Source organism: Bufo gargarizans, chromosome 3 (genome assembly GCF_014858855.1).
Source record: "Bufo gargarizans isolate SCDJY-AF-19 chromosome 3, ASM1485885v1, whole genome shotgun sequence".
In the NCBI taxonomy this organism is placed as follows: domain Eukaryota; kingdom Metazoa; phylum Chordata; class Amphibia; order Anura; family Bufonidae; genus Bufo; species Bufo gargarizans.
The window spans coordinates 300484592-300556680 of record NC_058082.1 but is presented as its reverse complement, the minus strand read 5'-3'; the positions used below and the strand labels follow the sequence as shown (position 1 = coordinate 300556680).

Sequence of the window (72089 nt, the reverse complement as noted above, 5' to 3'; positions counted from 1 at the left end):
TATTTGGTTTGCAGTGAGCTATTGCATTGTATGTCTTGTTTAACAGTCTTGTTCTCAGCCACAGCAACGTGCTCCTGCGCTTTGGGATGTGCTGACTGAACCCCTTTTTCCTTTGCAGTTTGTACTGGAGGTGTGGCTGCCTCCCCAGCCGTGCACTCCTGATTAGCTCGTCTGCCCCATAGGCTGTTTTTGACTAGTGTGAGTATATAGCTTGGCCTGCTCCCCCTCACTCACTGAGGCCATCTGGCACCAGGAGAGAGATAGTGTGTGGACTCTCATTGAAGTCCTTGGTGGCCATTTGGCGCCAGGAGTGGTGTGGAGTGGGCCCGGAATGCATGTTGGTGCCTGCTTTTCTAGGATATAATGGAGGCCATTTTGGCACCAAAAAATGACAGAAATTAAAGCAGGCCCAGCATGCATGTGGAACCTACACTTGCTGAATTATATGATAGCCGTTATAGCACATAACAGATAGAATTTAGTGTTAGGACCCGTCTAACTAGAGATCACCTTGACGTGCGGCAGACGGGCTCAAATAATTTTGTACAAAACGATTTGCCAAGCATCTCTAACTTATTAGTATAGCATTTGCAACTGTGACGCAATTTTGTACTTTATTTGGTTTGCAGTGAGCTGTTGCATTGTATGTCTTGTTTAACAGTCTTGTTCTCAGCCATAGCATTTTCCTTTGCAATTCATTTCAATGGATCCGCAAAAAAAACTGAATGTACTCCGTATGCATTCCGTTTCAGTATTTCCATTTTTCTGTTCAGTTAAAAGATAGAACATGTTCTATTATTGCCCGCAAATCACGTTCCGTGGCTCCATTCAAGTCAATGGGTCCGCAAAAAAAGGAACACATACCGTTTTTGCGGAACCATCTAATGAAAATTTTATGCCTAGCCCAATTTTTTCTATGTAATTACTGTATACGCCATATGGAAAAACGGAACAGAAACGGAAAAAAAATGGAACAGATCCCTGAAAAACGGACAGCAAAACACTGAAAAAGCCATACGGCTGTGTAAAAGAGGCCTAACTCAGAGTGGCCTGGGTATACCTGATTTATAGCGATTCGTGACAAGTTAATTCAGAACCACTGGCATCTCTAGCTTTCAAATTTTGGGGGGCACACTGGGGGCCAGGACAAAAGTAGGGGGAGCAGCTATAACAACGATACATTTACACAAGTACGCTTAGAAATGCTGGGATACTTACCCAATTCCTAAAACCGCAACAGGGAAGAAAAGTCCTGCTGTCTGTGGTTAAAAAAAATATCACTCAGATTTCAACATGTCCTAGTTCCTGTGGATGACACTGTTATAGGGAGGGGGATCTGTTGATGACACTGCTATAGAGGGGATCTGCGGATGACACTGTTATGGAGGGGGATCTTGGCAATGAAATGCAGTGGAAAGATTTTTTTGGGGATTAAGTTAATTTTCATGGCAAAGAAGGACTATACAATTCATCTGATCACTCTTCATAACATTCTGGAGTACATGCAAATTGCTATTATAAAAACTTAAGCAGCAACTTTTCCAATTTCCAATATTTATGTAATTCTCAAAACTTTTGGCCACGACTGTATATTTGACATTTCTAAACTGTAATCCATATCCTGCAGTAACTTTAACTTCAAATCAGGATTCAGCGGCCACTCATCTCTTTTATTCTTTTTCTTTTTTTTCTTTTGTGATACAAAAAATAAATATCCATATAACCTTAGTAGTATTATAAATCCTAAAGTCCGTAAATTTCTGATTTATAAGCATAATTAGTACCAATTACATACAAATAACCATACTTATGGAGATAAAGCAAATCAAGTGGAGATCTCACTTGCTAAGAGGGAAGCGGGACTCGCAGACACACAAAGCATCTAACTTAACATGTCAATATCTAAAAAAGGGCAGAGGTCGGGGACCCACGGTCCGGGCGGCCATCAGGGAACGAGCACGCGCTCCACGCGTCCTTTCCCGAATATGGGTACAGAAAACGGCAGGATTAACAATCTTAGATCCATTCACCTGGCCGCTCATCTCTACTAGTACCTTAACCTTACACCACTCAGCTAGCTTCCGTAACAGGGCCAGGCTACAGCCTACAGGCACTTCCTGTTAGTTTTTACCGAGCGAGCGCCGATTTCTTCTCGGACACCACTTCAACACTTTGGCTGGGGGGCTCCGTGGAGCTGATGTGTTTTATCCTAATGAGAAAGATTTCATAATAAGGTGCAGAGGGACAGCAGAGCAGGGAGAAGGTGCAGAGGGACAGCAGAGCAGGGAGAGGCTGGTGCTGCTACTAGGGGGTCATACCATGGGGGAGTAATAAAGCCCACCATAATGCCCCCCATTAGAAATAATTCTCCTTATAATGTGACAGTGCAAAAATACCCCCTTGAAATGCCCCCAGTTGAGCTAATGTCCCCATAGTGCCCCCATAATGTGCCAGTATAAAATGCCACTATATAGTGCCATTTATAGTGGGAGCACTATGCCCCCATAGTGCTCCTCTCCCCCTTCCTCCTAGTGCACACTATAATGTACCAATATAAAATGCCCCATATATAGTGCCACAGTAGATGCCCTCAGTGTCCCCCATAATTTGCAAGTATAAAAAAGTACTCCTCTCCCCCTTCCCCATAGTACCCATCATAATATGCTACTGTATAGAGCCCCCCAAATAAAATACCCCTTCTTTGTGGCCTCAGATGCCCCTATAGTGCCCACCAATCATATGCCAGTAACAAGAGTCCCCCATCATGTGCCAGTAATAAGAGCCCAGCCCCCATCATGTGCCAGTGACAAGAGCCCCCCCATCATGTGCCAGTAATAAGAGCCCAGCCCCCCATCATGTGCCAACAGTGCCAGTAATAAGAGCCCCCCATTGTGTGCCAGTAATAAGAGCCCCCCCAATGTACCAGTAACAAGAGACCCCATCATGTGCCAGTAATAAGTCCCCCATCATGTGCCAGTAATAAGAGCCCCCCCAATCATATGCCAGTAACAAGAGCCCCCCCATCATGTGCCAGTAACAAGAGCCCCCCCAATGTGCCAGTAACAAGAGCCCCCCCAATGTGCCAGTAACAAGAGCCCCCCCAATGTGCCAGTAACAAGAGCCCCCCCAATGTGCCAGTAACAAGAGACCCCCCAATGTGCCAGTAACAAGAGACCCCCCAATAAGAGCCACCATCACAGGCCAGTAATAAGAGCCCCCCATCATGTGCCAGCCCAGTAACAAGAGCTTAGAGACCCCCTAATGTGCCTGCAAAACTATTGTACATATAAAAAAAAAACACTTATACTTACCTCCATGTCAGCGATGCGATGCAGGCGTCTTCCAACCTGTGTCCCGCGCTGTATGGCTCAACAGGCATGATGATGTAATCGCGCCGCCCTCTGATAGGCTGCAGGCACTAGGCCAGCAGCCTATCAGAGGAAGGGGAAGCGACACGCCTCTCCCTCCCCTGCCCCGCCGCACTAGCACAAGCATCTGTATCGCTGTCCTGAGGACCGCAATACAAATGACTATGGAGATGAGCGCAATGGAAGAGCTCATCTCCCTGCGCCCCTGGGGGGACATTTCAGTTGGGGGGGCACAGTATGATGTAGGGGGGGGCCGTGGCCCTTCTTGGCGACGCCACTGTTCGGAACAAATCAAATTTCTTGGCTAACTCCGGCAAAGTTGCCGAATCCAATTTTTCAAGACCTCATTCATCTCTCGGCAGGGTTCAGCAAAAACGCTTCCGTTACTGATAACACAACCATCTGCATTCATTATGAACAGATCCAGTTCTATTATCTAACATAGCCAAGACGGATCCGTCATGAACTCCATTGAAAGGGACGGATCAGTTTTCTATTGCGTCCGATAAAACGGATCTGTCCCCATTGACTTGCATTGTGGGTCATGGATCCATTTTGCTCTGCCTCCCATGACAGACAGAAAACTGAAGCATTTTGCAGTTTTCTCTCCGGTATGAGAACGCAACCAAACGGAACGGAATGCATTTTGGAGCATTCTGTTCTGTTGAGTTACGTTTTGTCCCCATTGACAATGAATAGGGACAAAACAGAAGCGTTTTTTTCCGGTATTGAGACCCTATGACGGATCTCAATATCGGAAAATAGAAACGCTAGTGTGAAAGTAGCGTTCAACGGGTTGTCCAAGAGTAGACAAACCTGGTCGCTATCTTCCAAAAACAGGACCACCCCAGTCCACAAGTATCCGGAAAGGATAGATTAGGCACATAACTGAGCCGAATGGAGCATACAGACCCCGTAGACTAGAATGAGGCCCATTAGGTTTCTGCTAAGAGTAAGATTTTTGAAGTGGAAACGAAAGTCCTGCATGCACAACTTTTGTCTCTGCTTCAAAAACCTTCCTTCGAAGCGTAAGCCTAACGGACCCCATTATAGTCTACAGGGTCCGTAAGGCTCCATTCGGCTCAGTTATGTGCCTAATCTATCCTTTCCATTCTGCTCCTATATTGGAAAGGCTGAACGCTGATGTGAATTCAGCCTAAGAAAAACAAGGCTGCTTTCTTCTGAAAACAGCCCAACACCTGGGTTGCGTCTAGCATTGCAACTCAGCTGACGTGAACTCCATATTAGAAGAGCTTGTAGGAAAGAATTTTTTATTCCAGGAGGGAATGGATCAATGACAAACAGTAGTATTGCTGGCTGGGTCTGTCACAGATAATAGCAGTATAGGGTGGATTTTGGCAGGATATTTCTATAGTGCCAATTAATACTGAGTTCGGTCACTAGATGGCAGCAGTGACCAACCAGTCATTAACAAAGAATAATGTTCCAGCTGGATTATGAAATAAAATCCAGCAAATAGCCTGTGCAGACTAAGACTTCATGCACACGACCCTAGCTGTATTTTAGTCCGCAAACCATCGATCTGCAAGTTACGGATACTCTTAGTGTGCATTCAGCATTTTTCTCCCTCCCATTAATAGAAATGCCTATTCTCATCTGTAATGGGACCAGAAAAGAATATGCTCTATAATTTGCGGAATGGCCAACAGGAATCCGCACATAGTGTGCATGGCCCCATAGGAATGAATGGGTCAATGTGTTATCCATAAAAAATACGGATAGCACACTAAAGAAAATACAGTTGTGTGAATGAGCTCTGAACATATAACTGTCAATTTGGTTTAGAGACTCCTTAGCAAAGCTGTAACAACATGCTTAAAGGGAGCCTGTCTCCAGTCTTCAGCGTTTTAGGGTACGGCGACACTAAAATGCAGAAAAGTCGCCCAACACAAAAATATATGTGACTTGCTTGCAACTTGCTGTTTGTTGTCTGACTATTGTAGTCCTGTGATTTGGCTGTGAAAACAGTCAATTCGCAGGCAAATCTATGGAGTTTCATGTGTCCGGAGCGACTTACATTAAAGTCAATGGAGTAAGAGTTGTGTGCCACATACAATAAAATCCAGAATGTCTGGATTTTGTGAGCCTGTCACATTATGACACCACTGACGAACGTTCCATGAAATGTCACCGTGTAGCCGTACCCTTACTGTGCACTAAGATACCTGTGTGTAACAAGTCAGATAGGAAAGGGTGAAGGATGGGGACAGTGCACATGTACATAGTAAGGGACTATGCTAGAGGCAAGAGGTGGCTGGAAACCTCTGCATGTTGGAGCTCATTCACACGACTGTATGAATAAGTCCGCTTCATTTCTTTCTTTCTTTCAAATGTTTGTTTATTTAAAGATATCACGTGGTACATTGATATGCTTTGACAATGAAACAACAAGGGCAACAAGCCCACAATGCATGAATAATAGATACTAGAATAGAGTTACCTGATAATAAAGCATATGTTGAAGTAGTTATTAAAGCAGACAGGTATAAATTTGGACAGATCTTCTGAATATAAGTGAGTGTGCAGGAAAAAGAGGCATAGGCGGGAGATTGAAGGAGCGCCGAGAGACAAGTCCCTCAGAAACGCTTATTTGTGCGTTACTGTGTGAGGCATGTAATATTAGAGTGGTCCTTGGACCAAACAAACCATGGCAACCAAATGCCCAGGAATTTGTCATGGGAGAGGCTCTCCCAGCTAGACAGTTCCTCCATCCTGCAGATTTCCTGAGTCCTCTGGATCCAGTCCACCAGTGTCGGTGCGCTTACCAAGAGGTGCGAGATCAGGGATCCAGTAAGTGGGTGTTGTGCAAATTGAGGAGAGCCATGGGAGGAGTAATGGAAATGTCCACGGAACAAATTTGATGTATGGCCGTGGAGACTGACTTCCAGAAGGGGCTAATATTTTTACAGGACCACCCAGGAGAGATAGGGTATCTGAAGGTCTTTTAGTCGTTTTTGTATGTTGTAAAGGAGGGGAGGGTAATTTATTTGGAAGGCTTGGTTCAGACTCTTTGGGACATAAACTGATCTGTTTCAGCTAATCTTGAAACAGTGTTTGAAGGTATTTTAATACTCATAGCTGTACATTTAGATAAATTAATTTTAAAATTGGACATCTGCCCAAACGTCTCAAAAAGGTCTAGAATTACGGGGAAAGCCTCCGACGGGTCCAACAGCAGAAGTAACATGTCGTCCGCGAACGTAGCAATTTTGTGTGTCTGTGGTCCTACATCCAAACCACGTATTTGGGTATTTTGTCCAATTGCCTGCAATAAGGCCTCGCGCCAAAGCGTGGGTGAAAGGGGGCACCCTTGCCGGGTTCCGTTTGAGATAGAGAAGGGCTGAGAGAGCACTCCATTAACTCTGATCCTGGCAAGGGGGGAGGTGTACAGGGATAGCACTGCTTTGATAAACTGGGGTGGAAATCCGAATCTATGAAGAATGGTCTCCATATAGCACCAGTCCACTCTATCGAACGCTTTCTCAGTACTGAGTAGTGTTAGTTGAGATTTGCGTGCTAAAACGAATTAGATAGCTTGGCATACTCTAAATGTGCCATCCCTGCACTCCCTACCGCTCACAAACCCAGATTGGTCAGGATATATCAAGCACGGAAGAAAGGGAGCAATTCTAAAAGCTAGCAATTTCGCCCATACTTTAATGTTCGCATTCAGAAGTGAGATGGGCCTATAACTAGATGGGCTCTCAGGGTCTTTGCCTGGTTTAGGCAGTACAACAATGTGTGCCTCTAATGCCTGGTGTGCTGGGGGAGTACTATCAAGCAAAGAGTTGAAATATGTCGCTGTGTGAGGACCTAATACCGCTAGAAATTTCTTATAGTAAGAGGCAGGTAACCCGTCTGGACCTGGGCTCTTCCCATTTGGCACAGTACGGAGAATTATCTGAAGTTCTTCGATGGTCACTGGGGCAGTGAGTGGATCTGTATCTGCACTACCTAGTACCGGAAGATTTAGATAATAAGATAATAAGAAGTGAAGATGTCCGCAATGCCAGAGGTGGAAGAAACTAAATCGCCCTTTGGGGATTTCATCTGTTTAATATGCGATTGCTCTATCCTCTTTTTGACCATGGCTGACAATCTTATTGCCCCTATCGCCGTGGGCATATTGTTTATGTCTGAGTCTAGCATATGCATTGGCCGCTTTAACATTTAGCAAGGTTTTAAGCTCATTCCTCAAGTTCATGAGGTTATCAAGGTTCGACTGGGCTAATGACAAGTACATGCATTAACACCCAAAAACAACAGATCATTAGAACCAAAACATAGAACATAGTAAGAAAGAACAAATAACTGAAGGGCTCCCAAAGGAGCAATTTGGGGAAAGATTGGCATCATAGTAGTGTATTGCCTGATCTGCCCAAACTGCATCTTCATAGCCTGAGGTGAAGAACAAAGTGTGAAAGGACCTAGTCCAAGTTAAAGTAAACAGTCCAGCAGGGGTACCCTATTCATTAGTTAGATATCTAAATTTTAAATCATTTAATAGAAATATGGGAAAGTACAAAAACACATATATACAGAGTTATGTTGCAGTTAAATCCAAGGAGAGGCCAGAGTAGAGTCAGATATAGAGGATAAATAATGGATGGAAGCGGGGGGCTGGGGAGAGAGTCCCTCGCACTGATTCCCTAAACTGATCCTCTGCCCAGGGACGTCTCCTGGTGGTGGAGGCGCCCTGTCCACGTACCTACTCTCAGATTCCTAAATGTCCCTGCTGAGGTGGCAGGTGGAAGAGGAAGGGTAATACGTGGTATCCTAACGGATAACTAGCACATAACAATGAAAGAATTAGTTAAAGAGGTGTCCACTGTATACCGCCCTCGTGGCGTAACCAAGAGGTACAGGGCACACCAAGAGGATAAAATTAATAATACAAACAAACACACGCACAATTAAACACAGATATATTGAAATGGATAGCCTACAGTCCCGACGCGTTTCACCCATACCAGTGGGTTCATCAGGGGGTTATATGTGGTAGGTATAATAGGTCCTGGGACCCTTGCCAAGGATTATGGCCGTCCCAGTCCAATGATACGTGCGTAAATAGATATAGGAATAAATAATCCTTTACGACATGACATCAGACCCAGAGTAGATAAATGATCGCCCGGAGGCAATTTACATACGGTTACTTTACAGCATGATCGATGAACTCAACTGCCTAGATACACACTGCAAAAATAAAGGTAGAGGACTCTGATTAGGGTAAGTAGTACAACGAATGATGAACGCCCATAGTGATGAATGTTTAAGGTATATAGGTACCTGATGTTGGCAATAACAACGGATCACGTACAGATCGTTGGTCGGGAGGTTCATGGATAGGTACATGGGTCTTCCTGACTGAAAAGCACCAAACAAGGATAGAGGTGCCCCGATTTATGTCCCCCAAGATGCAGGGCTAGCCAACAAAGAGACACCTAAAATGTATAAGTGTCTAAACTTAGGTTAAGAGGTAAACCATATATAGGCAATGTACATAATATTGTCAAAAACTTACATGGTGTCGTTAGCAGTGAAGGGAAATAGGTCTGATGTAGTCATCCTGAGTTTCCCCCCTCCCTTTAAATACCCCATGCGCCCAGTCGCGACTAGCGACACCCACAGGTGTAGTCAGGTCCGGCCATGTGTTGCTAGTATCGCGGCGTGCGTGTCAGCATGGACCGCACGCCGGAAGTGACGTCCATGCAGTTAATACCAAACCGGAAGTGCGGTATGCGGTAGGAGGCATGCGTTTCAGCTTGAGACGCAACCCGGAACCGACGCTACAAGGTCAGTGCCGAGCCGGAGGTCTGGTATGAAACAGGGATTTCCGATCGGCCAAACTAATAGCCCTAAATGGACTACAAATATAGGAGGATTGTCCAAGCCGTTATATTGATAGGGGATCCTCAGTATGCATAAATCCAGAAAATGGGGTGAAATCCATACGGAATGGGCAAAGTGATAAGGGACATATAAAAGATGAAAAACGGGGGGGGGGGGGGGGGGAGGAGGGCATCAGGATATAATGTGCCAGGGAAGATGAGATATATATATATATATATATATATATAAAAACATACTCAGTGTATATGGAGGGCTCCCTTGAGGATAACAAGGATGCCAACTAGGGGGTGTGTCAACGTACAGGGACACACACCATATAAGTAACATTTGGGAACTTTACGTGCCCAGGCTATATCCCGTGGAACTTAGTATTTTACTGGGGCCAGAGGTGCATAGTGGATGGCTCCTGAACCGGGGGAACCCGCATCCAGGCCAAGCCAACACGGCAAAAAGGAAATTGCAATCAAGCGTATGATGAGTATTAAGGTCATCGGACATATAGAGAGAGAGGGTAATTATAGAAAGCATGAAAAGGTCAAACGCTCATTGAGTCCTAAGGGTGATTGGGAGCGAAACCTGTGAATCCACTCGCTCTCCTTCTGTAAGATACGCCTGTCGAGGTCACCACCTCTTGGAGAGGGGGATATCACATCAAGGACCGTGAACCGGAGACACGAGGGGTCGCCACCATGACAGTCATTCACATGTGTGGCCACAGGTGTAGGTTCCTTTTTAATGACATCGTTCACATGTTCTAAAATTCTTCTCCTGAACTCCCGTATCGTTTTACCCACGTAATCCATGGGGCATGGGCATTGGCACAAGGTAGACCAGCCCCTTGGATAGGCAGTTGGCGAAATCCCGGATCTGAAACACGCGGCCGGTGGCCAAGCAGGTGACTGATTTGGTGGTTAGGACGTATTGGCAGGCCTTACATCGACCACATTTATAAATACCCATGGGTTTACGGTCAAGCCAGGAGCCAACCTTATGCGGTGGTGAAAAATGGCTATGAACCAAACGGTCCCTAAGGCTCCTGCCCCGTCTATAAGAAACCGCTGGGTATTTACTTATGATGTCAGAGATATCAGTATCCATTTGTAGGATCGGCCAGTATTTCTGTAGGATCTCCCTCGTTTCACGGTTAGCGGAATCATAATTCGCGATGATACGTGCCGGTTGAGGGTTATCGTCAGTTCTCCTTCTTGGGACTAGGAGTTCGGTTCGCGGTCTAGTGGACGCACTTTGGAACGCCTCCCTGAGTATTCCTCTAGGGTAACCCCTTGCCAGGAATCTATCCTGAAGCCTACCAGCCTCATGAAAAAAAGAGGAATCATTGGAGCAATTTCTCCTCACTCTCAGGTATTGACCCTTGGGTATACCTAGTCTAAGTGGGGCAGGGTGATAGCTGCTCCAGTGGAGGAGGGAGTTGGTGGCCGTACTCTTACAATAGATGTTAGTTGATAGGCTGTCACCCATCTTAGTGACCCTTACATCTAGGAAGGTAATGGACTCGTGATCCCATTCACAGGTGAAGTTAAGGCCCACAGCATTGGTGTTCAGGTCCGCCACAAATCGTTTGAAGCTGGGAGGATCGCCCTTCCAGACAATGAACACGTCGTCTATGAATCTGGTCCAAAACTGGATATGATCTGCCCACCAGACGACGTGGTCCGGAAAAACATGAGTGTCCTCCCACCAGCCCAGGAAGAGGTTGGCGTATGAGGTTTCCGGTTTGGTATTAACTGCATGGACGTCACTTCCGGCGTGCGGTCCATGCTGACACGCACGCCGCGATACTAGCAACACATGGCCGGATCTGACTACACCTGTGGGTGTCGCTAGTCGCGATTGGGCGCATGGGGTATTTAAAGGGAGGGGGGAAACTCAGGATGACTACATCAGACCTATTTCCCTTCACTGCTAACGACACCATGTAAGTTTTTGACAATATTATGTACATTGCCTATATATGGTTTACCTCTTAACCTAAGTTTAGACACTTATACATTTTAGGTGTCTCTTTGTTGGCTAGCCCTGCATCTTGGGGGACATAAATCGGGGCACCTCTATCCTTGTTTGGTGCTTTTCAGTCAGGAAGACCCATGTACCTATCCATGAACCTCCCGACCAACGATCTGTACGTGATCCGTTGTTATTGCCAACATCAGGTACCTATATACCTTAAACATTCATCACTATGGGCGTTCATCATTCGTTGTACTACTTACCCTAATCGGAGTCCTCTACCTTTATTTTTGCAGTGTGTATCTAGGCAGTTGAGTTCATCGATCATGCTGTAAAGTAACCGTATGTAAATTGCCTCCGGGCGATCATTTATCTACTCTGGGTCTGATGTCATGTCGTAAAGGATTATTTATTCCTATATCTATTTACGCACGTATCATTGGACTGGGACGGCCATAATCCTTGGCAAAGGTCCCAGGACCTATTATACCTACCACATATAACCCCCTGATGAACCCATTGGTATGGGTGAAACGCGTCGGGGCTGTAGGCTATCCATTTCAATATATCTGTCTTTAATTGTGCGTGTGTTTGTTTGTATTATTAATTTTATCCTCTTGGTGTGCCCTGTACCTCTTGGTTACGCCACGAGGGCGGTATACAGTGGACACCTCTTTAACTAATTCTTTCATTGTTATGTGCTAGTTATCCGTTAGGATACCACGTATTACCCTTCCTTTTCCACCTGCCACCTCAGCAGGGACATTTAGGAATTTGATAGTAGGTACGTGGACAGGGCGCCTCCACCACCAGGAGACGTCCCTGGGCAGAGGATCAGTTTAGGGAATCAGTGCGAGGGACTCTCTCCCCAGCCCCCCGCTTCCATCCATTATTTATCCTCTATATCTGACTCTACTCTGGCCTCTCCTTGGATTTAACTGCAACATAACTCTGTATATATGTGTTTTTGTACTTTCTCATATTTCTATTAAATGATTTAAAATTTAGATATCTAACTAATGAATAGGGTACCCCTGCTGGACTGATTGTTTCATACACTAATACCCCGTTTTTGTATTTCTTGACATTTGTATTGCTGGTCCTCTACATTATTGTTTCTTTGCTATGGCTACATTCCTAACAGGAACTATCTTTACTGATGATCTGATAAATGAAGCAAGGGACGTCTTCTCGGATAGGGGCGTTCCCGCGCTGGACCAATCAGCATCAGGTAAACAGGTATTTAGTGATCTTTACACCTACTATAAAGACAATATCAAATCCTGGTGGGAGATTAAGTCGCTTGAGAGTTATCTCGAGCAAAAAATTGTACCACGGGGACTCCGTATTCGTATACGGCCCGCTGACAGAATCTCCTCACCAGGATTCTTGGTCAGGTGGGAGGACACCCTGACTCATAACTCCCTGTCTCTTATGAAATTATTGTTGGATGAAGAGAGATTATTATTTGAAAGCACTTCCAAGAAATTAAGGGAAAAAATTGACACGGCCCTTAAACTCAAGGAAGATCCAGAGTTCGCCAGAAGGGAGGCATCTCTACAATCGGCTGTAGTCAGGTTTCAGACGCTCATAAAAGAGCGCAAGCACAGACAATTTGTGCGAGACCTGGGTGATTTTAGAGAAAATCGGGCATATATTGCCACACAGAGTCAGGTGTCTGAATCCGAACCTTCATCTTCGGACGTAGACACGTCTGACACCGAGTCTCGACCAAAACCGCGATACGTGCCTTCGAATCGGGGTCGCCCTGACTCCAGACGACAGGGCGGTCGGCGATGGTCAGGACAAAGCGGCTATCGTGGCAGGGGTGGAGGCTATCGGGGTCAAGGGTATCAACATCCCCTCCCCGTCTATCAGCCGCCCCCCTCCACCGGTTCTTCTCAAAACCACCAATCCCAGCAGCCGCCACCTTCCGCTGCCTCTGCCGCCTCTTCATCCTCCTCATCTTTTTTAGAGAAAGGGGTGATCCCTTACTCGCTTCGGAATCGCTAAGAAGGGTACCTGCAGATGATCTCCAAATCATCAATCTCTCTGCCCGGACCCTTCGCCCTGAGGAGGTGGAGGTCCTCAGGCGGGGACTGTCGTTCGTACCCACCACAGACTTTAGTACCTTCGCCTGGACTAAGGACCTCCACCTCTTCTGTAGGAGGCTCAAATGGCACAAGTTCTTCAAGAGCTCCAACAGAGACACATGCCGAAGACTGGGCCTGGAAGAGACGGACTTTGGAGACCTGCAGGACCTTGTTGACCTCAATAGTGAACATAACAGAACCCCTGGCACAGGCCCATTTACCAAGCTTAGGCCCAAAAGTAATAGAATGCCACCCCCATTGAGTTCAGAACACATTGATATATTCCTTCAGCTGGTCACACGAGACCTCGACCAGCTAGGATATGTGAGACCTAGATCCTTTAACCTATCAGTTTCGGAGATGGAGGCACTGAGGTCATTGGAGAGGGATGAGACGATCGTGATCAAGCCATCCGATAAGGGTGGCAATCTTGTCATCCTTGACTCCTTGCTGTATAAAAATATGTGCCTAGACCTCCTTAAAGATAGAGAGGGCTATGAGATTCTTCATAATAACCCGACTGTAATGTACTTGGGTGAGCTCAAAAATATCTTGGACATGGGTTTACAGAACAAGGTGATCAGCACCACAAAATATACATTTCTCCTGCCAGTGAAACCTTTGGTAGCTACATTCTATGGCCTCCCTAAAGTGCATAAGGGTACCTCTCCCCTCAAAGGCCGTCCAATCGTGTCAGGCGTTAACTAATTGACACAGAACTGTGGTGTCTATTTGGACCAGATTCTGAGGGAGTTCGTCGTGTCCCTCCCTGCATATACGAGGGACACGATGGACTTCCTCAACAAGATCAATGCCTTGAATCTGGATCCAACATGTATACTTGGCAGTATTGACGTCGAGGCCTTGTATAGCTCTATACCATATGAGCATGGTATTAGGGCTGTTGACTACTACCTGAAAACCAGAGGTACTCATTGTTTTTCCCATAATGTCTTTATTTCGTGAACTCTTGACGTTCACTCTCAATCACAATTTTTTTCTGTTTAATGCACGGTTTTACCACCAGCTCAGGGGGACGGCGATGGGCAGTCCTTGTGCCCCGTCATACGCCAACCTCTTCCTGGGCTGGTGGGAGGACACTCATGTTTTTCCGGACCACGTCGTCTGGTGGGCAGATCATATCCAGTTTTGGACCAGATTCATAGACGACGTGTTCATTGTCTGGAAGGGCGATCCTCCCAGCTTCAAACGATTTGTGGCGGACCTGAACACCAATGCTGTGGGCCTTAACTTCACCTGTGAATGGGATCACGAGTCCATTACCTTCCTAGATGTAAGGGTCACTAAGATGGGTGACAGCCTATCAACTAACATCTATTGTAAGAGTACGGCCACCAACTCCCTCCACCACTGGAGCAGCTATCACCCTGCCCCACTTAGACGAGGTATACCCAAGGGTCAATACCTGAGAGTGAGGAGAAATTGCTCCAATGATTCCTCTTTTTTTCATGAGGCTGGTAGGCTTCAGGATAGATTCCTGGCAAGGGGTTACCCTAGAGGAATACTCAGGGAGGCGTTCCAAAGTGCGTCCACTAGACCGCGAACCGAACTCCTAGTCCCAAGAAGGAGAACTGACGATAACCCTCAACCGGCACGTATCATCGCGAATTATGATTCCGCTAACCGTGAAACGAGGGAGATCCTACAGAAATACTGGCCGATCCTACAAATGGATACTGATATCTCTGACATCATAAGTAAATACCCAGCGGTTTCTTATAGACGGGGCAGGAGCCTTAGGGACCGTTTGGTTCATAGCCATTTTTCACCACCGCATAAGGTTGGCTCCTGGCTTGACCGTAAACCCATTGGTATTTACAAATGTGGTCGATGTAAGGCCTGCCAATACGTCCTAACCACCAAATCAGTCACCTGCTTGGCCACCGGCCGCGTGTTTCAGATCCGGGATTTCGCCAACTGCCTATCCAAGGGGCTGGTCTACTTGTGCCAATGCCCATGCCCCATGGATTACGTGGGTAAAACGATACGGGAGTTCAGGAGAAGAATTTTAGAACATGTGAACGATGTCATTAAAAAGGAACCTACACCTGTGGCCACACATGTGAATGACTGTCATGGTGGCGACCCCTCGTGTCTCCGGTTCACGGTCCTTGATGTGATATCCCCCTCTCCAAGAGGTGGTGACCTCGACAGGCGTATCTTACAGAAGGAGAGCGAGTGGATTCACAGGTTTCGCTCCCAATCACCCTTAGGACTCAATGAGCGTTTGACCTTTTCATGCTTTCTATAATTACCCTCTCTCTCTATATGTCCGATGACCTTAATACTCATCATACGCTTGATTGCAATTTCCTTTTTGCCGTGTTGGCTTGGCCTGGATGCGGGTTCCCCCGATTCAGGAGCCATCCACTATGCACCTCTGGCCCCAGTAAAATACTAAGTTCCACGGGATATAGCCTGGGCACGTAAAGTTCCCAAATGTTACTTATATGGTGTGTGTCTCTGTACGTTGACACACCCCCTAGTTGGCATCCTTGTTATCCTCAAGGGAGCCCTCCATATACACTGAGTATGTTTTTATATATATATATATATATATATATATATATATCTCATCTTCCCTGGCACATTATATCCTGATGCCCTCCTCCCCCCCTCCCCCCCCCGTTTTTCATCTTTTATATGTCCCTTATCACTTTGCCCATTCCGCATGGATTTCACCCCATTTTCTGGATTTATGCATACTGAGGATCCCCTATCAATATAACGGCTTGGACAATCCTCCTATATTTGCAGTCCATTTAGGGCTATTAGTTTGGCCGATCGGAAATCCCTGTTTCATACCAGACCTCCGGCTCGGCACTGACCTTGTAGCGTCGGTTCCGGGTTGCGTCTCAAGCTGAAACGCATGCCTCCTACCGCATACCGCACTTCCGGTTTGGTATTAACTGCATGGACGTCACTTCCGGCGTGCGGTCCATGCTGACACGCACGCCGCGATACTAGCAACACATGGCCGGACCTGACTACACCTGTGGGTGTCGCTAGTCGCGACTGGGCGCATGGGGTATTTAAAGGAAGGGGGGAAACTCAGGATGACTACATCAGACCTATTTCCCTTCACTGCTAACGACACCATGTAAGTTTTTGACAATATTATGTACATTGCCTATATATGGTTTACCTCTTAACCTAAGTTTAGACACTTATACATTTTAGGTGTCTCTTTGTTGGCTAGCCCTGCATCTTGGGGGACATAAATCGGGGCACCTCTATCCTTGTTTGGTGCTTTTCAGTCAGGAAGACCCATGTACCTATCCATGAACCTCCCGACCAACGATCTGTACGTGATCCGTTGTTATTGCCAACATCAGGTACCTATATACCTTAAACATTCATCACTATGGGCGTTCATCATTCGTTGTACTACTTACCCTAATCGGAGTCCTCTACCTTTATTTTTGCAGTGTGTATCTAGGCAGTTGAGTTCATCGATCATCGCCTCCGGGCGATCATTTATCTACTCTGGGTCTGATGTCATGTCGTAAAGGATTATTTATTCCTATATCTATTTACGCACGTATCATTGGACTGGGACGGCCATAATCCTTGGCAAGGGTCCCAGGACCTATTATACCTACCACATATAACCCCCTGATGAACCCACTGGTATGGGTGAAACGCGTCGGGACTGTAGGCTATCCATTTCAATATATCTGTGTTTAATTGTGCGTGTGTTTGTTTGTATTATTAATTTTATCCTCTTGGTGTGCCCTGTACCTCTTGGTTACGCCACGAGGGCGGTATACAGTGGACACCTCTTTAACTAATTCTTTCATTGTTATGTGCTAGTTATCCGTTAGGATACCACGTATTACCCTTCCTCTTCCACCTGCCACCTCAGCAGGGACATTTAGGAATTTGAGAGTAGGTACGTGGACAGGGCGCCTCCACCACCAGGAGACGTCCCTGGGCAGAGGATCAGTTTAGGGAATCAGTGCGAGGGACTCTCTCCCCAGCCCCCCGCTTCCATCCATTATTTATCCTCTATATCTGACTCTACTCTGGCCTCTCCTTGGATTTAACTGCAACATAACTCTGTATATATGTGTTTTTGTACTTTCCCATATTTCTATTAAATGATTTAAAATTTAGATATCTAACTAATGAATAGGGTACCCCTGCTGGACTGATTGTTTCATACACTAATACCCTGTTTTTGTATTTCTTGACATTTGTATTGCTGGTCCTCTACAAGTTAAAGTAAACCCACGTAATGTGGACGGAAACATAGTTTGACTATACAGTTCCATGTGGAATGGCGGAGAGGTACTCCCCACCAGAAAAAAAAAAAGAAAAGAAAAGGGTGGCATTCTGTCCAGAATAGGGGCAGGGTACCCGTGTCAGTAGATAAAATAAGCACGTAGTACCTCATAGAAAGCTGTAGGGCTTATGCTTCCAAAGGGTGGGATAGCGTACCATAGGTCAGCAAATAGGTACATGATCCCTGATAAAGGCCAGAGTGTGCAGGGTATGTAAAAGGAGAGAAAAACATGGCGGTCCTCCCCAGACCTGGGGAAGAAACAGGGTCAATCGACGGGTTTTCCCAGGTATAGCATCTCAACACCGAAGAGGGTCGCATGTTCATCCGTGAGGGCCGGAGCTGGTAGCTTTGCCTGTTTTGGAAGTTTTTTGCTTCTTAGCCACAGACCAAAGGCTGGTGGTATGGACATCCGGGAGTGGCAAGTCCGATGGAACAGGCAGCCAGGAGGGGATGTCTATCGGCGAGAGGCGCAGGGGCACCCAGGCTTGGTTTAAATCTTCGGGGGTACGGATGGTGATACGGCGTCCGCCGATAGTAATTAAAGGTCTAAATGGGAAGAGCCACTTATATGGAATTTCAGGATTCTCCTCTTCTGAAGTGTGGAAGGAGCAACATCCTGATAAATTTGGACTTTAGCGCCATCTAGGGGTATATTTGCTATTTCTCTAGCTTTCAGTAAAATGGCCTCTGTATCACGAAAACGCAAGAGTCCGCATATAATATCCCTCGGATTTTTGGAGGGAGCAGGTTTGGGGCGTACAGCCTTATGGACCCGTTCTATCACGACATTAGAAGCCCTGGTAGCCCCGAGCAGGTAGCTAAATAAAGTTTGCATAGAGGAGAAAAGGTTTTCTTTTTCAGGAGCTTCAGGGAGACCCCTGATCCAAATGTTTTTCTTTCGGCTCCTATTCTCCTGGTCCTCCAGCAACAATAGTGTGGTGTTAAGCATGGACCTGTGAGACTCCAGGGGTTTTTTTGTCTCTGAGGAGATAGACAGCAGGGTGTCCTGAGTGTGCTCCAGCGCCTCTACTCTGTTTCCTATATGGCAGATGTCTGTTTTTATGGAAGACCGGTCTGCAGCTATAGGGGCCAGGGCTTTCTGTAAAGCAGAATCCAGATAGTCTCGGTGGTAGAAAGAATGAGGAGTCAAATGTTGTACACAACAAAACTTTTACTTGATCAATTGTCTCAGAGTAGTCAGTACAGTTCATGTAGAAAGCATATCTTTCAAGTAATAATCCATATATTAATTCAACTGTAATCCTTCTAACAGGCTTGGCAATTGTAACTTGAGGAGTTACCCTTCTCTCTAGATCTGTCTATACTTTGTCCACACTCTAGCTCTCAGGTACTGGATATAATAAACTTCTTTCTTGTAATTCCCTATCCCCAGGGAGGTCTCCCTAACTGCAGGCAAAAACCTTCTGCTCCATTCTTTGTGCAGGATACTTTAATATACTCTGATCCACAGTGTCCATAGAGACATGTGGTAATAGATAACTTTGCGCCTAGTCGTCCAGCTGTGTCCAGGTGCTTTTAGGCTTCTCCCGGTCACTGGTGCTGTGAAGTCCATAAACTAATACTGTTTGCACTAGACTTGCTCTATATCCAGACATTGACTTTCTGGTGCATGCTAAGTAGCTATGAAGATCTGATCCACACTTCCTCAGCTTGGCCATAGCCAAGGGACTAAAGTGGCAACTACATATTGGACTGTTCTTGTTCACCTCCTCTAACATAATTTCCTTCCTTCTACTCAGCTAACTTCCTCTCTTGTTCTCTCCTACAGTATTAGCACACCCTCAGCTATAAATAAGTTGCACCAGCAACACCTAGAGGTGGATAGATGTTATGACAGCCTGTTATAAGGAATTTACAGTTATATACAGAAATACATTAGATAGGCATATACAAAAGTTTGAAGTGCCCACGACCATCACTGAGTGGACACTGCACTATTGTCCGTAATTGCAGACAAGAATAGGCATTTTCTTTGATAGCGGTGGCCACGTGTAGTCCGTAAATTGCGGAATGCACACGGGCCCGTATCTGTGTTTTGCGGATATGCAAAACACTACTATTGTGTTAATGTAGCCTGACACATAGGCATCTTCTGCAGGCTGAAGAGATAGATTCTCCAGAGCAACGCTGTTAGTGCAAAAAAAGACTCTTTCCGTAGCACAGCATTGCTGAATATGAAAGACTGAAATAAAAAACTGGCTTTACTAACACTGTCTAACCGGAAAGGACATTGTAAACTGACAGGGGAAAAGGAAAACTGACTTCGCAATCAATCAGATTGCACCTCTCAATTTTTCAGCAAATGAAAGAATCCGATTGGTTGCTAGGGGCAAGTAAATCAATTTTGTATTGCACCAGTTTTGATAGCTCTCCCCCTTACCAGTGTAATTAAATACTTTTCAGGTCTCACAGGGACACAGCTTTATATGCATTATAAAAATCAATGTCTGTTGTCTTCTATAGGCATCCAAATGCTTGAACTGTTGGACACCAAATCTCAGCTCTCTAGGACAGGGGTCAGCAACCTCCGGCACTGCAGATGTGGTGAAACCACAACTCCTAACATGCCTCATTCACTTCTATAGGAGTTCTGACAAAAGCCTAGCAAGTGTGAATGCTGGGAGTCATAGTTTTACCACAGCTGGTCTACCAGACGTTGCTGATCCTTCTGCTAGGATGTACCGTTCTTGAGACATTCCCAAAAATTCAAATAAGGCACCATCACATGACACATATTAGCCCATAAAAGCTTGCAGGTCTTTCAATCTTCACCTCACTGACACACACACAGTTTTACAACAGGTTTCCATAACAACTCGGACTGACAAGGAAAGAAAATACTAGAGGAGGGACAAATCAAAAATATATCGAATCTCGAATCCTGTACATAAAAATTGTGTGAACGGTGAAGTGATCCAAACTCAATATTCTTTTAATATGAAAAAATAAGGAGTCCTTACTTCTTTAACAAAGTATTTGCTGCTGTTATGCGGTCCTTGCTTAGGGTTTTACTAGGGAAAGTTCACAGGTAGGGAAATAGCAGGCATCTCGGGAGGTGCGCGGACGTGTCTGATTCGATTTTCGTAAATTACGTCGGGATTCAAGTTCATGAATCAAGCTAAATTCGAGGGATTCGTGGAGAGGTCCCACCTCTAGAAAATACGTTCACGTGCATAAGCCCTTACTCAGACTAACGTATGATAAAATGACTAGCACTATATAATGGGCAGGTAGAAGCTGATGGTAAAATAATGAATTAAATCATGTGTTACATGATTAAACAGTAAAAACAAACCCTTATACCCCTTGCAATACTGCTACACCTTGAATGGGCATACAACAGTGCTACAAACATAGCAAACTTAATCCAGTAAGCCTATGAATCCACTTTGATGTTCTTCTGGATTGTTTTGGGTGTGAACACACCGAGGATCTGAGCTGGAGTCCAGCTATATTACTTAATTCTCTATGGGTTGGACTTTACCACAACTTCACAAACTATTTTGTACCCTGATGTCTGGGTACTTTTATATTTCTTTGTTAGCAGCAATTCCTATTTTGATTTGGAGATTGCACTTTTTAACAATCACAGTTAATTCTTGACCTCTTTTAAACAATGTATGGCAAATCAGTTTCTTGATCAGAAAAAGTAGGAATTAGTCCTACAAGAGTCCAACATGACAGCAGCCCAGGAGTTGTCCTAATCCTCTGTGAGGACAGGAATAAAGGAAGGTTAAAAGACCCCTTCTACCAGTGCTTTCCAATTACCACATCAGGATGGATGCAACTCCTTTACTCATTTTTAGCATTGTTAATTTCACAAGCCAAAGTGTGGGAGGGGTAAGTAGGGTGCTGTCATGTCGTACTCCTGGAAAACCAATTACAGGTAGGTCCAATTCCTACTTTCCAAAAGTTTCTCCATGACAGCACCACAGGAGCATTACTAGATCACACTGAAACTTTGGAGGGGGTGGGGGGCACATTGCCTGAAGGACTTTACATCCAAGGCTAAAGGCTGTATTACAGAGTCTCGATGTAGCAGACGATTGTCGGGAAGGAAGCGTTACTTCCTGGCATTTGGCTGCTCGCTAGCAGAGTAGATCACTGCTATTACATACAGCAATCTCCTCTGCACCAATGGGGAAGAGCAGGCGCTATGCCATTGTACATCCCATGCTGTATAATGGTTTGCCGGCAGAAGATTGTTATTAGACACCATGCTCTGCCGCCTGCAAATGATAATTTTTTAACATGTTAAAAGATTTAGATTGGCTGATGATCCAGGCAATCAGCGGCAGTATTACACTGCAAGATGATTGTTAACGAGTGTTCATACGAACGCACGTTGGTGATAATCTGCTGAAAAATTGAGCAGTGTAATACAGGCTTAAGTGCTGATTGAAAATAATGTCTCTTCTGTAATGTCAGCAAAAGTTGTTGCTTTGCATCTGTTCAACAGAAGCTTCAACACTCTGCCCATGAAGCTGCCATGGCTCTTGCAGAATTAGTTTTAATTGGACAAGACTAGGGATCCTTTGGTTCTCATATGATTGCTGAATTGTGTTAAGCCATCTTGCCATGGTGGACATTCAGAAAATTAAACAGATTTGGATCTTTCCTCCAGCTTTCTATAGCATTTCAGTATCTTCTCACTGACCTTCCAGGGAATAGAACTTTTGTTCCTGGTCATTTTTTTTGGAGTTATATAAAAGGAGGGCAGAATAATTTCCTGACTCCTGCGAAATGCAGAAGCCACCTTGGGAAGGAAGGCCAGATCAACTATTATCCAGAATGTTAAGGTAGGACGTATGATTAAAAAAAGGCCTGCAATTCTCCTATTCTACAAGCCATAGTGATTGCTACTAAAAGGGACATTTTGAGGGACAAGAGTCTTATACTTGGTTCATAGAGGGGGATCATAAAGACCACCAAGTACCACCATTCAGTGGTTGGTCTGATACAAGTAGTGGCTTTTACAAACTAGAGGTAGGTCTAAAAAACAACAGAACTAAATCTAAACCTTTAAAGATACTTTGTTTAAGGCCCGTATTGAAGTCTTCCTGAAAAGTCCTATATATCAGGAACCTAGACGAAAACATACGTTTCCATAGATTGCTTAAACAACTTTTTATGACTGTTATAATGTAGAAATAACACTCTTGGAAAGTTGGGAGGCCATCGGGATTTCCCTCTCAAGATCCAGGCTGTTAGACTTCGTTTCCCCACTTCTGGAAATAGAAGGGGGCCCTGCAAAAGCAGACCCTGCCTTGGTGAAAGTGGCATCAGGTGTTGGGAGCAACTTCAGGACTGGAAACCTGCTAACCAGTATGGGGTAATTAGAATGACAAGCTGACTCCTTCAGGATTTTTGAAGGTTGAAGGTATGAGATGAAAGGGAGGAAACGCACAAGCTATTTCCATGTCCCTTTGTTGGGAGAGAGCATCTACTGCTGTTGAATTGTCTCTGGGATCTAACATACTGTAAATAGTGCACAGACCTGTTGTTTGTCTTGTATCAAACAGGTCTATCCGAGGCAGATCCCATCTGAGAACATGTTCCTGAAAAACTTCCTTGTTTAGTGACCATTCCCCTCTGGATGTATACGATGTCTGCCCATTTAAGTGAATGGGGACAGAGGAGCTGTAATTACACCTATTCGTCATTGCAATGTCGACAGCGAACAGGCAATAAGTGAAGAGAAAGAAGCGCTTGTACGAGCATCGCATGCTCTTCAAACAGCTGATCAGCAGGGGTGCTGGGACTTGGACCCTCGTCAACATCAATATAGGAAACTGACCAACCCCTTTAAATGGTGACCTCTTAGAATTTACCCCTTCTTTCAGGGCTTACCATACAGCTCAAAGTTCCCAGACCTTTGAGGATTTTTCTCCTATCTCTTGAGGCCATAGACCCTGAAGGTACAGATCCTGAACCTGAGCCCCCCCCCCCCCCCCTATTTGCAGTCATTGTTAGATATCAGAATGTATGGACTCAGATTATAAGGAAATCCCACGATCTATGTTTCCTGAACAAGTCAATCATGCTAGTGTTTTACTGCTGCTGGCAGAAGAATCTTTAGGGATTGGTGGTCCCGACTCCAAGAGGACAATAATAGTTTTCGAAGGGGCTGAAAGTGATACTGACTCCAAGGACCATATTGATGTAGAACAGGGATGGCGAACCGGAGGCCCTCCAGCTGTTTTAAAACTGCAACTCCCAGCAACATGTTAGTATGCATCTTTGAGGTCTATCGGGCACTTGACTGCCACTTGAGGGATAAGAGGTGTTGTTGATTTGATCGACTATCTCCAGTTGTCGATATTTTAGCTATCTGTTACGAGAGCTTTAGGTTTATTATTGATCTGTAAGAGACATTTGTTGTTTTACTAGAAACAGTCTTGAATTGTGTCCTTTGACACTAGAATGAGGAACTGGAATGACATCTCCTAATTGTAGAAGCTTTGTCACGTCTTGCAGTAGAACAGATTGGGTCTCCAATGATATTGTCTGGGTCCAATAAATTTTTCTGGAGCAGTCAACTCGAATTCTGTTCTGTAGCCTTCTCTCAATCCACAGTACCTATGGGTTGTGTGTTATGCATGACCAGGACAAAAGAAACAAACTGAGTCTTCCCCCTACTTTTTTTTCGTCAGCTTGTTTTTTTTGAATTGTTGGGGTTAAGCAGGAATTCCCTACCATTGCCTTCTTTAGGCTAACAATCTCCCTGTCTTTCTTTTGCCTTTTTCAGGTCCGACTCTGGGATCGGGCTTATGAAAAATGAAGATTACTCTTACCAGTAATTGGATTTTCCAGAACCCATGACAGGACTACGAGAGAAGATCTTCCCCACAGACAGGAAACTTGCAGCATAAAAAAGGCGGAGGCTCTCCTCAGACTTCAGTGTGAATTCCCAAGCATGAGAGGAACTCCGCCAACGTTTAATCAATATTTGCTCTGTGCATAGATTCAGTAACAGAACCAAGCTCTGTGTATATAGACAGTAACAGAACCAAGCTGCATGTATAGATACAGTAAAAGAACCAAGCTCTGTGCATAGAGACGGTAACAGAACCAAGCACAGAGACAGTAACAGAACCAAGCTGCATGTATAGATACAGTAAAAGAACCAAGCTCTGTGCATAGAGACGGTAACCGAACCAAGCTCTGTGCATAGAGACGGTAACAGAACCAAGCTCTGTGCATAGAGACGGTAACAGAACCAAGCTCTGTGCATAGAGACGGTAACAGAACCAAGCTCTGTGCATAGAGACGGTAACAGAACCAAGCTCTGTGCATAGAGACGGTAACAGAACCAAGCTCTGTGCATAGAGAGACGGTAACAGAACCAAGCTCTGTGCATAGAGACGGTAACAGAACCAAGCTCTGTGCATAGAGACACTAACAGAACCAAGCTCTGTGCATAGAGACACTAACAGAACCAAGCTCTGTGCATAGAGACACTAACAGAACCAAGCTCTGTGCATAGAGACACTAACAGAACCAAGCTCTGTGCATAGAGACACTAACAGAACCAAGCTCTGTGCATAGAGACACTAACAGAACCAAGCTCTGTGCATAGAGACGGTAACAGAACCAAGCTCTGTGCATAGAGACGGTAAGAACCAAGCCTGTGCATAGAGACTGTAACAGAACCAAGCCTGTGCATGCATACGGTAATGGAATCAAGCCCTGTGCTTCGATACAGTAACAGAACAAAACTCATTTAGATAAAGCAACAGAAGTGAGTCTTAAATATGTACACAATCACACCAACCAGCACATAAAAAATAGTGATACTGCAGTGATTACATGTGTTCTGTTACATTGCATGCAGCTGCCACAGAAATTTCTCATTTTGATGGGAAATTTGTCAGCTGTTCCATGAAACTCATATGCAGTTTTGTTTCTTATGAAATCACTAAGTTGCATGCAGCTTCTCTCTATCTTCAAAATAGTCCTAATAAGGATCTTCTCCATCCAGGCATACAGACAATAGCGCACACACAGCCTCATGCACATGACTGTATTCATATTTCATCCCGCAGACTACAGAACTGCAAAATACAGATACCTTCACAGTGTGTGCTCCACATTTTTCTCACTTCCACTAGAAATAACTATTCTCGTCCGCAATACGTAACAGCATAGGACATGTTCTATAATTTGCAGAATGGACATAGGGATGCAGAAAGCACATAGATGACATCTGTGTAAATGAAAGGGTCTGTGTGCTATCTGCTGAAATGTGGCTAGCACACAAATTAAAAATATGGTTGTGTGCATGAGGCCTAAGATCCATGTTTTCACACACACAAGCAACTTTCATGCTATCTTTTTACACACAAGCATATGTTTATATGCAATAATTTGTTTTGTTTTTGCCCAGGCTGCAATACAGGGAGTACAGAATTATTAGGCAAGTTGTATTTTTGAGGATTAATTTTATTATTGAACAACAACCATGTTCTCAATGAACCCAAAAAACTCATTAATATCAAAGCTGAATATTTTTGGAAGTAGTTTTTAGTTTTAGCTATTTTAGGGGGATATCTGTGTGTGCAGGTGACTATTACTGTGCATAATTATTAGGCAACTTAACAAAAAACAAATATATACCCATTTCAATTATTTATTTTTACCAGTGAAACCAATATAACATCTCAACATTCACAAATATACATTTCTGACATTCAAAAACAAAACAAAAACAAATCAGTGACCAATATAGCCACCTTTCTTTGCAAGGACACTCAAAAGCCTGCCATCCATGGATTCGGTCAGTGTTTTGATCTGTTCACCATCAACATTGCATGCAGCAGCAACCACAGCCTTCCAGACACTGTTCAGAGAGGTGTACTGTTTTCCCTCCTTGTAAATCTCACATTTGATGATGGACCACAGGTTCTCAATGGGGTTCAGATCAGGTGAACAAGGAGGCCATGTCATTAGATTTTCTTCTTTTATACCCTTTCTTGCCAGCCACGTTGTGGAGTACTTGGACGCGTGTGATGGAGCATTGTCCTGCATGAAAATCATGTTTTTCTTACCTTGCAGACTTCTTCCTGTACCACTGCTTGAAGAGGGTGTCTTCCAGAAACTGGCAGTAGGACTGGGAGTTGAGCTTGACTCCATCCTCAACCCAAAAATGCCCCACAAGCTCATCTTTGATGATACCAGCCCAAACCAGTACTCCACCTCCACCTTGCTGGCGTCTGAGTCGGACTGGAGCTCTCTGCCCTTTACCAATCCAGCCATCTGGCCCATCAAGACTCACTCTCATTTCATCAGTCCATAAAACCTTAGAAAAATCAGTCTTGAGATATTTCTTGGCCCAGTCTTGACGTTTCAGCTTGTGTGTCTTGTTCAGTGGTGGTCGTCTTTCAGCCTTTCTTACCTTGGCCATGTCTCTGAGTATTGCACACCTTGTGCTTTTGGGCACTCCAGTGATGTTGCAGCTCTGAAATATGGCCAAACTGGTGGCAAGTGGCATCTTGGCAGCTGCACGCTTGACTTTTCTCAGTTCATGGGCAGTTATTTTGCGCCTTGGTTTTTCCACACGCTTCTTGCGACCCCGTTGACTATTTTGAATGAAACGCTTGATTGTTCGATGATCACGCTTCAGAAGCTTTGCAATTTTAAGAGTGCTGCATCCCTCTGCAAGATATCTCACTATTTTTCACTTTTCTGAGACTGTCAAGTCCTTCTTTTGACCCATTTTGCCAAAGGAAAGGAAGTTGCCTAATAATTATGCACACATGATATAGGGTGTTTATGTCATTAGACCACACCCCTTCTCATTACAGAGATGCACATCACCTAATATGCTTAATTGGTAGTAGGCTTTCGAGCCTATACAGCTTGGAGTAAGACAACATGCATAAAGAGGATGATGTGGTCAAAATACTCATTTGCCTAATAATTCTGCACGTAGTGTAGTGACGTATTGTGGTGGTTGCGCAGTCGTCAAATGGCATACACTACTGAGACCAATGATTGGCTGCAGCAGTATATGGGACGTCACCACTAACCACAACAGTATATCAGTGTTGTAGCCTAGGGAAGAATAAGAAGTGGTAGTGCTAGATTAGAAAGGAGTGGGAAGGAGAGTTTATTTTCTCATTTTATTCGTGTTCCTGCCATTGCACCCAAAAAATTATAACTTGGAAAACCAGTGTAGCACACTACTATTTTCTAGTAGTGCATGTATGTTTCTACACAAAGGCACACTTTTATATACAACAGGCAGGCATTTTTACCCACATAGACACACATTAAAGCTTGGATTATACAGCATCATTGGCCTGTGACATGTTGCACAGCAATGCGGTGCTACAGATTAAGTGAATGGGGTAACTGTCGAGTCAGAACACCATTCACTTTCATTAGTTACAATGCAACTTTGTAACATAGTAACATAACCACCCTCTGTTTTCTATCACTCAGCCAGTTACTTACCCACATACAGACGTTTTCTCCCAGTCCAAGCATTCTCATTTTATATACTAACCTTTTATGTGGTACAGTGTCAAATGCTTTGGAGAAGTCCAGATATACGACATCCATTGATGCTCCTCATAGAAACTGATTAAGTTAGTTTGACATGATCGATCCCTCACGAAGCCATGCTGATATGGTGTTATTTGCTTATTTCCGTTGAGATGCTCTAATATAGCATCTCTCAGAAAACCTTCAAACAGTTTACCCACAACAGATGTTAAACTGCTGCAGTGTTTGGCCGCACAGTGTGTGTTGTGAGCCAAAGTTGGTGTGTAGCGCAAACCCTAACACTTCACAGGCAGGCACACTTTTACACAAGGAGGCATGCTTTTATACACACTTTTACATATAAAGGCACTAACACTGCACGGCATAGATTTTCCTTATCTACTTCATATAGTGGCCCTCTCTGACATGCAGCATCCTGTTGTGTCCTACTCTCATAGCAGCAGGGCTCCACAGTGGTGTCAGCAGTGCTTCCATACTGAATAGGAAGGCTGATAATTAAAAGTACTCCCAGGCTCTCCTCTGCTTTAACGGGTGCATCCAGCCAGCACTTCGTGTCAGTGAGCTTATGCACGTTCTGATTTTCACAAAAATCGCAGCAAAACCCGTTGCATTTTGCCACGATTTTTGTGAAAATCAGAACATGTGGCTATAAGCTTGTTGGCTCACTGACAGGGAGTGCTGACTGGAGGAACCCCTGTAAGTTAAAAGTACTCCCAGGCTCTCCTCCGCTTTATCAGCCTTCCTATTCAGAAAGGAAGCACTGCCTGTACTACAGCTTGGGGCAGCATGGTGGGCCCCCCAGTGGTTGACCAGTGGGGATCATGGATAGGTTCAGATGGCGGGGCCCAAGAAGACAGGAGGCGGGCCCCTCCACGCAGCTCATTGACTGCCACCTTCCTGCAACTCAAGGAAAAAGTTTTAGTGACCGTGAGCTTTCAAACATGAAGGCTCACTTACGGTGCAGGGGGCCCAACCGAGGAATTCCTCACCTCCCCGGTGGCCTGGGTCAAAGCAACTAAGAGGCACAACTTAAAAGTTAGACATTTAATGGAGATGGCATCAAAATGCTTAAACAGAGGTTCAGTTAAAGCTTTTAAAACTATATTCAGTTTCCAAGGCAAGAAATTTAGAGGCAACTAGCGATAGAGCTGCTGACTGAACTACCTAAAAAATTAAAATAAAATAAAAAAAATATATAGAAAAACAGTTTAGCTGCAATGTTCTCATCAAAAAGCTGACAGAGCTGAAATACGGACTGTAAGGCCCCTTTCACACAGGCGAGTTTTCCACACAGGTGCACTGCGTGAAGTGAACGCATGGCAGCCACACTGAATCCTGACCCATTCATTTCAATGGGTCTGTGTACATGAGCGTTGTTTTTCACGCATCAGTATCTTGCAATAGACCCCAAATTTTTTAGGCAAGGGTTAATGCACCGGCATTGGTGCCTGCCGGACCCCTGCAGCTGCCCGATCATAGGGCCGTAGCTGTACTACGCTGGGATTTGCGACCCCGATACCAGCGCCGTACATGTACGGCGCTGGTATCCTACGGGTTAAGGGGGCGAGTGGCCTGTGGCCAAATTTATATATGCTTACTGATTGATTGTATGTGGTTGCCGGAGAAGTCCAAAAAAGCAGTCACAAAAAGACATAAGGAATGTGCCCTTTGCAAATGTCCCTTAGCTCCTGATTTATAAGAAAAGACTGTGCCAGGTCTGCATTGATAACAGAGCAGAGTCCCCCACTTTTTTAGATCAGCTCTATCGTTTGAGGATATGGGGATCCTTAACCACTACAGGACCGCCGTACGCAGGATTGCGTCTTTGCGGCGGCCCTGTTATTCCGAGTGGACGCGAGATTTCACATCACGGGCCGGCAAAAGTTAAAAGACAAGTTCGTCATCAGCCTGCCAGCCAATGATCGTCGCTGGCAGGCTGATTTTCAAAAAAACAAATCAGAAGCCATCTAACACATTATATTTATAAATATAATGTGTTAAATGGCTGCTGTGCTCCTCTGCTAGTTCTTTTCGTCGGTTGGTTCCAGCAGAGTAGCACAGTTCACAGCGAGTACACCCAACACTACACTTAGCCCCCAGTTAACCCCTTGATCGCCCCTGTCAATCACCTAGTGAAAGGGAAAAAAGTGATCAGTGTAAACTGTCACTTTTTCCCACTGGTATTGACTGTTAGGTTTTAGGATAGTTTAGGCCCCTTGGTTAGGCAGTTAGCGTCTGTTAGCGCTAATCAGCATTTGTACTTTTATAGTATCTGTAAGTGATCAGAACTGATCACAGTCAGATCTATAATAGTATGTGTCACCTTAGTTCGCCCTCCACCCAAAAAGCTGTGTTTGCCTGATCAGGCCTGATCGGTCGCCCACGCGTGCGTTCACCCACGCCCGCCCCGCCGCAGTGACAAAAAAATATTATTTTTTTTGATCACTGCACAATCACTTTAAAAGCGCTGCGGCGATAAAAAAAATAAATCAGTTTTGATATTTTTTATCAATCGCAGCGGCCTCCGGTACTTCGCTAGCCTCCCATTTGTAAGACAGGCTTGCTTTTTTTCTTGGGTAGTCTCAGGGAATACCCCCTAAATTTTGTTTAGGCCTACAGACCAAATGGCAAACGAGAGGTATTCTTCTGAAGAGGCCTACAGGCTTTTGACCCAGTCGGATGAGGAATGGGAACCCTCATCTGACGAATCCAGCGGGTCAGAATATGAACCTGTAGAAAGCAGTGGCAGTCTGACCCAAAGTTCAGACGAGGAGGTTGAGGTCCCTGATACCACCAGGCGTACCCGGCCCTGTGTTGCTACACCACAGGTTGCGCAGGATCCGCTTCAAGGGCAGCAGAGTGGGACTGGCGCTGTCGGATTACGTGGTGAGGCATACACCAGCAGCGCAGCCCATCCTGGACCTAGTACCAGCACAGCCATACAACATGGTGAAGTGGCAAGCACCAGAAGGGCAGTTGAAGCTGGTACGGTGGCACGTGCATTAGTTCCCCCGTCGCAGCCACCGCACAGACAGGCCCGTAGAGCCCCTAAGGTGCTGGCAAACCCCGATTGGCAGCCCCCAACTTCAGCCGCACAAATAGTTCCCCCTTTTACCGCCCAGTCTGGAGTTCGGGTTGAGACAGCTCAGATCGGTTCGGCACGTTTTTTTTTTTTAAGCCGTTTTTCTTGACTGTGGACTGAGCTCTTGGACTTAGTTGTGGCAGAAACAAACAGATATGTCACTGAATTTATAGCCGCCAACCCGGGAAGCTATTATGCCCAGTCTTTCCGGTGAAAACCCGTCCAAGTTTCCAAATTTTAAATTTTTCTGGGCCTTCTCCTCAACACGGACTTAACCAAAAAGCATGAATTGCGGTCATATTGGTCCACAAACCCAATTCATCACATGCCCATGTTCTCTGCTGCCATGTCCAGGACACGATTTGAGACCATTCTGCGTTTCCTGCACTTTAGCGACAACAGCACCTCTCGTCCCAGAGGCCACCCAGCCTTTGACCGGCTCCACAAAATTCAGTCCCTCATAGACCACCTCAACACCAAATTTGCAGATTTGTATACCCCTGAGCAAAACATCCTCGTAGACTAGTCCCTTATACATTTTACCGGGCGCCTTGGCTTCAAAAAATACATCCCAAGCAAGCGCGCCCGGTATGGGGTCAAATTGTATAAGCACTGTGAAAGGGCCACAGGCTATACCCACAAATTTCAGATCTATGAGGGTAAAGATCAGACCCTGGAGCCGGTCGGTTGCCCTGACTACCTGGGGAGCAGTAGGAAGACAGTCTGGGACTTGGTGTCACCCTTATTTGGCAAGGGGTACCATCTTTATGTGGACAATTTCTACACAAGTGTGCCCCTCTTCAGGCATTTGTTCCTAGAACAGATTGGCTGCTGTGGCACCACACGACCTAGTCGCCGGGGCTTCCCCCAACGGCTCGTTACCACCCGTCTTGCAAGGGGGAAGAGGGCTGCCTTGTGTAACCAAGAACTGCTCGCGGTGAAATGGAGAGACAAGCATGACGTTTACATGCTCTCCTCCATTCACGCAGACACGACAATCCAAATTTAAAGAGGAACCAGTGTCACTGAAAATCCCCTCTGTGTCCACAACTATAATTCACTCATGGGAGGGGTGGACTTCAATGACCAGATGTTGGCTCCTTATCTACTTTCCCGCAGGACCAGACGCTGGTATAGGAAGGTGTCTGTATATTTAATTCAATTGGCTGTATATACTAGTTTTGTTCTCTACAGTAAGGCTGGGAGAACAGGATCCTTCCTCAAATTTCAGGAAGAGATCATCGAGAACCTCCTGTATCCAGGAGGTTCCGTGGCCCCATCCACCAGTGTAGTGAGCCGTCTACACGAGCGACATTTCCCCAGTGTCGTTGCTGGTACCTCAAACCGACCGACACCTCGAAAAAAATGTTGTGTCTGTAGCAGGAGTGGAATACGGCATGACACCCGCTATTTCTGTCCTGACCACCCTGCCCTATGCTTAGGGGAGTGTTTCCAGAAGTACCACACACAGGTACACTTAGCATAGGGATTGCGTTTCACAGGACAGGCACACAGGGCTATTAGGGCCCTTTCACTCACAGCTGCTGCAAACCTCTCCTTTCACCTGGGACAAAGTGCATAATGTACTTCGCCACATCTCTGGGCGATTTGCGCTTTGCACATTGTCCCATGGGGAGGTTTGTCCTATAAAGGTAAAAACATAAAAATAAATCACCGGTAAGCAAAAAAGTTAACGTTCTGTTCAAAAAGTTAAAGTTTATATGTTCCGTTCAAATGTTATTATAAAGTTAAAGTTAATAAATTTATTGCGCTGCGGCCTGGTTTTTTCTACCTTCTAGGTGGACCAACCAGCTGCAGCACTGATGTGCATTCTGACAGAAGCATTGCGCTGCTGTCAGATTACACAAAAGGCGGTGTATGCGGCGCTGCAAGACAAGATTTCTCCTCTGCAGTAGAAAAAGATACGTTTGCTGAGGCTTATGAGCTGAGGGTGCGGTGGTGTTCATATGCTTTGGCAAACACTTTGTATATATATAAAAAAAAAAAAATCCCGGCAATGATTTATTCATCCACATCGATTGATGTGAATAGAGAAATCGGGTTTGCCAGGGCATACAAGCTAAGTGGGTATGGATGTTGGGCGGAGCTCCTATGTCCTGGCAGAAGCCTTTCCCCTCTTTTTTTGGCAGAGATTTTTTCATCCACATTGATCAATGCGAATGAAGAAATCTGTGCCGTTCATTTTTTCTTTCAGCCCAGAGGCTGAACGGAAAAATAATAATCTCATTACCCGTATGCTCAATATAAGGAGAATAGCAAAAACGACATACATGTAATGATTGCAGAGACCCTCAAATGCCAGGGCAGTACAAAACCCCCACAAATGACCCTATTTTGGAAAGAAGACACCCCCCAAGGTATTCGCTGAGGGGCATATTGAGTCAATGAAAGATTGAAATTTTTGTCCCAAGTTAGCAGAAAGGGAGACAGAAAAAAAAAAAAAATTTCCGCTAACTTGTATAAAAAAAAAATCAAAAAAAAAAAATCTATGAACTCGCCATGCCCCTCATGGAATACCTTGGGGTGTCTTCTTTCCAAAATGGGGTCACATGTGGGGTATTTATACTGCCCTGGCATTTTAGGGGCCCTAAAGCGTGCGAAGTAGTCTGGGATCCAAATGTCTAAAAATGCCCAAAAAAATGTGTCACACATGTGGTATCGCCATACTCAGGAGAAGTTAGGCAATGTGTTTTGGGGTGTCATTTTACATATACCCATGCTGGGTGAGATAAATATCTCGGTCAAATGGCAACTTTGTATTAAAAAAAAATGGGAAAAGTCTTTTGCCGAGATATTTCTCTCACCCAGCATGGGTATATGTAAAATGACACCCTAAAACACATTGCCCAACTTCTCCTGAGTACGGCGATACCACATGTGACTTTTTTGCAGCCTAGGTGGGCAAAGGGGCCCACATTCCAAAGAGCACCTTTAGGATTTCACAGGGCATTTATTTTTTTTTATTTTTTTTACACATTTTGATTTCAAACTACTTCTCACGCATTAGGGCCCCTAAGATGCCAGGGCAGTATAACTACCCCACAAGTGACCCCATTTTGGAAAGAAGACACTCCAAGGTATTTCATGATGGGCATAGTGAGTTCATGGAAGTTTTTATTTTTTGTCACAAGTTAGTGGAATATGAGACTTTGAAAGGAAAAAAAAATAAAAAATCATTTTCTGCTAACTTGTCACAAAAAATAAAAAGTTCTATGAACTCACTATGCCCATCAGCGAATACCTTAGGGTGTCTAGTTTCCGAAATTGGGTCATTTGTGTTTTTTTTTCTACTGTCTGGGCATTGTAGAACCTCAGGAAACATGACAGGTTCTCAGAAAGTCAGAGCTGCTTCAAAAAGCGGAAATTCACATTTTTGTACCATAGTTTGTAAACGCTATAACTTTTACCCAAACCATTTTTTTTTACCTAAACTTTTTTTTTTTATCAAGAAAAGACACGAAGAATAAATTTAGAGAAAAATTTAAATAGAAATGTAGTTTTGTGAAAAATTTTACAACTGAAAAGTCATTTTTTTGCCCAAAAAAAAAAGTCAATTTCGATTAACAAAAAAAGTAAAAAATGTCAGCAGCAATGAAATACCACCAAATGAAAGCTCTATTAGTGAGGAAAAAAAGGAGGTAAAATTAATTTGGGTGGCAAGTTTGCATGACCGAGCAATAAACGGTGAAAGTAGTGTAGTGCAGAATTGTAAAAAGTGGTCTGGTCATTAAGGGTGTTTAAGCTAGGGGAGCTAAGGTGGTTAAAGATCCCTTAGATTTAAAGAAAAAAAATTAAAGTTTTTTTTTTTGGTTTGTTTTTTAAAAGGGCCGCAGGTATGCCCACCAGCATGGAGCACTTTTAGGGGTAGAAACCACAATTACTCCACTGCAGGCTTCCCTCTGAATCAGGAATCCACACTTAGGCCTCTTGCACACAACCGTATGGCTTTTTCAGTATTTTGCTGTCCGCAAAAAATACGGATGGCGTCTGTGTGCATTCAGTTTTTGTTTTTCGCAGAACGGAACAGCTAAAAAGCACCCAAGAACCCGAGAAGAGAGCTCCGTGCCGGAGAACCGATCAAAAGACCGAAAACGCTCACCTGCCTCATATCTCCTCCGGAGTGGATGGAAAAATACCTGACCAGGAGTGGTGCAAGTGTGGGAAGCCCGGCACACCGCAGGCACGCGAAGGGTGAAGCTGGGGAAGACAAGATGGCGGGCGCTGCAGATCGTCTCATGCGCTCAGCCAGATCCTCATCCCAACAACCCCCTCCATCACCTCGAAGGCCATCGAACCGCTTGTGGCTACAGAGAATATCGACCAGGAGCCTGAGGTACTACAAGGGCTAGGGGTTGGATGTAAAGCCTTGGCAGTGGAAGTCGCTAAACTTTTAGCCCCAGATATTAAAGCCGCGCTTGAGGCCGCGGTGGAGACCACGCTGGCACAGCTACAGGCCGACGTATCTAGGCACTCGTCCCAGATTTCTGAACTGGAAGATAAAATCGGCTCACTCGAAAGTGACCTGGGCCAGTCTCAGATGCAGCTACAGGCAGTGCTAAAGTCTACCTCGGGCCTCCGCGACAAATTAGAGGACCTGGAAAAATCGGTCCCAACGCAGCAATGTAAGAATAATTGGCCTACCAGAGTCGATACCTTCCAGCCAGCTTGCGTCGATTTGTGCGGTGGACATACCAAAAGCCCTAGGTATCCGCAGTCCCTGTGTAGTGGAAAGGGGACATCGTGTGGGCCCAATGCGGACGGACCAAAATGACGAGCAAAAACAGTTATCAAATTGCAAGGCCCCGTCCCACCATTCTTAAGTACCTGAACTATGCAGAAAAAGCTGATATTTTGGGACACTTCAAGAAGAGAGGGAAGCCAATCGACGTCAGAGGCTATAAGGTTCTGCTGTTTGGTGACCATAGCGCTGAGGTCTCGAGAAGGAGAAGGGCTTTCTCAGTGATCTGCTCAAATCTTGTGAGGAAGAAGTGAAAATTCGCATTGATATACCCGGCGATACTGAAAGTGTTTAAAGAAGATGGCTCCTCTGAGACTTTCGAGACACCAGAGGAGGCCGAGAAAAGTATAAATATGCTATCACTACAGATAATCTATCCATACTTTGTGGGAAAAATTAGCACAGTATTAAGATGGTCAATATAGTAACCTGGAATATCAAAGGTCTACGCTTTCCACATAAGAGAATGATGGTTTTACGTCATTTGAAAAAAATTACATGTGCATATTGCTTTATTACAAGAAACGCATCTAGGGGCAGCAGATTTTAAGAGAATGCAGAAGTTATGGGTGGGAGAAGTGATAGGGTCCCCATCTGACGGGAAGAAGGCAGGAGTGCTTGTGTTGTTGCATAAAAAACTACATTATAAGATACGGACAACAGAAGCGGATGACAGTGGGAGGTTAGTTACCCTAACCATTGAAACCCCTGCAGGGACACCATCAATTTATAATGTCTATGCCCCAAATGTGCAAGCAGGTCCCTTCATTGGGAATTTAGAAAGGCTAATCCTGCAGGATTCCAACGACTTGGTGTTAATTGGAGGAGATCTTAACATGGTACATTCGGTCCTTGAAGATAGGAAACGAACTAGGACTGGTAGAGCAGATAAGCAGAAGACATCGTCCATACTCCCCAATATGATGGAAGCTACTAAATTAATGGATATCTGGCGACATTGCAACCCCATGGAACAGGAATATACACACTTCTCTCACTCTCAATGTGCTTGGTCCCGGATAGATTACTTCTTAGGATCCAGTTTATTGACTACCAAAGTGAGAGAGGTGAAGATAGAGGAGATGGTGATTTCCGATCATTCACCGGTGTCATTGAAACTGAGAGAAGTTAACGCAAAGGGTCAGGATATCCTATGGCGGTTATCGGGATACTTAGCCATGGACAAAACTTTTAAATCTAAGCTACTAGGATGGTGGTGGGAATATAAAGATACAAATGGGCAACATCAGGACAACCAGTCCCTTTTTTGGGACACAGCAAAAGCTGTATTAAGAGGAAATATCATTTCCTACACTATAGCTCAAAAAAAGCATATACGCTCCAAATTTTTAGAAGCTACAAATAATCTGAGAACGCTCTACACAGAGTTTCAACAGAACCCCACAGAGGCCCACAAAACTAAATGGGTTACGGCTAAACATAACTATGATCACTACACAGAAAAATTGGAAAGAATCCACGCAGATCACTCTTCAGCATATTTTTTAAAATTTGGAAACAAGTCAGGTAGATTGTTGGCCAGGCTTGCACAAGGGAAGAGAACACAATTGCCACCTCCCAGACTTCAAACAGGGAAGGGGGAGCTGTCTAGTGACCCAAAAATCACACAAGATATTTAAAAGCTATTATGAACAGTTATATGCCCAGGACCCTTGTGACATTACAGAGGGCCGTGCCTTCCTAGATTCAATCTCTCTGCCGTCTGTTGAGGAGCCTGACTTGTCAATGCTTAATGCTCCCATCACGGAGCAAGAAATTCTCCTGGTGATAAAATCCTTACATAACGGGAAGGACCCGGGGCCTGATGGTTTCCCAGCGGAATTTTATAAATCCCTGGGCCCGGAGGTAGTTCCCAGCTTGCTATTGTTATTTCAGTCCATTGTCCAAACCCATACGGTATTGCCCTCAGGTAACTTGGCGCATATTCAATTGATACCCAAACAAGATAAAGATCCCACTCTTCCGGGGTCCTTTAGACCAATTTCCTTGATAAATCAAGATCTAAAGATCCTAGCGAAGATAATGGCTAACAGACTAGCTAACATTATGCCCAAACTGATTGGCTCACATCAAGTTGGATTTGTGAAAGGCCGATCAGCCACAATTAACATACAAACAGTCTTGGCAGTCCAGGATTGGCTCCTCAGGAGACGGCAGACGGATGAGATGGGAAGAGAGGCTCTTTTGGCTTTAGATGCCAAAAAAGCCTTCGACAACGTGAATTGGCAGTGGTTAGATCTAGTATTAGATAAGGTAGGAATTCAAGGCCCCTTCAGGGGCGTTTGTCCAAGCAAGGATCTGTCTCCCAGGTTTTTTGTCTGCCAAGTTCCAACTTTGGAAAGGTACGAGACAGGGATGCCCACTTTCCCCCACTTTTATTCAACATAGCTCTTGAACCACTTGCTAGGCACCTGCTAAGTTCGGATATTTATGAAGGAATAAAAGGTGGGGAATAGGGAAATTAAACTGACATGTTTCGCGGACGATATGTTGCTGTTTCTACATGACCCCACCAAGGATTTGTCAAGAGTTCTAGATACCCTAAATAAAGTGCGAACTTTTATGGGTTATAAGATCAATGTAGCTAAATGTCAGTTGCTGCACGTAGGGAAGGGATTAGGAGCGAGATATGACGGGGGTCTGATTACGGTAGCGCAGGACTATATAAAATACCTAGGAATTAAAATAGGCAAATCCCCGGCTATGATGTACAAATAAATTATGACCCCTTGATAGCTAAAATTATCCAAGAATTGCAGAGATGGCAAGAACTCCCACTGACACTGTTAGGAAGGGCAAGTCTCATTAAAATGACAAGTTTTGCTAGGCTTTTATATCTGTTGCAAACGATACCGCTTTTATTGAAACACACGGACATTAATAAGCTACAGTCTGCGTTTGTAGCTTTCCTCTGGAAATAAAAAAAAAAGACCCCGTATTGCATATAAGAAACTTTGCCTTCTAAAATGGGAGGGGGGCTTGCAATTACCTGATATCTGGGGCTACAACCTGGCAGCACTATGGCGGTATATACGAGATTGGGTGTGGGGAACCTCACATTATGCTGATAGGGCGTTGGAGCAAGAACTAGTAGCGCCACTTGACCTACATGCTCTGTTGCATACTAAAATCTCATTACTTCCAGAAAGTGCCAAACAAGCTCTGATACTCTGACACAATAGCGACGTGGAAACATGTCAGAAAATTATATAGGCTACCAATTTATATCTCAGCCTACATGCTGTTGTGGTCCCTCCCATCTTTCCCACAGGGGGGGGAATCTAACAGACTGTTTCAAGATTGGCGTAGGAAAAATGTGAGGGCCCTAGGAGATCTATTGACTGTCAATGGGCTAAAGCTGCTATCCTGGGAGCAAGTACAGTCCAAATACTCCATACCCCCAAACCAGTACCTGCAGTTTTTGCAGATAAGGGCATTCTGCGCAGCCCAATCAATAACACTGGGCACTGAGACAACCATAACGAGGTTCGCAAGTTTGATGAACCAGGCGAGCAGCATGGACTATATTTCCATACTATATAGAAAACGAATGAATGTTAAACTGGAAGGGGTTGCGCAGACTGTCTTTAAAGAATGGGAGAAACAGGTAGCGGATGACAAACTTACTTTTAAAATACGAGAGGGGATGGATAAAATGAGATGTGCCATCAGCAGTGAACATTGGAGAGAAACACAATTCAGAATAATCCACAGGGCAACCTATGCCTATAACTTGTCTTATAACAATGCGCCAGCGCATTACCTGAGACATTGCCCCAAGTGTGATATGCATAAAGCTGACCTTCTGCACGGGATTTGGGGATGCAGTAAGTTAAGATTGTACTGGGAGCAAATTTGTGCATATGTCAAAGATACCTGGAAGATTGGAGTTAAGGATGTACCCCAACAATGCGTGTTCCAGTTCATTCCCAGGGATCAGGAGGACGCTGACTCACCCATAGTGGGCACCAAGGGGCCACATGTCCTACTGCTTGCGGCAAAAAAATGTATATTGAGGAAATGGCTACAGCCCCATCTGCCCACTTTGGATGAAGTCATCAGCACAGTGAAAGTGTTCATGTATATGGATAGATTGGATGCGGAGCGCAACAAGGAAATCATCCATACAATCCTTTATTCACAAATGGAGACCATTTATTGAAAATTCACTCACTTTATATGAGAAAAAAGAGGTTATGAAACCATTTGTTGACACAACATGGTACATGAAAGCAAGAGTGGCAGGTAGTTTAGGAGACCTATTGATATAACCTAGGATACTTTGGATTATCTGTAGTGCTACTACGCAGTTTTGCCGGTTGAAATTGTTTAAATGGGAAAGGGGAAATGGATGTCAAGAACAACAAAACTACCTCTCTTTCTATTTGTGATCTTTTAGAGCTATCTTGGTAGGAATCCAATATTTACAAGATGCTCCGGATCTTGACTTGTTTTTCCTGGGGGGAGGGTTGGAGGTTTTAAAAACAAAAAGGGATCTAGGCAGAATTTTCTTTGACATGCAGTGCTTGATGTTGAACTTGCATCTTTTTGAATATACATGTCATATCTCTATGTACTGAATCAACCATTGTATGTACTATATTGCTCTCTGTACAACATTGACCGATGCCAGATCTTAATAAAAAAAATTTTTTTATTTTTTTTTAAATCAAAACACACAACTAATGCCATTAGGACCGAACCAGAACTGAGGATCCTACCTGCAAACCAACCGCCATAGTCTGCGGCAATATAGAAAACAATGGATGGGAGCAGGTTCCCCCAATTAACTAAGTGAAAATTTTTACAGGTGAGTTCACAAAAAACGAGATTTTTGTGAACTCACCTTGTAAAATCTCTTTCTCGCTTTATTCATTGGGGGACACAGGACCATGGGTATAGCTTGCTGCTGCCACTAGGAGGCGACACTAGGCTGAAAGCTGTTTGCTCCTCCCCTGCAGGCTATACCCCCTCCAGCCTGGAGAGAGCATATCAGTTTGTGCTTCAGCAGTAGGAGAAACATACCGAAACAAAACAAAAAACAGGAAGACCACAGTCCAACAAAACAACCGAACCGGACCTCAGTCCCAACCGGCAACTTGGACCACTGGTCTCAGTAGAAACCAACAATGGGTGGGTGCTGTGTCCCCCAATGAATAAAGCGAGAAAGATTTTACAAGGCGAGTTCACAAAAATCTCGTTTTCTCGCTCATATCATTGGGGGACACAGGACCATGGGACGTCCTAAAGCAGTCCCCGGGGTGGGAAACCACTGACACCACATCTCACAGGTGAGACACTACACTGCGGCCTGTAAGATCCTACGGCCAAGAGCAGCATCCGCCGATGCGAACGAATGCACCTTGTAAAACTTGGTGAAGGTGTGCAACGAAGACCAAGTTGCTGCCTTACACAGTTGAGACGCCGAAGCGTGGTGAAAGTGTGCCCAAGAAGCCCCGACCGCCCTGGTCGAGTGAGCCGTGATACCAGGTGGAGGAACCCTGCCCTTGGAGCGGTAGGCCTCGTGGATGGCCAATCTAATCCAACGCGCAATCGCCACCTTGGATGCCGCCGAACCTTTACGAGGACCCTCCGGAACCAGGAACAGGGAGTCCGCTCGCCTAAAGGAGGCCACCGCGGCCAGGTAGATCCGTAAGGCCCGCACCACATCCAAACGATGAAGCGCCATCTCCCTAGGATGGGAAGGCTTAGGACAAAGCGACGGGAGGACAATGTCCTCATTGACATGGAACGCCGACACCACCTTCGGCAGAAACGACGGCACCGTCCGGAGCACCACCTTATCCTGATGGAACGCCAAGAAGGGCTCCTTGCACGACAGTGCCGCCAGTTCTGACACCCGACGTATGGACGTAATGGCAACTAGGAATGCGACCTTCCATGACAACATGCGAAGGGAGACTTCTCGCAAGGGTTCAAACGGCTCGGACTGAAGTGCCACCAGCACCAAATTCAGATCCCAGGAATGCAACGGTGGCCGATACGGAACCGTGGTGTGCGCAACACCCTGCATGAAAGTCTTGACCGGGCCCAGCACCGCCAGCGTACGCTGAAAAAATATGGAAAGGGCCGAAACCTGTCCTTTTAACAAACTCAGGGCCAGACCCAGCTCCAAACCCGCCTGAAGAAAGGCCAACACCGTAGGGAGGGAAAACCTCCTAGAGGGGAGGTCCCTGTCCTCGCAGAATTTCAGGAACGACTTCCACGTACGATAGTAGATTTTCGCGGAGGAGGGCTTCCGAGCCCGAATCATCGTGCGAACGACCGCCTCCGAGAAACCCCTTTTCTTCAGCAGGAAGGTTTCAATAGCCACGCCGTCAAACGCAGCGTATGTAAACCCTGGTGGAAGACTGGGCCCTGTGAGAGCAGGTCGGGTCTGAGTGGAAGAGGCCACGGCGCGTCCCCCAGGAGCAGAACGAGCTCCGAGTACCAAGCTCGGCGCGGCCAGTCTGGGGCAATCAGGAGCGTTTGAACACCCTCCATCCTGATTCTGCGAAGAATCCGCGGTAGGAGCGGCAGCGGCGGGAACACGTACTGAAAACTGAAGTCGTCCCACGGTGCCACGAGTGAGTCTACGTCGTAGGCCATCGGATCCCTTGCGCGAGACAGGAAGCACGGGAGTTTGTGGTTCAACCGAGATGCCATTAGGTCCACTTCCGGGCGACCCCACCGGAGACAAAGGTCCTCGAACACCTCCGGGTGGAGAGCCCACTCCCCCGAGTCCACCGTCGTACGGCTGAGGAAATCCGCCGTCCAATTGTCCACGCCCGGGATGAAGATCGCCGATACCACTGGGACATGGGCTTCCGCCCACTGCAGAATCCTCGCGGCCTCGTCCATCACCGCTCCGCTGCGCGTCCCCCCCTGGTGATTGATGTAGGCAACCGCTGTGGCGTTGTCCGACTGTATCCTGACCGGACGGCCCCGCAACTCGGTGGTCCAATGGCAAAGGGAGAGGTAGATGGCCCGGAGCTCCAGGATATTGATGGGCAGTTTGGACTCCGACAGAGACCAGACTCCTTGGGCTGTCCGAGTACCGAAGACCCCTCCCCAACCACGGAGGCTGGCGTCGGTCGTAATCACCGTCCATGACACCGGCAGGAACGACTTCCCTGACGATAGGTGGTCCGGAACCAACCACCAGGCGAGAGCCTCGCGAACAGGCTGAGACAGCGAGATCCTGAAGTCCAGTGAATCCCGGGACTTGTCCCAGGAGGACAGGATGAGCCGCTGAAACTCCCTGGTGTGGAACTGGGCGAACGGTACCGCCTCGAATGAGGCCACCATCATCCCCAGAACTCGCATGCAGTTGCGAATCGATACCTTGCGACGCCGGGTGAGCAGAACCACCGCATTCTGAATGCCCGATCTCTTGTCCAGAGGGAGACGCACCACGGCAGCCTCGGAATCCAGAGTCATACCCAGGAACCTGATTCGAGTGGTCGGAGACAGGCATGACTTCCTTCGGTTGAGAATCCAACCAAAGCGAGCGAGCGTGCTCATCGTAATCCGAAGGCTGTCTGCGCATTGCGACGCTGACGGGGCTTTGACTAAGATGTCGTCCAGGTATGGGAGAAGGGTAATGCCTCTGGACCGCAGAATCCCCAGAAGGGGTGCCAGAACCTTCGTGAACACCCGCGGGGCCGTCGCCAGACCGAATGGCAGAGCGACGAACTGGAAGTGATCCGACTGGATGGCAAATCGGAGGAAACGTTGGTGTGTGGTAGCGATAGGTATGTGGAGATACGCATCTTGCACGTCCAAAGATGCCATGTGCTCCCCCTGCACCAATGAGGCCACAACGGAACGAAGAGATTCCATTCTGAACCTCTGAACCCGTAGATAGCGGTTCAGAAGTTAGAGGTCCAGCACCGGTCTCACATCGCCCTCCTTCTTGGGGACCACAAACAGGTTGGAATAAAAACCTGTGAAACGCTCTTCCGGAGGCACCGGGGAAATCACCCCCCGCAGAAGTAAGGACTGGACGGCGTTCAAGAAAGCCGCGGCCCGGACGGGATCCCTGGGAGGCTGGGAAAGGAAGAAACGGTTGGGGGGAAGGGACCCGAATTCTATTTTGTAGCCCGAAGAAACTACCTCGAGCGCCCACGCGTCTGGAATGTGGGCGTGCCAAATGTCCTGGAACAGGAGAAGACGCCCCCCCCACCTGAGCGGGTGGGGACAAACCTTCATGCGGAAGGCTGCTTACTTGGCGCTGTGCGAGGTTGCTGGGCACGCGGACGCCAGGCCTGCTGGGGCTTAAAGGACGGGCCTTTCCGCCGATCCTGGTTGGGTGGTCCCACCGCGGAGGTGGGAACTGAACGGGTGCCCGAGAAACGGCGAAAGGACTGGAAGCGCGAAGATGCAGACCTGGACTGAAAGGGCCGCTTCGCTTTGGGTTGGGGCAGATGGGTGCTTTTCCCACCCGTAGCTTCTGAGATTATCACATCCAGTTTTGGCCCAAAAAGCCGAGCCCCAGAAAACGGAAGCTTTAAGAGAGCGTTTAGAGGAAGAATCAGCCTTCCAGGCCTTGAGCCATAGCTCCCGGCGGACCGAAGTGGCGAGAGCTGAGGCACGGGCAACCATCGACCCAGCATCCAGTGCCGCTTCACAGATATATTTCCCTGCATGGGAAATTTGGAGCGCAGACAACTCGAGTTCAGCAGGCGGGAGGTTGGACAAAATGTCCTGGCTCAACCGGAGGGACCACTCCGAAACCGCCTTGGCTACCCAGGCGGATGCGAAAATCGGACGCAGTGCCGAACCGCTCGCCGTAAAGATTGACTTGGAGAGCGACGGTCCACCGGATCCTGGAGTGAAGAACCATCCGCTACCGGAATGGTCGTAGATTTCGCCAGGCGAGCCACCGGCGGGTCCACCTTCGGCGAGGAGGACCATAGTTCCACGGTCTCGCGTGGAAAGGGGTAGAGAAGGTCTAGACGTTTTGGGATAACAAAACGCAAACCCGGCTGGTCCCAAGCCTTGTTAACCACAATAGAAAAATCTTCGTGTAACGGGAACGCCTTGGGGGTCTGTTTCGCACGCAGAAACGATACCCCTTGTTGGCTAGTGGAGGGAAGGTCCTCCTGAACCCGGAAGGTGTCCCTTATTGCCGAAATCAGGCTATCCACCATGGAAGCAATCTGAGAAGAGTGCTCCAGGTCCATATCCGCATCCGAATCCCCAAGCTCGCCCTCAGACAGTGCGTCGCCTAACAGGGAGGACGCCTGTGACTGGGATCCAGGAGTAGGGGGGGATGCTGAGGCGTCAGAGGAGGAACGGTTGCCTGCCCTGGGGCGCTTGCTAGGAGGTCTGCCTCTGGTTTGCGTGCAATGCGGTTGCGCGGATTGCACCGGTGGTGATTTCTCCACTAACCGACCCAGCAATGAAAGGGTGGAATGGGAGATCTTAGAGAGGTCCTCCACTGCCCGTGACAGAGACCTAGCCCAGTCTGGTTCCCCCTGAACAGGACGATCTAAGGCTTCTGTGGGCTGCAGTGGTCTGGGGGGATTGCTCTGCGCAGGCTTCTGACAAGCCAAGCACAGTGATAGTGACTGGCCCCGAGGGAATTTAGCTGAACACACGGAACAGGCATAGTAAGTAGTCCTACAGGTTGTCTGAGGGGGGTCAGTGGCCGGGTCAGACATGGTCAAATCTCCTGCTGGACGGGGTATCTATCTCCTACCAGAACGGAGCGAGAGCCACGGTCCTGTGTCCACCACGCTGCGTTGGGAGGAAGAGGAAGTTTCAGCAGGGCGGGAAAATAAGCCCCGCCCCCTTAAGCCCGGGAGCGGCAGACTAATTGAGGGAATCTAGCGCCGCCCACCCCTGTGCACGTGACCGCAGCCGCAGCCAGCGTGCCTAATGTTCCCGGCTAATATGTCCGCCCGCAGAAAGAGAGAGACAGTCCCCAACACAGACAGTGCGGCTAGCGAGGATCGCGGCGCCCGGCCGATGGATCAACTGCCCTGCGCAAATCCAGGTGCCGGCTGCGATCGCACTGAAACCAGTGCTGTGTGCGATGCAGCGGCGAGGAACAGAGGGAGACGGAGCGGACGTCGGTCAAGTCCGAGGCTGACAAGGTGCCGGCGGACGCGCACACGGGGGGCGGGGTATGGACGGGCGGGCGGGAAGGGGGCCCTGGTGCTGTGGGATGTCCGGCTCATCGGACGGCCTGGGAGAAAGTGACCGCTGACTGAGAGGGGGAGTCACTCACCTATCTTCATCTGTGGTCTTCACCCTCAGATGCATCACCAGCAGGACCACCCTACGACCGCTGGCACCAGGCGACAGGGGTCCGGGCAGAAGAGGGCTGAAGAGAGGGTGGTCCTGTAGCTGGGGGGAAGCAGGGGAGCGAGGCTGCCCTGGTCCGCTTTTCCTTCTTGGGGTGGCAAGGCGGTGAACAAGGTACACCGGCCAGCCTCCCGGGGATGCAGGGACGCAAGCGACCCTGGATCCCCAACCGGATTCTGGAAAAAAAATGAAAAAATAAAAATTATAACGCCACCCTGCAAAGCAGGGAGGTCTGCCTCCTACGACACTAAGCTAAAAACTGATATGCTCTCTCCAGGCTGGAGGGGGTATAGCCTGCAGGGGAGGAGCAAACAGCTTTCAGCCTAGTGTCGCCTCCTAGTGGCAGCAGCAAGCTATACCCATGGTCCTGTGTCCCCCAATGATATGAGCGAGAAATTTAGATTTCTCGCTCGCATTCCATGGGGTTGGGGGGGGACGGGGGGACACAGGACCTTGGGACGTTCCAAAGAAGTCCACAGAGAGGGAAGAACCATACGCCCATGGAAAACATCCTCGCGGAAGCTTAAGACACTGCTGCCTGCAAGACCTTGCAGCCTAGAGCAGCATCCGCTGATGCAAAAGTATGCACCTGGTAAAACTTGGTGAACGTGTGCAACGAAGACCAAGTCGCTGCCTTACACAACTGTGAAGCGGAAGCCTGATGGAATTGAGCCCAAGAAGTGCCCACCGCCTTGGTCGAGTGGGCCGTGATAACGAGGGGTGGTGCCTTGCCCCGAGAGCGGTATGCCTCAGCGATTGCCGAGCGAATCCACCTGGCCATCGTCATCTTAGAGGCTGGCAAGCCTTGCGGGGACCTTCAGGAACAACGAAGTAGAATGGGCAGGTACATCCTCCGAGCCCAAAACACAACCAGCTGATGGAATCCATCGCTCCCTAGGATGTGAGAGAGAGGGGCCAAACTAAGAGAACAATGTCTTCGTTGACGTGAAAGGCAGATACTACCTTTGGCTGAAAAGAAGGTACCAGGCGGAGCACTGCCTTAACTTGGAGGAAAACAAGAAAAGGCTCCTTACAAAGCGCTGCCAATTCCAAAACACGCCAGTTGGATTTGATTGCCCCCAGGAATGCAACCTTTTATGAGAATATGGAGGGAAACTAGAGGCTAGAGGCTCCAAAGGAGCAGATTGGAGGGAACCGAGGACAAGGTTCAAGTCCCAAAAGGGCAAAGGGGGGCTATATGGAGGGACAGCGAGAGTCACCCCTTGTAGAAGGTCTTAACCGGGACCTGTCCGGCTAACGGACCCGGGGATTAAAAAAAAAATAATTGACAGCGCCGACACTTGTCCCTTTAAAGACCTAAGAGCCAGAACCGATTGCAGAAAGGAAAAGGATGGTGAGAAGTGCAGTGGAGGGAGGCTACGTTCCCCACAGAAATGCAGAAAAGACCTCCAAGTCCTATAATACATTTTGGAAGACGCCGATTGCCTGGCTTTAATCATGGTTTGGATGACCTTGTCAGGGAAATCTCGCTGCTTCAGAATGGCAGTTTCAACAACCATGCCGTCAAACGTAGCAACTCTAAATGCTGGTGGAAGACAGGACCCTGAGAGAGGAGATCTGAGCATAAGAGGCTGCGGCATGTCCTAGAAGGGGGTGCGACGGGGCCAATCTGGAGCGATGAGAATTGTCTTGATGCCCTCCATCCTGATCCTGCGCATGACTCTTGGCAGGAGAGAAAGAAATACGTAAAATAGAGAGACCCCGTCCCATGGTGCCACCAGGGAGTCTACGGCGCACGCCCGGGGATCTCTTGTTTGAGAGAAGAAGGCAGGGAGTTTGTGGACGAGTCTGGATGCCATCAAGTCCACCTCCGTTTGGCCCCATCGGAGACAAATCGAGTCAAACACCTCCGGGTGTAGAGACCACTCTCCAGGGTCCACAGTCGTCCGACTGAGGGAATGTGCCATCCAAATCTCCACTCCTGAAAATAGACCGCCGATAGAGCTGGTACAAGTGTCTCCGCCCTGTAGGATTTTGGCTGACTCCTCCATCATCACTTGACTGCAGTTTCCCCCTTGGCGATTGATATAAGCCACCCCTGTGGCGTTTTCTGACTGGATTCGGATCGGCCGGCCCCTCCGGAGAGGGGCTCAATGGAGAAGGGTTAGACGAATAGCCCGGAGTTCATGGGTACCTGCGGATGAGGAGAAAGCAAACCGTCCGCAGAAGGGCTAGTCGCTTGTCCAGAGGAAGGCAAACTAACACCAGGGCGAGGATAATGCCAAGGAAGTGATCCGCCTAGTGGGACGTAGGGAAGACTTCTGAAAGTTCACCAGCCAGCACGTGCCAGAGTATCCAGAGTGATACATAGGCCATCCTTGTTCTGACCAGGATGTCTTCCAGATAGGGAACCAGGGTAATGCCCCTGGTACGAAGAAGGGCAAGAAGAGGAGCAAGCACTTTTGTGAACACCAACTGTGCCATTGCCAAGCCAAAGGGAAGGGCGACAAACTGGTAGCGATGGGGCCCTACTGCAAAGCACAGAAAGCGCTGATGCGCCGGGGCAATGGGGACATGAAGGCATGTGCCCTGAATGTCAATGTCACAGGAGATACTGAGGCGTCAGAGGTGGACTGATGTCCTGCTCTGGGGGCCGCTTGTGCGAAGGTCTGCCCCTAAGTTGATCACCCGAGGAAGGTGCGGACTGTGTAGGTGGGGATTTATCAACCAAACAACCCATGAGGGTGGATTCGGATACTTTAGATAGGTCCTCCACTGCTCTGGATAGGGCACAGGCCCTATACTCAGTGGCCAAAATGGAGAGGGGGGGGGGGGGGGGGTCAGATGGAGGGTGCAGATAATACTTACCTAATGCCGAGTACTCACCCCATCTTCATCCCTCCTCAGAGTCCAGCAGGGTCATCTCTTCAGCAGCTGGCACCCGAAGTGGCAGGAGACTGGAATGGCAGGAGGGGTCTCGCCAGATCCAGATGACCCTTAGGTTGGCGGGAAGCAGGGGAGATGGGCTGCCCTGGTCCACCCTTTCTTCTTGGGGGAGGTAGGGCGGTGAGGGAATCCAACACCGGCCTTGCTCCCGGGGTAGACAGAGGGGCTAGGCACCTCTGTTTCCCCTAAAAAGGAAAAAATAAAAAAAGGAAGCCACCCTGCAAGCAGGGAGGTCTGCCTCCTACGACACCGAGCTTAAAACTGATAGGCTCTCCAGGCTGAAGGGGGTATAGCCGGCAGAGGAGCTAACACTTTTCAGCCTAGTGTCGCCTCCTAGTGGCAGCAGGAGCTATACCCACGGTCCTGTGTCCCCCAATGATATGAGTGAGAAAACGGAATGTTCGTGTGCAAGAAGCCTTATTATGCTGCATGTTTCCTGTCTGTGGGTGCAGATCCCCTCTTGGTGCTGTAGTGGGTGAGGGGAGGGGATCTGCACCCACAGACAGGAAACATGCAGCATAATAAGGCTTCTTGCACATGAACATTCCGTTTTCTCACTCATATCATTGGGGGACACAGGACCGTGGGTATAGCTCCTGCTGCCACTAGGAGGCGACACTAGGCTGAAAAGTTTTTTTTCCCTGCTAGAGCCCTTTTTCTAAGGCTACTTTCACACTTGCGTTTTTCTTTTCCGGCATAGAGCTTCGTTCTAGGGGCTCTATACCGGAAAAGAACTGATCAATTTTATCCCCATGCATTCTGAATGGAGAGCATTCCGTTAAGGATGCATCAGGAGGTCTTCAGTTCAGTCTTTTTGACTGATCAGGATGGAGATAAAACCGCAGCATGCTACGGTTTTATCTCCAGCCCAAAAAACTGAACACTTGCCTGAATGCTGGATCTGGCATTTTTTCCCATAGTAATGTATTAGCATTCAAAATACTGGAATGCCGGATCTGTCCTTTCCGCAGACCCCAAAAAAAATAAAAAATAAATTAAAAATAAAAATTGTAATCCGAATCTGGTTTCTTTTTCCCTTAGGTAGGAAGTGAATCCCGAACTCTAGCATTCCCCATGCTGGCTGATGCGATAAGTAGCTTCTGGCACCAGACACACCCTGGAGATTCACTATTCTATAAAGTTCCACCATCTCTGGAGTACTGTAGGACACTCAATGCAGAAGGTGGAGACAACTCAACTTATGGATGTGGCTATCACTATCCAAACCCTGTGACACATTAACTTCCATGCCAACTACAGGTAACAGTGGGGTCTGGAAAAGGCAAAATGGAACTCTGGTGTATATCCAGGTTTCCAGACTTTCTTCTTTAAATATACCTATAGCCCCAATCCTAGATTACTGGATCATTTTAAGCATAGGGGACCTTACTGCATAGGGACAGGAAGAATACTGGTGGGTGGGACAAATCTGTGTTCCTGTCCCTACAGAGGATTAGAAAGAAAACTTTGTGCTGCCAGACTTCTAGTCTAATACCCGGATCTCCAGTACATGGGACCTATTGAGTAGATATTCTTTGGGAGAGTTAGGGCCCTTTTACACAGGCTGAAAAGCAGGCAACAGTTGGGAACGAACATTTATTCCTGATCATAGCCTGCTTGTTAACTGCATTCATATGTAGCGATGATTGGTATATGGACAGGTTGGACAACTTATTACTATCAAGACTTGTCTCACAGGAAAGATGCGATGACCTGACAAATGAGAGGCAGATAAAACATCACATTAATAATATGAAATAAAACAGAAAAAAAATAAAAATTTAGCATTTTACAGTTTATTCAAAGCACTGAATACACTTTTGCTAAAAACTCATGCCAAACTAGCATCTTGGCAATAAGTGGGATGACACAAATTACATCAATACATTTCTTATAACTTTTTGGGAAATAAGTGCATAATAATGCAGTATTATAATTTCTAGCTGGAAGAACGTTTTGCCCAAGCGGCCTTGTGTAAAACTTAAAAGGGGTTGTCCGGGTTCAGAGCCAAACCCGGACATATCCCCATTTTCACCCAGTTAGCCTTGAACTTCGGAGCATTTCATGCGATGCTGAATCGTGCAGGGCAAGGGCTTTTTCTGGAGATCTGGTGACGTACCAGTCTCTCAATGGGTAAAGCTAGGCAGAACTAGTAGTGAGCTTGGTGATGTCAACGGCACTAATGGGCAGTCTATACAGTGCTGCCCTAGCCTGTAAAACGGTTAGGGCAGAGCTAAAGCCTGCCCATCAATGCAGGTGACATTACTGGGAACACTGCTAGGGGGAAGCCTATGACTAGCAGTGTAAAAAATATTAACAGCCCTTGCCCTGCATGATACAGCACAGGGCAGGGGAGGGTATCAGCATGAAATGCTCCGATACTCACATCAGTGTGCCTGTCTGGGTAAAAATGGGGATATGTCCAGGTTCCGCTCTAAAGCCAAACAACCCCTTTAAAGAGGATCTCCAGGATTAGGAAAAACATGGCTGCTTTCTTAGAAAAACACTAAAACGTCTCCACAGGTTGGTTGTGGTGTTGCTTCTCAGCCATATTTACTTTAATGGAACTGAATCAGTCTGGAAGAGTTTCCGAAAAGAAGCAACCATATTTTTGAAATCCTGGATAGCCTCTTTAACCGGTTATCCAAACTAGAAAGCATTAATGTAACAAAAATATATAAATACTGGTTTCAAGTGCATTTGTAAAACATTAAAATGACATTCACTGGACAGACATCTATTTTAATAAGGAGCAGTTTGAACAAAATAAATAAGAAACCCTTTATTGCTCCAGTAAAAAGTATTGGTAATATGAAGAATTACTGCAGGTAAGGGTTCATTCACACCTGCATTAGACAATTCTGAGCCTCCATCGCAGATTGTGCAAAACTTAGATTAAATAAAATGGCATGCTGTGCTATTTTGTCTGGTAAAACAAAGGGGAGGGAGGGGGGAGAAGCATGTCCATTATGTCAGGGATATGGCACTTCATTCTGCTCTTTGGAACAAAATAGCTGAAGCTAATGCAAGTGGGAACAAACCTTAAAAGGGTTATCCAATTTCAAGAAAATCCCCCCACATGTGTTGGGCCCGTCACCAGTAATATACTTACCTTGCTTCTCCCAACACGGGATGTTTTCATCCGTGTGCAGGGAGAAGCAGCAGCAGTGGTGCAGGGTAAGTATATTACCGGTTAGGGACTCTGTACATGAGTGGGGGGGGGTTCTTGAAATTGGATAACCCCTTTAAATTTATATAAAAAAGGCAAATAAGGGTTTTTCTGGGTGTTTATTACTGGTAACCAGTATCTAATCTGTGGGGGTCTGACTCCTTGTACCCTTCCATCAGCTATTTGAAGAGACCACTGCATTCCAATCAGCCTTTTACTAGGCCAGTAACGTCACGTTCATTGGTCATATGGCCAAGGTGCAGCTCAGCCCAATTTAAGTGAATAGGACTTATCTGCAGTACCAAGCACAGCCACTAACCAATTGATGGCAGTGCTCTTTATAAGCCGTGAAGAGGCCGTGGTAGGGATGCTATGTGTCGGACCCCCGACAATCAGATATTGATGAACCATCCTAAGGACAGGTCATCAATATTAACACCCAGAAAACACCTTTTAGGGTCCATTCACACATCCACAAAGTGGGTCCCCATCCGTTCCGCAGAACAGGTGCAGACCCATTCATTTACAATGGGGCCGGAATGTGCCGTCTGCATCCGCATTTGCGGATCCACACTTCCGCCGCCCCCCCCCCCCAAAAAAAAAAAATGCAGACAAGAAAAGGCATTTTCTACGAGTGTGCATGCAGAACACACATTGTCGGTGTTAGTGTTTTGCAGATCCGCAACACACACGGACGTGTAAATGGACCCTTAATGTGTTCAGTTTAAACACAGGACACTGGATTAAGAATTTTACTTGCTTCAATTGTACGATGCGAGTTATTGCTAAAATATCTTACAGCAAACACTTTAGTAATTAGCCAATAAATGAGTCATGTATCACACATACCTGGGCATGCTAAAGCAATAAAGTGGCTTTGAGGCAATATGCAAACAGTAACATAGTCTGGCAGCTGGCAAACATTGAAAAAAAACTAAAAGCTGAATATTAGGATTTAGTGTTCGCAGGTCATCTAAAAATAGTTTACTAAAAATCAATACCACCACGTCAATACCCAACCCCTTTAATAAAACAAGTGCCTTCATACATCAGTGTCCATTTCATGGGCAACTTCCTATTTTACAAGCTTAATGTGTATACCATTTTCTTCAGGTATAAAAGTATTGATAGACAAAAAAGGACAGAAAACAAAAGCTTCAGTCTTCCGGTAACGAGAGAAGAATGTTGTCTGTTGAGTCTTAGGAGAGGTAAAGAAAAACAAACTGACACGTTTAAGAAAGGTGACCCAATTGGTTTTGTAGGTCTATACATTGAATGCATATCCTTGGGACAGTCCATCAATGTGTGATTGATGGAGGTCTGAGATCAGCAGAGTGCACTGCAATGTGTCCATAGGGCTGTGTCTTGTGCGACAACTCAGCCCCCTGTGCAAAGGGATAGGACAAATATATAATCCAAGAAACCTTTAAACAGGTCCCCCCCCCCATCTCAGACTGACAGCATATCGCTAGGATAGGACATCAATATCACATAGGAACAAGTGTCACCATCTCCAGAGCAGGGCCTGCAAAGTGAAGGACAGCACACGTGCAGTGGGACTTCTGAAAAGAACAGAGCTCGCATAGCAGCGAATGTTGTGCTCCCCTTCACTTCAGGGGCCGAGTTCTGGAGCTAGGTCCTACTCCTATGTGACATTGATGGCATAACCTAGCAATGTCAGAGATGGGAATAGCCCTTTAAGCTTGTAAAATCCAGCTTTTCACACAGATGCAGAAACAGTCCTTGCTTTTTTCTGTTCTGTATTTACAAAATATTATTTATATAAAAACACTTTACAACTATCTTTACCATAAAAAGTGCAATTCTCTTACTTCCAGGGTCTGGAAGCAACAACATTCTTCATTAAAAAAATAAAAAAAATTCTACAGGATAGCAGCCTATGTTAAGCAAATAAGGTGCTTAGCTTATAACCCAGAGCGGTATTCAATAACCTTTTGCTTCAGCTAGAAGAGGCACACACGGAAAAGTATTCCCCTTATAGAAAGAGTTAAGGCATTTATACTGCCAGGGTAGGACATTTCGTACGCCTCAACACTGTTACTGGCGCAACTGTGCACTAGCCAAGTTGGCTAGTTCAATCAGAGCCAGAGCGCCATGCATACGTTCACGCTGCTCCTGCAGGCGACGACGGGCAGCAGAGTGAGGACCATTCTTTTCATCTTCCTCATCTTCATCAGACTGAAGATATTCTAAAGGGTCCTGTTGCTCTTGGTCTGCTTTCTGAAGAGATTTCATCTTTAATGTGGGTGGCAGCTGTTCCTGCCTCTCCCAGTGTCTGCAGGCAAAAACGTGAAATGGTTACTGCTAGTTGGTCTCACCAGTTCATAATACACTGCAAACAAGCAACTCAACATGAAGAGTTACTGGAGTTACAAATCTGCATTTTCACCATTGCTTAAAGGGGTTCTGCAGTTTGTTTAAACTGATGATCATCCTCTGGATAGATGATCAGAAGTCCCCCCTGACGATCAGCTGTTTGAGGAGGCAGCGGCACTCCAGCAGTGCCGTGGCCTTCTTACTGTTTACCGAAGGCCCAGTGACGTCACGACTAGTATCCATGGCCTGGGCTAAGCTCTGTTCACTTGAATGGAGCTTAGCCCCGCCCAGGCCATCGATATTAGTCGTGACGTCACTGGGCCTGCAGTAAACCGTGAAGGCCCCAGGCACTACTGCCAGCACCGCTGCCTTCTCAAACAGCTGATCGTCAGGGGTCCCGGGTGTCGGACTCCCGCCGATCAGATGCTGATGATCTAAAAATTTATATATATATATTTTATTTTATATTATACATATATACATACAGAACCCCTTTAAAGGGGCTATAAAACCCTTTACAAGTAATGGCCCATTCTCCAGCTAGTACATCACTGTTTGACCAGCAGGGGTCCACCACTCTGCTGTTCAACTGCTCTGCAGCAGCGCTGGTGCCTGAACTATTGTATAATGGTTGATGGACGGGGTGGAGGTGTTGGATGCCCAACAAACATTTAAGCGAGCCCATCACTTATAAAGGGTCGGACGTTATCAACCCATTAACGTACATATACATCATTATGCATAAGGGAACATAGAAACATAGACTGTGTCGGCAGATAAGAACCATTTGGCCCATCTAGTCTGCCCAATATACTGAATACTATGGATAGCCCCTGGCCCTATCTTATATGAAGGATAGCCTCAGTAAAGTAATACTTCCTGATACTACTTTTAAACCTTTGCCCCTCTAATTTAAAACTATGTCCTCTTGTAGCTCTTTTTCTTCTTTTAAATATTCTCTCCTCTTACCTTGTTGATTCCCTTTATGTATTTAAAAGTTTCTATCAAATCCCCTCTGTCTCTTCTTTCTTCCAAGCTATACATGTTAAAGGGAACCTGGATTTTGTGTATAGAGCTGAGGACATGGGTTGCTAGATGGCCGCTAGCATATCCGCAATATCCAGTCCCCATAGCTCTGTGTGTTTTTATTGTGTATAAAAACCGATTTGATCCATATGCAAATTAACCTGAGATGAGTCAGAGCTTGAAAATATGACTTCTCTGGTCACGTAAGATATGACACATGTTAATTTGCATATGTATCAAATCAGTTTTTTTTACACAATAAAAGCACAAAGAGCTATGGGGACTGGATATTGCGGATGTGCTAGAGGCCATCTAGCAGCCCATGTCCTCAGCTCTATACACAAAATCCCGGTGACAGGTTCCCTTTCAGGAACGTGTTGAGGGGGCTACTGCACTAAGAACACTCCATACATGGCAGTGCTGGCTGACCCTGCTACAATGACTAATTGACAATGATGTCGAACCCAGACATTTAACCCCTCAGATGCCATGTCAATAGCATTCATGGCATGTGTGGGTTATGCAGAGGGATGCAGCACTCTGGCTTTTGATCGGAGCCCCTGTCATAGTTAACTCAATAGAAGTGAATGGGGCTTCAGGGGCATTGCATCTGGAAGTGCGGACGCAATGCGTTTTTCACTGACGGTTAAGAGATGTTTGTAAACACATCAAAACGCATTGCTCCCATGCAGAAAAAAAACTGAACACAATCGCACACAACTGACTGAACTTGCTTGCAAAATGGTGCGAGTTTCACTGATCGTACCCTTGACCCCATATGGACCTAATCAGTCACGCTTGTGTGAAAGAGGCCTAATAGTTCTCTATTAAGGTCTATGCTACAAGCAATCAGAAGCCCCTTTAGTGGGGCTTTAAGTCAAGTAAACAAGCAAATCACCCCCTCAAATTTTACATATAACATTCAACACGTCCAAATATGTCTGAACTAGAAAATATTTTCCCTCCGCTGTGTCGTCACAGGGAAAAATAAAAAATAAATTGCCACAAAAATGGTACCAATAAAAATCTAGTACTTTCTGCAAAAAGAGCAATCCCTCATACAGCTCTGTAGACAAGAGGCTGTCAGAAACTACAGCTACAAGGAAAATGTTTTCTCTACTATGAAAATTTGCAGTAATTAAATATAGGAAGTCCTGTCATGTTTAGTGCAAAGTGAACGACATAAAATTAAACCCAAAACACCTTAGCAAGACATAGTAAATTAAATGGTGCTATTAAAAATTACTAATTGCCCCCCAAAAATAAGCCCTCATGGCTACGTGAACAGAGAACCTCAAAAAGTTAAGGTGCTTGGAATGTGGGCATGCAAAAATGAAAATGGGGCCAGAGGTATTTAGTGGGTTAAAGGATGACAAACTTTAAAAGCCAAAAGGGGAAACAAAAAATGAAAAGAAAACATGCAATGTAAAGTTTGTCTATAGCCCTTTCCACATGGACAAGCAGCTGATACAGGGCAGTTTTTGCAGATATCCCACTGTAAGGCCTCATGCACACAACCGTATATATTTAGAAGTCTGCAAAAAATACAGATTACGTCCGTGCGCATTCCGCATTTTGTGGAACAGAACAGCTAGCCCCTAATAGAACACTCCAATCCTTGTCCGCAATGCGGACAATAATGGGATGTTCTATTTTTATACGGAAACCGAATGCACACGGAGTAACTTCCGCTTTTATTACCAACCCATTGAAATGAATGGTTCCGCAAAAAAAAAAAAAAAACACTTAAAACTTACTTTGCCAACCACTCTGTATCTTTGTTATTAGCAACTTGATTCTTGCCTCCTTTGTTGTTTGGCTCTTCTCTTCTTAGTCTTGCATAAGGATGCTTGGAGCAGTGACGATTTGCATGAGTAAATCTGCTCATACATCCTGGTAAGAAAGGGGGAAATACATTTACAGCAACAGGAGAATTTCTAGCCTTCTGTGTTATTCAAGAGGCTTTCCATGATATTTAACCACTTAAAAGGGAATCTGTCACTAAAACTTTGGACTGTTGTCTACAGTAATTCATGAGTAGTACTGCAGAAAAGGAGTCCCAACGACTATTTTCCTACTGCCCCCAGGTTCCCCCACTATCAGCTCTCAAAGCTGCACTAAAATACATAGTCTACCAGGGATGCTCAACCTGCAGCCCTCCAAACTACAACTCCCAGCATGCTGATAGCCAAAAGCTGTGCATCCCTGGAACTACAGTGCTGTACTAACATAATGGAGAGGACTAATGAACAGCAGTCCTGACAATATATTTCAACACAGCTCTGAGCACTTAAATGAGGAAGGGGGGAATAAAAGAGTAAATCGGTAAATAGTGATCTGGATTCCACATCTGCAGTACTAATGCGTTTGTTCCAAAATCGGGGTAACAGATTGCATTTAAAGAGGACCCATCACCACCCCTGACAGGCCTGTTTTAATAGCTTCATGCATTCCCCATGTAATAACAATTCTGAAACAGTCTATGTTGTGCCATTCCTTTATTATTTCTACTAGAAGTTATGAATGAATTGCTACCAGTCTGCAGCAAGGGTACAGAGTGTGGTAGCCATGATGTTGATATTTTTTGTTAATTCGGTATTTTATTATACAGAAGGGGGGGGGGATTTTAACTTAAATATATAAAAATTAAAAAAAAGTTTAATTTTTGCAATGATTTTGAAGCTCGTATTTGAGCAATCACGTATTTTTAAACTGGACTTATGAATGGCTAATTTCTTATGTTGGACTGTCATCTGGTGGCCAAAATAAGAATTGCCGGCATCCCCATTGGCCACAGGGTTTTTGTGCATTTAGATGCAGTGATCTCACTTGATCATGGCATCTAAAACATTTAATTACCACGATCCGCCTAATTGTCACGGTAATTAGCCGCAGGTCTCTGCTGTTTGAAACTGCAGAGACCCGACGGGCCATAATGCCCACTGCACGTGCGAGCGCCATATTTGCCCATCGCTCCAGCACCGTACAATGTACAGCACTGGTGGCGAAAAGGTTAATGACACCTGTTATACACTTTAGATCACAATGTACCTGGCGAGTTAGTAATAGACATTTTTTGTACCGAAGGCAGAGGATGAGAAAGAACTTTTGAAAACATGTGTCTGGTCCATTTAGAGTGTCACAAGGAGGAGGTAGCCGAATTAGAAACAGCTGAGGCTAGTATGCCAAGTATGGAACTTCCAAGTTATGCAAGTGGATCCCTTTCTGAATTTTGCCAAGCGGTGCACCAAAATATATGAGGGAATCAAACAAGGGTTGGAACTAGCTCTGATCTTGGCAATTGGGGCAGGAATCTGGCTGTGTATTATGGCAAAGTTCAAACCTGGATTTCATGGGGACATTCAGTAGTGTCCATCAGATAGTCATGACATATCCATAAAGATGTGGAAACAAATACCTGATCCTGACAGATACAGAGGTCATTCAAAGTAAGACTACTTTCACACTGGCGTTTTGGCTTTCCGTTTGTGAGATCCATTCAGGGCTCTCACAAGCGGTCCAAAACAGATCAGGTTTTGCATTCTGACTGGATAAGGATCCACTCAGAATACATCAGTTTGCCTCCGTTCAGTCTCCATTCCGCTTTGGAGGCGGACACCAAAACACTGCCTGCAGATTAGCTGCCCGCTTGACGAAACTGAGCCAAACAGATCCATCCTGACAAGTCAATGGGGATGGATCAGTTTCCTATGACACACTCTGGCACAATAGAAAACGGATCCGTCCCCCATTGACTTTCAATGGTGTTGGCTATGGCTATAGCGTCTTGGCTATGTTAAAGATAATACAAATGGATCAGTTCTGAACGGATCCGCACCAAACGCGAGTGTGAAAGTAGCCTTAAAAGAAAAACGAAACTTTTGTATGAGCTATCAACTCAGCGACTTGGGCTCCATGCAGATTATTCTGCACTTACCGTTTTCTGAGCACACAAATGGCTTTTCTCCTGTGTGAAGGCGCTGGTGTGTCTTCAGTTGTCCACTCTGAACAAAGGCTTTCCCACAGTCAGGATAGTCGCAAAGATAAGGGCGTTCACCTTAAAGTAACACAATAGTAGATTATACTGAGAGACTCTGCTAGCTTTGGAGAAGTCTCAACAGAATATGAAGTGGATAGGACTGCGAGGACTATTGCAACTTGCTATATACACACCACTGTTCAGTTATTGGGGGGGGATTTATTAAAGCCAAGGAAAACTGGCTTCGTTGCCCATAGCAACCAAAGCCCACCTCATTGTTCAGAGCTCCTTTGGGAAAATGAAAGGTGAAATCTTATTTGTTACTATTGGCAACTAAGCCAAGTTTTCCTTGGTTTTAATAAATATCCCCCAAAGTCCATCTGAAGCTTACATTGGAAGTGGAGAGATTCAGCATTGCAGCCCCTTTATTCTCAGGATCCCAAGGATCAGATACCCAATGAACATAAAGCAACGACATATCCGAGGAACCCTCAACATACATGACTGTTGGGTCATCTTTTGTCTAGTATTATAGGACAGATCCTCTTGTAGTGCATATTTTGGGAACAGGAAGCTATTGCTGCAGTGGATCTACAGATCAGTAGTTACAGCAGCTTGGGACTAGCAGGCGTCAGAATTCAGTTTAAAGGGGTTATTCGAAAATTTTACATTGATGGCCTAACCTCAGGATAGGTCATTAATATCAGTTCAGTGGGTGGTTGTTAAATGTGTACAAGTAGGGCTGCAGCTAACGATTATTTGAATAATCGATTAGTTGCCGATTAATTTCTACGATTAATCGATTAATCGGGAAAAACGACAAAATTACAAAACAGAGGTTTATATGATCTTACTTGAAAAATTATGTTCAAAGGCCATATTAAAACAAATTGTGGACGACACTTATGGGGGATCTGTGGACGACACTTATGGGGGATCTGTGGACGACACTTATGGGGGATCTGTGGACGACACTTATGGGGGATCTGTGGACGACACTTATGGGGGATCTGTGGACGACACTTATGGGGGATCTGTGGACGACACTATTATGGGGGATCTGTGGACGACACTTATGGGGGATCTGTGGACGACACTTATGGGGGATCTGTGGACGACACTTATGGGGGATCTGTGGACGACACTTATGGGGGATCTGTGGACGACATTTATGGGGGGATCTGTGGACGACATTTATGGGGGGATCTGTGGACGACACTTATGGGGGGATCTGTGGACGACACTTATGGGGGGATCTGTGGACGACACTTATGGGGGGATCTGTGGACGACACTTATGGGGGGGGATCTGTGGACGACACTTATGGGGGGGGATCTGTGGACGACACTTATGGGGGGGATCTGTGGACGACACTTATGGGGGGATCTGTGGACGACACTTATGGGGGGGATCTGTGGACGACACTTATGGGGGGATCTGTGGACGACACTTATGGGGGATCTGTGGACGACACTTATGGGGGATCTGTGGACGACACTTATGGGGGGATCTGTGGACGACACTTATGGGGGGATCTGTGGACGACACTTATGGGGGGATCTGTGGACGGCGTTTATGGGGGATCTGTGGACGACACTATTATGGGGGATCTGTGGACGGCGTTTATGGGGGATCTGTGGACGGCGTTTATGGGGGATCTGTGGACGGCGTTTATGGGGGATCTGTGGACGGCGTTTATGGGGGATCTGTGGACGGCGTTTATGGGGGATCTGTGGACGACACTTATGGGGGATCTGTGGACGACACTATTATGGGGGATCTGTGGACGGCGTAGTTATGGAGAGGGGGATATGTGCACTGTTATGGGCATAACAGTGCACAGATCCCTTTCCTCATAACAGTGCACAGACCCCCCTTCCCATAGCAGTGCCATACACAGACCCCCCCTCCTCCCCATAGCAGTGCTATACACAGATCCTCCCCCCTCCCCATAGCAGTGCTATACACAGACCCCCCTTCCCCCTAACAGCCCCGGCGCTTGCATCTTTATTTTACCTTTTTACAATGACGCTCCCGCTCCTGTAACAGCCAGGCAGAGCGGACGGCGGCGTAACGTCACTCAATCACGTGACGCGCCTGCTCCGCCCACTTCATGAATGAAGGAGGCGGAGCAGGCGCGTCACGTGATTGAGTGACGTTACGCCGCCGTCCGCTCTGCCTGGCTGTTACAGGAGCGGGAGCGTCATTGTAAAAAGGTAAAATAAAGATGCAGCGCCCGCCCGCCCGCCCGCCCGAATAGCAACGAATCGGCGATTATTCGATAACTGGATTCGTCGACAACGAATCCAGTTATCGAATATAATCGATTACATCGATTAATCGTTGCAGCCCTATGTACAAGGATAGCTCAATCTGTGGAGCCAGAAAAACCTTTAACCCATTCAGCCCTGGACGATTTACCGCTTTTGTTTTTCACCCCCTGCCTTCCCGGAGCCGTTCACTTCTATAGGGCTGAGCTGCTCCTAGGCGATGCTACTGTCTTCTCAAACAGCTGATTGGTGCAGATCCTGGGTGTAATACCCACACCGATCAGATACTGATGACCCAGTGTATAAGTCAACAGTAAAAAAAAAAAAAAAAAAAAAAAAAAAAAAAAAAAAAAAAAAAAAAAAAATCAGAAACAGCCTTTAAAACTCTGCAAATGGCATTATTGTCAATTGCAGACATTAGCCATGGTTGTGTGTTTGTTAAATGAGAGGCTAACTCAGCAGGCGCCATATTTAAAGACTTAACCAGCACCATTCATTTATGGCACTGGTCATGAAGGGGTAAATATTAAGTGAAAGGTATTGTAGAAGTTATTCAGCTTTCTTCTTCTTTCCAATTTCTCTATCCTTATATAAGTGTACTCGCACATGCATCTTTTCTGCGAAAAGGAGCGATACCAAAAGGATTATATTGTTCTTTGTACTCATGCATGTATTTCCCACAGAACACTGCACACAAATACCTCCGAGTCCCTGCTACACTTACGAACATTTGTCCATGATGTTGGTGATGGAAGTGGCCTTACATAGAGATGATTGATCATCAAGCATATGATACGGTATATTTTTCTAGTGCAGAGACGGGCAGCAGGCCATCAACCACCCTTCTTGAGTAGCATAGATCTGTTTTGAATCAAGATCAACTATAGATCACTATTGCCTGATTACATTTCCAGTGTTACGATCAGGACAGGAAGAGATTACACGTGCAAAGCTTTTGGCTGCTTAGAGTACAGAGCAAGATCACCTTGCCACTATTCAATCTGCAGGGTGGCATCACATACCCTGAGCAAGAGGATAAGGAAAAAGAATGGTAGAAGGAAATAACTATGCCAAGGCAATTGGAAAACGTAGTTGATTTGGGGGGTAAAAAGCAAGTGTATTGTCGGCTGCTGAGAACTGTGGCCTTAGCCGATATCCTAGTGTGTGGGAAGCTCCAGGCTCTGCCTTGATAGGAGATGTTGGTGGAAAGCGGAATCTTTTCCCCTGATCTTCTGCCCTCAGGAGAGTAGCCTCCTTCAGAAGTGTCTGGCAGCAGCTCACTACACACTGAACACACAAACTTGAAGCTAGCATGCGGCCTGACCAAGTGCTCACCTGTGTGAGTCCTTTTATGAGCCTGCAAAGACTTCTCACGTGGAAACACTCTGTTGCAAATATTGCACCGGATTCTGCTGGAAGAGTGCTCTCCCTCATTTATTAAGTCTCGAACCGTTTCAGCCCTCGGACGGCCACGTCTAATCCCATCCTAGAAGAGTTAAAAGGGTTGATTGTAAAATCAGAGAGCTGCTAAAATGACCCTTTACACGCTGTTTTGTAGTAAAAAGAAACTTCTTTCCCTAAGGGCTTATGCACACAACAGTATGTATTTTGCGGTCCACAAAAGAGAAAAAAAGAAAAACATACGGATGACGTCCGTGTACATTCCATATTTTGTGTTACAGAACAGCTGGCCCCTGATAAAACAGTCCCGTCCTTGTCCGTAACTCGGACAATAATAGAACATGTTCTATTTTTTTGCGGAGTGGAAATGCGGACACTGAATGCACACGGAGTACCTTCCGGGTTTTGTTTTCCAGACCATTAAAATGAATGGTTCCATATACGGTCTGCAAAAAAAACAACCCAGAAAGGATATGGAAAGATAATACGTTTGTGTGCACGAACCCTAATCCCTACACAATCGTAAAGAATAGGCACACTAAAAAGCACAAAATGCAGTGTAATCTACAGGCAGCATGTTACATTGTTGTAGGAAAAGGTTCAGTAAAACTCAGTAACTGACAGCTATCTGTATACACTCATACAGGGAATGATTTACACACATCTGCACCCTTCACTGCCTGGTCAGGTCAAAAGCAGAGGGTGAAACAGATGCAGAGAGAGCAGAGCCTGCAGATTACACTGCACTTTGTGGCGACAGGACCTTTTTATACACCTTGTAGTTTCCTGGAGGAACCATGCTAGGATTTTGGGAAGACTTTACAAAACTGTATATTTTTCAGGCATGCCATTTGAGCGGCAGCTATTTGCTACTATTCATTAAAAGCCACTTGCCCATTTGTTATTGGCTAACAATACTAATCTACTAAACCCAGGCGAGTAACCATAATGAAGAGATTGGCAGTCATTTTAAGACTGCATCGCTGCCGCTTCTCCACTGCATGCCAGCGCCACCTCTATTAGATCAGATAGTAACAATTCAGTTGTAAGATTACATTTAAAGACTATGTAAACCTCAAGTAATCAAAGACATTAAAGGACAGAGAGGCAGCAAAGTACTTTCAAACCAAGTCTGTAACGCATACAGCAAATGATTCACAAGGGCGCCATCTAGTGTATCACAGACACTACAACATGTCGTCTATAATGGAGTGCAGCAAACGATTAAAGAAAGAGTATTCTACCGATTATTTTCACAATTAAATAGAGTACTCTAAGGAAAAAAAACTCAGACCCCCTGCCATCAGTCCTCAACACCCTTCATTCCCCTGTGCGATCAGCCCAAGTGCATCAGCTCCGTTCCCACAGTGCCTTCAGCCCCCCCCCCCCCAGTGCCATAGACTTCGCTCCTCCTTGTGCCCGGAGTGCACAGTCATTGGTTGCTATGACGCTGTAACCAATTTAAGTTTCCATCAGGGGAGTCGCCGACACGCCATTGTTTCGTCACAGCGCATCAGGTCACGGCGTGTGTGTCAGGTGGTCAGTGCCGCGCGGGACCATGGAGGTGCTGTGGAGTATCCAGAGACCCCATGCTGAAAAGGAGAGCAGTGCGGGCCAGCGGGAGACCACAAAGCAGGAGTAATAGCCCACTCCATGGTCACGTGACAAACGAATCCACGATGCAAAAAATTTGCATTGAGGATTTTTTTTTTGTGTTGAATTACTTGATTTAATCGAGTAATCATTGCAGCCCTATGCAGTAAAAAAATATATAATGGGGGGGGGGGGGGGGGGGGACAAGGTAAAAAAAATGAATCACTTTCTTTTACGGCATTCACCGCATAGGAGATTTTTTTATATTTTAATAGTTTGGACTTTTCAAACATGGCAATATGTAATATTTTATTGTTTATATATTTTATATGTAAAATTGGGAAAGGGGTGATTTATACGGTACTTAATATTTTGGTGTGGTTTTGTACTTTTTATTTAATAACTATCAGCCCCCTTAGGGGCTAGAACCTGGGATCTTTTCATCCCTTGTCCTAGTCACCCTGATAGAGCTCTATTAGGGTGAAAAGGACCTCACAGTCCCTGTGCATAGTACACACAGCAGCAGTGAGATTACTATGGCAGCCAAGGATTCAGTAGCGTCCTGGTTGCCATGGTAACCGATCGGAGACCTGCTCTGATCAGAAGCTGCCACCAATGAGGGGACTCTGGCCACTGCCACCAATGATTTTAATACTAAGAGGGAAGGGGGTAACAGGGCACACTACCCCAATGAAAACTAACGTTTAATATACAACTACAGCTAGCGGCAGAAACACATTGCAGTCACCGCGATCCGCGGCAGTTGACCCTTCAGAATGGCTGCAATCTGACTAAAATGGCTGCTGACTCACATCCCACTACCCTGCTGCCTCTCAACATTCATTAAAACGTACTATTGATGGCACTTTGGCTGCTGCTAGTCCTCCATCTTGCTGCTTTCTTAGTTGCCACAACGACACTTCTAATCTGCAGCGGCCCACAGACCAAGCCAAAGCTGTGCTGGCACTGAAGACAGGGGGCGGGCACATCGGTGCTGGTGGGGATAAAGCACTGCAGCTTCGGCGCCGGAGCTGCCTGGAGTGGCCGAGTCCGCTTGCGAGTTCCGTTTTGAAGGCTCTCACAAGCGGCCCCGAACTGATCCGTACGGCCCCAATGCATTCTGAGCGGATGCGGATCCATTCAGAATGCATCAGTCTGGCACCGTTTGGCCTCCGCTCCGCAGGCCGACACCTGAACGCTGCTTGCAGCGTGCGGTTGTCCGCCTGGCCGTGCGGAGGCAAACTGATTCGTCCAGACTTACAATGTAAATCAATGGGGAAGGATCCGTTTGACGTTGACACAATATGGTGCAATTTCAAACAGATCCGTCCCCCATTGACTTTCAATGCAAAGTCTGGACGGATCCGTCTGACTAACTTTCACACTTAGATTTTTTTTCTGAAATATAATGCAGACGGATCCGCTCCGAACGCAAGTGTGAAAGTAGCCTTAAAAAGAAAAAAAGCCACCCAATTAAAAACAGCAGTAGCAAAACAAAACACGGCGTCATGCTTCACATTTCCCAGAGCTTCAAACATCTGGAGCTGGCGTTTTTAATGCAAATAAAACTATTAAAACCTGTGAAGCTTTATTAACCTCGTTAAGTGTGAAATGTATGTAGCGCCAATCTATGTCCTCTAAAAAATAAATAAAGCAGGCCACTGAATTGATAAGGGTACTTTCACACTTGCAGCAGAGGACTCCGGCAATCTGGACGCAAACTGATTACTTTGCGAGACGGATCCGGATGAGTCTCAAATGTAGTGCAATACCGGATCCATCTTTTGTCATCCGGAAAAACTGATCCTGCATTTATTTTTTTCACAGATTTAATGGTCTGCGCATGCGCAGACGGAAAGAACGGATACGTTTTGCCGAAACACTTGGGGCCGGATTCCGACAAGTGTTCAGGATTTTTGGCCGGAGAGAAAACTGCAGCATACTGCGGTATTTTCTGCGGCCAAAAAACGTAAGAGGGACTGAACTGATGCATCCTGAACGGATTGCTCTCCATTCAGAATGCATTAGGATAAAACTGATCAGTTATTTTCTGGTATAGAGCCCCTAGGACAGAACTCAATGCCGGAAAAGAATAACGCTAGTGTGAATGTACCCTTATCTAATGGTTTGCCATAATGACCTGACAGATGAAGACCCTAAAGTCACCTACTGGGAGAAGGCACATCCCGTGGCTCCAGCTCAATGGTTCACACAGCGGTCCATGCTAGCGCTAACCATCCCTATTTACATGAAAGGGAACGGCTGTGCACATTGGACCCGGATTCGCTCAGGATCAGCAGCCATCCAGGCCCAGTCCCCAAGTGACTACCAGAAACGGTGAGAAGGCTAGGATACGGTTCCTGGTGCTTATGAGGTTCTGCCGGAGGTCCCTGCATCGGGAAGAGTAGTAGACTACGAAACAAGGCAAAGGTGGGGTCAAGTGAAGGCTGGGGAAGGAACCCCTTCTGGACTCGTAACAGCTGAATATTAAAGGGGTTATCCAAGAGTATAAAGTGTCCCCCGTATGCCGGGCCCCCCGCACGCGAATAACCAGTGCAGCCAGATGTATCCACACACAGGGGGCCTGGCTTTGCTAGCCCTGTGCCCGGTTTAACAGTAAACACCTGGTGACACTCCCTTCAAATGGTTTGGCCCATGTCAGAACCTAGCGATATGCCATCAATGACTGGCACAGCTCCTAGAGGTGGGACCCACACCCATCTCCAGAATGGGTGCCCAAAGCAAAGTCACATCACACACGCTCTTGCCACCCGCCAGCGCTCAGCCATTTCCACAACTCTGCTAGCGGTGACCGGAAAGGTTGCCCGCTTTCATGGGGAGCTCTTCGGGGACAGTTCTGGAGACAGGAGCGGGTACCAGAGGTGGGGCAAGTATGCTAGCAACATGTCAAAGTCTGAGACAGGAATACCCCTTTAAGTTTTCTTTTTCCCAGCATCACCTTCAGACAGAGAACAAGCAACCCCTTTAAGAATGCCAGCTAGTGGCAGGGAAGACAGGACGAGGCTGGCATCACATTACCACGCACCCTCAGAGAGGCGTCCTCCGAGCCACTGCCGCCCTCGGCGGCTCCGGTCCTCACCACATCGTGGACAGTGGGCTCGGGGGGAGGCGGTTGGTGCCTGGCCGGCGGTCCGGGGCTCAGGGTGACGTTGTGCGCGTTCTCTCCCCATCGCCACGGATAAACCATGAAGTCACTAAAGCCGGGGCTGGTTGGGACGGGGCTCAGCTGAGCGGATCCCGGGGTCCCGGTAGAAAAGGGCGGGCGGCGGGGCTTGAGAGGTGTGTGGGCGGAGGACGGAGATACCGCCTTGATTACGGACACCAGAACCCGGCGGGGAGGAGACGAGTCTTGAGATGAGGGACACTGCAGGACAGGAGACGGGCACACATCAGACATCATGCTGAAGAGACGCTGCGGTTTCTTCTCTGCCCTCGGAGGACCTCACTTCACCACCCATCCGAAAAGCCTAACCGCTGGACGAGACGACCGGCCGCTGTCACGGAGCGCAGAGCAGGAGGCGGCTTCTCGGTGCTTCTCTTCTCTTTTTCCCGCGTTAGATTTCGCGCCTGACGAAAGCCAATCATTTTCCTTCCTCCTGGTACTTCTGGACGGGCGGATCTCGCAGCCAATCGCAGCATATGTAACAAAGACCTAGCCGAGTATGGAGGGATTCTATTGGGTGAGGGTAATGTCACACACATCACCCTGTGCTCTGATTGGTGGTGGCTGTGTAACATTTGTTTCCCTCGATTTTGACACATTCTCATCCGTCAGTGAACGGATACGTCATTTCTTTCAACGCCTCAGAACCACGTCAGCCAATGAGAGCATGGAAAGTGACAGGAGGCGGGGAAGTAACTATGACTGGCATGCACAAGAGCCAATCAGAATGGCGTTGCTAATAGGTGGGATTTGGAAGTAACAAGTGGCGCCAGATTTCTCACAGAGATTCCCGCGTTTATGGTTTAAGCTATTTCTGGCAGTATTATGTGTGGTGATGGGGGCCACGCCCTCCTATCTGTCCTCACAGAGCAGGGGGTGTAGTGCAGCAGCTGCTAGTATGAGGGCAGTTCTTACAAATGGTATAATGTTAGGAAGACCTCCAGTCTCATGGAGTTTACACCTGTTCTTGCATTTCCTGACACCAGAAGAAAGGGGGAGATTTATCAAAATTGATGTAAAGGAAAACTGGCTTAGTTGCCCATAGCAACCTATCAGATTCCACCTTTAGTTTTTCAGAGCTCCTTTGGAAAATGAAAGGTAAAATCAGATTGGTTGCTATGGGCAATTAAAACAGTTTTGATAAATCTCCCCCATAATGCATGATAATTAGGTAATTCGATAATTGGTAGCGCAGTTTTAGGCCCCTTACAGATAACGCAGCTCCCGGCCTGAACTCCCAGCATTGACCAGGCCACACAGCATCAAAAATCAATATAATGCTATGTAACCCTCATAGCATAAATTAGGCGCAACCTCCGGCAGCGCAGGGGATATGAAGGCAGGCACAGAAAGTGCTGATCTTGTTAAATTCAGGGAGCCACCACGCTCACCGGATCTCTGGTGAGAGCAGCAGGATCCTGGCAGCTTTCCAAGCACAGGGCTGTACATTGTATAGTGGAAGTGCTTGGTATTGCAGCTCAGCCCCATTGACTTGACTAGACCACGTGACCAATGTACAGTGATGTCACTGGCTTAGGCCTCATGCACACAACCGTTTTTTTTTAAGGTCCGCAAAAACGGGTTCCGTAGGTCCGTGATCCGTGTCTGTCTTTTCTTCCGTGGGTCTTCCTTGATTTTTGGAGGATCCACGGACATGAAGAAAAAAACATTTTGCTGGCCGTGCGGACCCAAACGGATCCGTCCTGACTTACAATGCAAGTCAATGGGGACGGATCAGTTTGACGTTGACACAATATGGTGCAATTGCAAACGGATCCGTCCCCCATTGACTTTCAATGTAAAGTCGGAGTCCCTATTATACCATCGGATCAGAGTTTTCTCCAATCCAATGGTATATTTTAACTTGAATCGTCCCCATCACCATGGGAACGCCTCTATGTTAGAATATACTGTCGGATATGAGTTAGATCGTGAAACTCAGATCCGACAGTATATTCTAACACAGAGGTGTTCCCATGGTGATGGGGACGCTTAAAGTTAGAATATACTAAGGACTGTGTACATGACTGGCCCCTGCTGCCTGAAATTAATACAATAGAGGGAGGGAGGGGGGCCCCTGATCTCTTACAGGGGACCTGAGGGGTTAATTGTACGGATCACAGCCCCCTGTAAGAGATCGGGTGCTGCCAGGCAGCAGGGGGCAGTCATGTACACAGTTCGTAGTATATTCTAACTAGAAGCATCCCCATCACTATGGGAACGCCTCTGTGTTAGAATATACTGTCGGATCTGAGTTTTCACGAAGTGAAAACTCAGCTCTGAAAAAGCTTTTATGCAGACGGATCTGTCTGTATGAAAGTAACCTACAGATCACGGACGCGGATGCCAATCTTGTGTGCATCCGTGTTCTTTAACGGACCCATTGACTTGAATGGGTCCGTGAACAGTTGTCCGTCAAAAAAAATAGGACAGGTCATATTTTTTTGATGGACAGGAAACACGGATCACGGCCGCGGATGAACAACAGTGCATTTTCCGAGTTTTCAACGCACCCATTGAAAGTCAATGGGTCCACAGAAAATCACGGAAAACGGAACAACGGCTACGGATGCACACAACGGTTGTGTGCATGAGGCCTTAGGAAGAGGCTGCGGCGCTCACCGAGCTCTGGCCTCTTCTGAGAACTCATTGGCGGGGATATTCCGAGATTTTACCCCCCCCTCCCGATGAGCTGTTTGAGAAGGCAGCGGCACTCACAGTAGCAGTGCAGCCTTCTCTCTGCTTTGCCTAGGCTGACTGACAACATCTTTATGTGTCACGTGGCCTAGGAGCAGCTCAGCCCCATCAAAGTGAATGGGGATGAGTGCAATACCAAGTAAGCTTCCTTCTCAAAACAGCTGATCGTCGGTGGGTCTTGGGTGTTGGACCCACACTGATCTGGATAGGTAATTAATATAAATTCCTGGATAACCGCTTTAAGTCCGCCCATAGGATATAAACGTTCTATGGGTGGACCTCTATTTCTGAAAGCACGTTTTAAAACGTCCTTTTAGAAATAGCAGCTGCACGCTGATCGGGTTGCCCGCTGTCAGTGCCAGGTGTCCCTGCCTTCTAGATCGCTGCAGACACAGCGCTCACCGAGCGCTGTGTCTGCAGAGTAGGAAGCGCTGTGCGCTTCCTGTTCCGGCCCGGCGGTCATGTGACCGCCGGGACCGGAGCGTGCAGGAGCTGTGTGAGGTCTCTCACAGACCTCGATCAGCCCTGCTCTGAGGCTATACAGCGCCGAATCACGCTGTACAGCCTCTCTGGGGGGTGCATTTCCACTGTAACTGGGGCTACTATGTCAGCCCCAGTTACAGGAGAAATCAACAGTGAAAAAAAAAAAAGAAAAAGTGAAGCAAATGTCCCCCAGAGGTCTTGTATGACCTTATGGGGGACGAAAAGTGTAAAAAAATATAAAAATAAAATAAAGGGTTGAAAAAAAAAAAAAAAAAAAAGTTTCACATGTAAAAAAAAAAAAAAAAAGGTCCCCAAGTAAGGAATAAAAAAAAAAAATAGAAAAAATAAAATATAATAGACATATTTGGTATTGCCACGTCCGTAAAAACCAGCTCTATAAAAATATCACATGAGCTAACCCCTCGGGTGAACACCGTAAAAAAAAACCCCCAAAAAACTGTGTCAAAACAAGCAATTTTTGTCACCTTGCATCACAAAAGGTGCAACACTAAGTGATCAAAAATGCGTATGTCCCACAAAATGGTACCAATAAAACAGTCACCTCATCCCGCAAAAAATGAGCCCCTACATAAGAAAATCTCTCAAAAAATAAAAAAACTATAGCTCTTAGAACATGGAGACACTAAAACATCATTTTTTGGTTTCAAAAATGCTATTATTGTGTAAAACTTTAATAAATGAGAAAAAGTATACATATTAGGTATCGCCACGTC

General features: G+C 46.3%; 2 protein-coding genes and 1 long non-coding RNA gene across 5 annotated transcripts; 2 read left to right on the top strand and 1 right to left on the bottom strand.

Annotated features, from left to right (window-relative positions):
* Positions 1–8982: 8982 nt before the first annotated feature.
* Positions 8983–14409, top strand: LOC122932281. Of its 3 annotated transcripts, XM_044286611.1 has the most exons (4): positions 10921–11178; positions 11259–11413; positions 11507–11552; positions 12355–14409. In XM_044286611.1, exon 4 carries the CDS (start codon positions 13007–13009, stop codon positions 14009–14011), a length of 1005 nt encoding a protein of 334 aa, XP_044142546.1. In that variant the 5' UTR covers positions 10921–11178; positions 11259–11413; positions 11507–11552; positions 12355–13006; the 3' UTR covers positions 14012–14409. The 3 variants fall into 3 exon arrangements, with proteins under 3 accessions (XP_044142547.1, XP_044142546.1, XP_044142548.1); XM_044286612.1 differs by lacking the exon at positions 10921–11178 and adding an exon at positions 8983–9185 and having other exon boundaries at positions 11507–14409; XM_044286613.1 differs by having other exon boundaries at positions 11507–14409.
* Positions 14410–16153: 1744 nt separating this feature from the next.
* On the top strand, positions 16154–24710 carry LOC122932282. The gene is made up of 3 exons (XR_006388290.1): positions 16154–16424; positions 16505–16659; positions 24379–24710. It is a non-coding gene; the product is annotated as an uncharacterized LOC122932282 (long non-coding RNA).
* Positions 24711–51002: 26292 nt separating this feature from the next.
* On the bottom strand, positions 51003–68555 carry ZNF367 (zinc finger protein 367). Its single transcript, XM_044285351.1, has 5 exons — positions 68038–68555; positions 63333–63483; positions 59686–59805; positions 57506–57641; positions 51003–54681 (listed from the first exon to the last, which is right to left on the bottom strand). Exons 1-5 carry the CDS (start codon positions 68410–68412, stop codon positions 54444–54446), a joined length of 1020 nt encoding a protein of 339 aa, XP_044141286.1. The 5' UTR covers positions 68413–68555; the 3' UTR covers positions 51003–54443.
* Between the last annotated feature and the right edge of the window lie 3534 nt (positions 68556–72089).

Bases quoted from the DNA above. Each gene is read 5' to 3' on its own strand.
- LOC122932281 (XM_044286612.1), top strand. From the start codon at position 13,007: ATGGTCAGGACAAAGCGGCTATCGTGGCAGGGGTGGAGGCTATCGGGG.
- ZNF367 (XM_044285351.1), bottom strand. From the start codon at position 68,412: ATGATGTCTGATGTGTGCCCGTCTCCTGTCCTGCAGTGTCCCTCATCT. The intron at 59,806-63,332 runs GTGAGCACTTGG...TGTTACTTTAAG, and splicing joins TCATAAAAGGACTCACACAG to GTGAACGCCCTTATCTTTGC. The intron at 54,682-57,505 runs GTAAGTTTTAAG...TTTTGCCTGCAG, and splicing joins GATACAGAGTGGTTGGCAAA to ACACTGGGAGAGGCAGGAAC.